The sequence below is a fragment of the Vitis riparia genome, chromosome 14, assembly GCF_004353265.1.
Source record: "Vitis riparia cultivar Riparia Gloire de Montpellier isolate 1030 chromosome 14, EGFV_Vit.rip_1.0, whole genome shotgun sequence".
Taxonomy (NCBI): Eukaryota; Viridiplantae; Streptophyta; class Magnoliopsida; order Vitales; family Vitaceae; genus Vitis; species Vitis riparia.
The window spans coordinates 17,492,600-17,564,688 of record NC_048444.1 but is presented as its reverse complement, the minus strand read 5'-3'; the positions used below and the strand labels follow the sequence as shown (position 1 = coordinate 17,564,688).

The 72,089-nt window shown below is 32.7% G+C and overlaps 1 protein-coding gene and 1 pseudogene across 1 annotated transcript in view; both read right to left on the bottom strand.

Moving 5' to 3' along the window:
• Nucleotides 1-23,939: 23,939 nt before the first annotated feature.
• On the bottom strand, nt 23,940-42,603 carry LOC117929591 (annotated as a pseudogene).
• Nucleotides 42,604-68,591: 25,988 nt separating this feature from the next.
• LOC117930781 (exportin-4-like) overlaps nt 68,592-72,089 on the bottom strand; it is an 8,412-nt gene continuing 4,914 nt past the window's right edge. The window contains exons 2-8 of the mRNA XM_034851509.1: nt 71,641-71,748; nt 71,477-71,527; nt 71,329-71,406; nt 71,136-71,249; nt 70,833-71,029; nt 69,935-70,004; nt 68,592-68,999 (exon numbers count right to left, since the gene is read on the bottom strand). Of these exons, the coding sequence (XP_034707400.1) occupies nt 68,811-68,999; nt 69,935-70,004; nt 70,833-71,029; nt 71,136-71,249; nt 71,329-71,406; nt 71,477-71,527; nt 71,641-71,748 (807 nt within the window). The 3' untranslated portion in view covers nt 68,592-68,810. The remainder of the gene's footprint in view (nt 69,000-69,934; nt 70,005-70,832; nt 71,030-71,135; nt 71,250-71,328; nt 71,407-71,476; nt 71,528-71,640; nt 71,749-72,089) is intronic.

Sequence of the window (72,089 nt, the reverse complement as noted above, 5' to 3'; positions counted from 1 at the left end):
ACGTTTAGAAAGTACAATAAAACCTTATAATATACGGAAATATTTACAAATAATAATTAAAGGAAAAATCTTGGAAGAAGAGGAAGGCAGTTGTTCAAACCCTAAAGAAATAGAAGAACCAAAAAGTCCTGTAAAAGAAATAAAAGAACCAATAAATCCTGAAAAAACAACCATACAAACAATAGAACAAGTAAATACTACAAATAAAGTTAAATCTATCATTTTTCCAACAACAATTAAATTAAAAACCATAGAATTAAAGGTAGACGCAATGTTAGATACTGAAGCCAGTAAAAACCTTTTATTTGAAACCTTAGTGCCTCAGGAAGATCAACAAACATTAGTTCAACTAGTAGAGTTAGTTCAATATAATCAACAAAAACTAATACTAACCAAGTATATTTCAAATGTACCAATAATAATTAATAACATAACCTTAGTGTTACCTCAAACTTATCTTGTACCTACTATAAGTTTATATCCTTCCATTTTAGGTTTAAATTTTATACATTCTTTACAAGGAGGGATAACAATACAAAATAACCAAGTGAGTTTTCATCCTAAAACCACAATAATTGTTTATACAAACATGGAAAATGTATTAAATAAAAATTATAATGTAACCTCTCATCAAATTAACAAAGTAGAAGCACAAAAGGATTACTAAGAACAATTAATAAATGTAAACAAATTTAAAAACCTTATATTAGAAGCAAAAAAAAAAAAAAAAGGAATTATAGGAGAAGATCTAGAAAAACATTGGAATAAAAATAAAACAACCTGTAAAATACCAATTAAAAATCCAAATTTAACAATAAAAACGGCAGATATAACATGTAACCTTATAGATACAAAGGAGTTTAAAATTCAAATAGAAGAACTATTATAGAATAACCTCATAAAAACAAGTTTCAGTACCCATAGATCCTCAACCTTTTTAGTTAGAAACCATAATAAAGAAAAACGAGGAAAAGTTAGGATGGTTATTAATTATAAAAGATTGAATGATAATACATATGATGATGCCTATAAAATTCCAAATAAAGATTCTTTAATTAATTCTATTCAAGGATGTAAATATTTTTCTCATCTAGATTGTAAAAGTGGATTTTGGAAAATTAGATTAGAAGAAGATAGTAAACCATGGACAACATTTTCATGTCCTTGTGGATTATATGAATGGAATGTAATGCCATTTGGACTAGAAAATGCTCCTCATATAATCCAACAAATGATGGATAATATTTTTGGTAAATATTCTTTTGTTCTTGTATATATTGATGATATTCTTGTTTTTTCTTATACATTCCAAGAACATATAAAGCATTTGGAACTTATTTTTGAAAATTTAATTAGTCATGGATTAATAGTAAGTAAAAAGAAACTAAAATTATTTAAAACCCAAATAGAATTCTTAGGATTAGAACTAGAGGATGGACAAATAAAACTACAAGATCATATAGTACAAAAAATAAATAATTTTCCAGATAAACTCAAAGATTTAAAAACCCTCCAAAGTTTTTTAGAATTATTAAACTATGTTATACCATATATTAAGTAGATTAGCTGGACCCTTTTATAGTAAAATAAAAAACATAAGGCGGAGATATTTTAACCAAGAAGACATTAAACTTGTACAAAAAATAAAAGAACTTGTGAAGCATCTCCCAACCTTACATTTACCCTTAGAAAATGAATATAAAATAGTTCAAATTGATGCTAGCCAAACAAGATGGGAAGGTATACTTTTAGCAGTCACTAATATAGGAGAACAAAAACTTTGTAGATATTGTAGTGGAACTTTTAATGATTATCAAAAGAACCTTAATTCTAAAGACTTAGAAATATAAGCAATAATATTAGTCTTATAAAAAATCCAATTATTTTTAAACCAAGAACAATTTACTTTAAGAAGTGATTGTGAGAATATTAAAAAATTCTTTGAAAAAAAATTCTTCTAAATTGTCCACCAAAAGATGGATAAAGTTTCAAAACTCTTTAATTGGTCTTAAACCTAAATTTGAACATATTAAAGGAAAAGATAATATATTAGTAGATTGGTTAAGTAGACAAATAATTAATAATGTTAATAATGCTAACGATTGATTTTATGTTACAAGAACATGGCTCAAAGAAAACCCACTAAATTTAGAACCTTTCAATATGGAACCATATGTCTGAACAAAGTGTTGAATCCAAATTTGAGGTTTAACTCTTTATTTTCTCAAAACCTTTTTGAAGAACATAAGGCTATTGTAGATAACTTTTGGTCTCTAAAACCACAAAGTTTTCCAAACCAAAATTTAGAATATGCTTATGGAAAAACCGTGTCAGCTTTAGCCCAACATTTACAAAACCTTCAAAACCAACTAATTGCTTTAGAAACCCATAAATTTCAAAACCTCAAAATCTGAGAAAATCAGGAAAAACTGATAAACAATTTGAAAACCAGTACAATGTCAATCAGTTAAACCAATTGTTCAAATAGTCAATCTGAAATGCTTAGTTTAATTAAGAAATGAGCTCTTTTGTCTGAACAATATGACAAACTTGTTGTAAAAAAACTAATTGGAGCTGATAACTATTCTTTAGTTGAAACCTTCTTTCTGCAAACCCAATATAACAAAGTGTTTAAACATCAAGAACTTTTGTATAAACATTTTAAAACAAAAAATGTCGGGATAAAAACAGGGTATATGACATATCATGACCCTGAATTTTTCTTTGTGATATATTTAGCCTATTTGAATATGTCCACTGTAAATAAAGAAATCTTTGATTTAGTACCCCAGTTCATGGATCAGAGAATTTAAAAAAATATTTTTATGAACCATGTATCTCAAATTCTTGAAAATTTCCTAGAAAAATTGAAAGATATTTTAACCTATCTTTTCAAAACTAAAAGACAAATAGACATTTCTTTTGAAACCATTCCATTTTTATTTCAAACCTATGGATCAGTAGTACTAGCCTTTCACCATATATATATATACATATAACACCACTCATCCCTCAACAAGAACCAAAATGGGAAATGACCCGTTCAAATGAATTTCCACAATTTTTTACTTGCTTTAGAGCTTTCCAAATCTATGATCTTAGACCAACCCGGAACAAATTATTTCATCTCATTGGTGAAACAAAAACTATGTCCATATGGAGAAACAAACCTTTAGAACACATCATTGTTCCAAAACCTTTTATTACTTCTAAAGAATAGGATTTTATAACCGAACTCAGTGTAGAAATACTAGAACCATCTTCTTGTCTCAGTGATGACGTATTATTTTGGGACAACCTTGATGATGAAAGTCATTACAATCTACAAAATGCAATGGAATGATGATGTCAGCAATGATGATATTGAAGCAGTAAATGCGTCTCCAACTACAAGAATTTAATGTAGCAGTAGAAGTTCAAAACTAATAAAGCCATGTACAAGCCACGTATTCTACATGTGATAGAAAATAAAATAAAAGAAAAGAAGGAAGTGACCAGACGGATAGTAAAGAGAAACAAAAATCAAAACTCATAAAGACTTTACCATCTTTGTATCTATTTTGTATTTATTGTTAACCAAACCTCTAAACACTTTGTAAATATTTGTCCTGCCTTCCATGGTATATATCATTTCGACACCCGTCGACACACCAATATTTTTGCGATATATCACAGAAATATCGTGATATTTTCTTCACTGTCATCCACCATACTCCCCAATTTTACTAATTTAAATACATGTAAATATACCTATTTAAATACATTTAAATAAGGTAAATCAAATTTTACCCTTACCAATATATCTTAAATTTCCTTTTTGCTGGCTTGTCTTCCCCCAAGGACCCAACACACCATGATTTGTTGGCTATTTTCCCCAACACACCACGTTTTGCAGATTGTCGGACCTTCGCCAACACACCCACACTGCCACATAGTCACATGTTTGTAGCAGTCATGACACCACACAACCACAATCGAAGGGAGAAGGATTACCTTGCCAGCGTCCAGTCATTGTTGCAACACCGGCGACACACCAAAGATCTATACTCCGGCAATGGTAGATTTAAGGTCAAGTAAGTAAATCTTCAATTGTGTTTGTTAATTTTTCTCTTTTTAAAGGCTTTTGAAAGGGTCACGGGTTTGTTTCAAACTTGTTTTTTTTTTCTTCTCGTTTAATGTTGTGGTTGAAATATTGGATTCATGAATCACAGATTCACGAGTGTTTTCTTTTGCAAATGAATCTTTGATTTCTCTAAAAATATTTGATTCTTGTTGTGATGGGAAAGAAGAGAGAATCTCTTGATTGAGGCTTTTTTTTTTTTTTTTAACCGAGTCATCTGAGTCCAACCAATTCAGGTCGAGTCTTGGTATAAATCTGTATCTGGTATTGAACTCGTTGTGGCTAGTGTCGAGACGGATATAACTCAACCGAGTCATACCAGACTCGACCAATTTTTTGAATCCTGCGTGGAAATGAGAGTGAGAATGAGAAAGAAGAGAGAAAGTTCTCTTTTGTTTTCTACTCGTTTCAAAATTTGCTTATGTAGAGAAAAAATGAGAGAGAATGAGTGGGTGGCAAGCATGGGAAGGGAAGCTATTGAATGTAATGAAGACAAGTCTTGGGCAACCTAAAATATGGATTGTTGTAGGGGATGGAGTGGCTTAACAGGGGTTGTACTAAGGTGCATTGGGCAACCAAAAGTTGGGTTGCAACAAGAGAATGTGGTGGTTGGTGAAGAGACTATGCGGTGTGGGTATGAAGTGTGAGATTTTGGCTTGATTGTGGTGTCCTAACAGCCACAAAAGTTAAAATGGACAGCTTGTGTAGAACATCTTGCAGTTGCAACTAGGGTGCTAGGGTTCTTGTCTTGATATGACATAAGAGGCTTGCGAATGTATGACTTGTATGCTATTACAAAGGAATGGTGCATGAAATGGTATTGGATTGATGGCCTACAAGAACATTTGATGAACGACTAGTTAGAATTGATGGGTGTGGGGTGCTTGATATATTAAAGATTAAATAAATGTTTTAAAGAAAAAAAAAAAACAAGATGAGAGATATGAAAATATATATAATATATTTTCTATTAAGTATAAGAATAAATCATTTTATGCTTTAAATCATGAACTCAATAAATGTAATAAATCTAAATCCTCTTTTTGGTTCGTAATTCATAAAATATCAAATATCATATTAGTATTTTTAAATTTTTGTATCAATTCATACTTCATGAAAAATTAAAAATAAGTTATCATATTTTATGTTTCAAAATATGCATTTAATGATAATAGTAAAAATTTTATTTTAAAAACCTTTTTGTTAGTTATATTTATTATATGTTTTATTATTATTATTATTATTATTAGTTTAAAGAAACAATTTATTTTACTTTGTATTAAAACAATGATTTAGTATTCTTGTTTTAATTTTTGGTTAATGATAAGTTTGAACAATTAGAAAACCTTAAACTACAAATTCAAAGGTTTGTGTGATCACATCAAAGTTCCGTAGTTTATCCTCCAAGAAGCTCTCGAAAAAGAATCGAAGACTACAAGTAGATGATTTACGATAATTTACTAAGAGTATAACCTATATGGGTTAAGGGTAAAATGAAAGGTCTACATAACCCCATTATTTATCAAAAACTAAAATCCAAATTAGCATTAATACTTATTCAAAACTAAATTCCATTATTCATCAAAACTAAAATGGATGAAAACAAGTTTAAAAATAAAAATTTTAACACATAAAAGCAATTTTACCAATGGATTGAAATAACAAGAAGAGAGAGAGAAAATAAAAATAAAAAATAAATTGAAGGGATAAATTAAAACTAAAATAAAGAAAGTTTAAGAACATGAACTTACCTTCCAAATCAATGCATGGGGGTTGTTTCATAATCCAAAGGTGTAAACTGTTTTCTTCTCCAAAGTGGCATGATGCTAGAGATGTGTGGGGTCTTCCCACTTCTTAAAAAACAATGATCTTCCATGAATATGTATGCAGCCATGTTGGTGTGAGTGGTGTGTGGTAAAGGCTCTTAAAAATGCATGGATTACAACCTCCTCAATAGTGAGTAGATATCAATCCAATTTGGGCATGGAGGATTGGACGACAGTCAAGCGTATACTTAAGTATCTACAGAGAATGGGAGATTATATGTTGGTGTATCATTGAGATGAGTTTTTACCCATTAGGTACATAGATTCAAACTTTCAGTCTAATATAGATTGTCACAAGTCTAGCTCCGAGTTTGTGTTCAGTCTAGGTGATGGAGCTGTTAGTTGGAGCAGTGTGAAACAATCTTGTACTACTGACTCCACTATGGAAGTTGAATATGTTGCTATTTTTAAAGCAACAAAGAAAGTTATTTGTCTTTGGAAGTTCTTGATGAGACTTGAGGTGATACCCTTGGTTGTATTTCCCCTAATACTATTTTGTGATAACAATGAGGTGATGACATGGTCTAACAAACCAACAAACCACTAGATGGGTAAACACATTGAGAAAAAGTATCACTTGATATGTGAAATAGTAATGAAAAGAGATATGACTATGAAGAAGATTGCTTCTGTAGATAAACTACCAGATTCTTTCACAAAGACTTTGTCTACTAGAGTCTTTGATGGTCATATAGGTAACTTAGGTGTCAGATGGTTCCCAACATGCTTTAGGACTAGTAAGAGTTTGTTGAGATTGAGACTTAGAAAGCATGACATGATGTAACAGATTGAAATTCATTTATAAATTTATCTATTTATGTGTTTTGGTTTCCCTTTATTATCTCAAATGCATTAATTTGACATATTTGTAAACACACCTATATTTTTTACATTGTACACAACTTAGGTTTATTAGGAGTTGCATAGAGGATACACATCATGAGTCGCGTATAAGTAAATAAGTTATTCACAGTCAATTCATGGATTTGGGCAATCTAATAAGGACTATAGTGTGCTACCTCCTAATTAGAGTGATGACTTGTTGTAGACCTCAAAATTTGTCTCAATTTTATTTTTACATTAATTTTGAACTCAATTTTATCAATAAATTTCAAACCCGATTACATTTGATTTTATTCACCCATCCACCCCCTTTAAATCTTATTTTTTGTTATTTTTTATTTTGTATTTTATATTATATTATATATATTTATTATTATTGTTATTATTATTTCTTCATTTTCTTTTATTTTTTCTTCATTTTTTTTCCTTTCTTTTCTTTTCTTTCTTATCTTCCTTCGCTTTCTCATTTCCTTCCCCAACTACTCCACTTACTCTTTCTTTTGCCCATACCACTCTTCATACCCCCACATACAAAAGACCCATCCCCCATTCCTTTATTTCCTCCTCTCTCTTTTGATTTTCCTTTTCTTTTAGTTTTTTTCCCCATTTTGGTGGCTAACCCAATTTATTTATTTATTTTTCTAGATTTTCTCCTTCTACATCTCTTCTTCATTTTTTTTCTTCCTCACACTACCACACCACACCTCCACTTCCAAACGCCACTCATCGTAGACCCACACGACCCCATTTTTTTTTCTTTTTTTCTTCCATTTTCTTCTTTTTCTTCTTCACTTCGACGACATTTCCAGCACACACCACACAACACCCACACCATCATCTCCTTTTCCCTCATTTTTTTCCATTTTTCTTTTTTATTTTATTTTATTTTTCTTTTCTTTTCTTTCTCTTCACCCAAACCCATTGCATCGCTCTACTTGTCGGCTAATTATTGGCCAGTTGCCGACGATGCCACCTCCACAGACTATAATTCCCAATATTCCTTCCATGGTATCAAAACAAAAAAATGATGTAAGTTTATTTTGTTTTATTATTATTATTATTATTATTATTATTTTATTTTTTTCTTACTTTGATTTTTAATAATAATAGTTTGTGAAAGTTGGGTTGGTGATTTAATTTTGAATTTTGGTTCATTTGTTATTGTTGAATTAATATGAAATTTGGGCTCATTTATGGTTAATGAAATTTTTTGAATGGATTTATGGTTGATATGGATTTTAATTTAGCATGAGACATTGTTATACATTCTAGATGTGGGTTTTCACATTAAATTGGGCTTAATTTTGATTATGAATTTGAGTTTGTATATTAAATTAGGTTTGGATTATGGGAAATTAAGTTTAGACCTAATGAAATTTGTTTTAGTTTATCAAATTTTAAGTTTGGTTAATTGTGTTTATATTTTGGTTATTAATTTAAAAATTTTGGACCAGGGCTTATAACATGTGAGATATTTGTGTTGGGTTATATTTACTAATTTGAGCTCATTTTTAATTAATGAAATTTATTAGACTAATTTAAAGTTTGAATTTGAGTTTGAATATTTATTTTGAACTTCGCAAATTTTTGGATATTTACATTTGGGTTATTTTTGTTTTTGCATGGGTCCAATATGCAATTTTGTTGACTGAGTATGAATTTATGACACATGGTGTATGAAATTTAATGGAAGAAAGTGAGACTTGAAAAGCTGGTGGAAGACATTGAACTTGTTGTAACCTTGTAAGCTTGTTTGGATACATATTATATTTCCTACTACTATTTACTTATATTTTTATTGGTTTCTATAAATATTTGTTTGTATATTTTTACTTGTGTACAAAATTGAACATCAAACAAACCAGAATTTTGTTTAAATAAGAGGAACAATTCAATAAACATGTTTTAATAAAATAATAGTTCAAAAAATATTCTTCTTAATAAAAAAAAGTTTTTTTTATTAATAAAAATTCAGAAAAATGCATTTAAAAAAATCCAAAAAAATTGTCTTTAATAGAATTTGAAAAAATGTTTTTAATAATAATTGTCCAAAAATTTCTTTGTTTAATAAAAATTATCCAAAAATTGTTTTGTAAATAAAGTTGTCCCAAAAATTAATTTTTAATAAAATTGTGCAAAAAAAATGTTTTTTTTTTTAAATAAATTCTTTTTACTTAATTAAAATGGGATTAAAAATAATTTTTAGAAATAGGGGATTTACATTTTTTCTTTTTAATTAAAAATTCTTTTGCAAATAATTTTTTTTTTATTTGTATAAATCATTTTTTTTAAATGAAAATGAATCAAAATATTTTTGTAAACAAAATTGTAAAAATTCATTCCTTTATGGTAAAAGCATGTAAAAATAATTTTTGTTGTCAAATTGAAATTTTGTAATAAATTCTTTTGATACAATAAGTGTAAATAACTCTTTTTTAAAATTGAATCAAATCACTTGAAGAAAATATTTTGTAAATAAACAAATTGAAATCATTAATTCAAAATTGTTTTTAATAAAATCCTTAGAAATTTCTTGAAAACTATTTTTTAATATATATTTTTATTTAGTTCAATAAATCATTTTGCTTAATTTTCTTGTCATTTATCTTACATATTCTTATAATTTGATTTCATCCTTATTTTTGTGTATATTGATTTGTGACATTCTTTTTCTTGGTATCCATGACTAATTAATTAATTGTCACAATTCCTTTAATTCGTTTAATAGAGACCGTATGTATACGGGTTTAGAGGGGTGCTATGACTTACCACCATACCTTCTCAATAGGTAACTTGACCCTCAAATTCAGATTCGGTTTTTCACAAACTTGTTTTTTCCTTCAGGAGTCACACTTACGGTTTTTCTTTCTTATTTTGTTTTTCCCTTTAAAAATAAAACAAAAATCAATGGTGATTCCAAGTCTTTTCTAAAAATCACATTTTTCACCAAATAAAAAGTGAGTCTCGCCGTTGAGTGGGGACGCACATGAAAAACGTGGGTCCACACTTGTATTGGTTGTCAGGATGGGTTTACTATGGTTAGTGCACTAGTGTGTATGTTTATATATTGGATAGGATCTACGGTGAGCCATGGCATAAGACTATCGAGTAGTCATGACTCCACTAAGCTGATATATTGTATTTGTTAGAATAAAGCCTTTAAAAGCATGACATAATGTAATAAACTTTTAGATTTTATTATTTATTAATAAAATTTTCAATTTACTCTTATCTATCCTCATTCCATGTTTTATACCTTGTAAGAATTCTAATATGTATCTCTTACATTTTATGTGACTTAGGTGCATTACGAATTGCACAAAATATCTAAGTCATGGGTCCCTTGTAGTAGATGACTTATTCACAACCAGTTCATGGGCCTAAGCAACCATTAGAGGTTGTAGTACTTTACATCCTAATTGGAAGCATAAATGATCTTGGCCATCAAGATGGGTTTCCTATGATGAGTGTACTAATGTTTATGGTTACACATTGGACAAGACCTATGGTAAGTCATGACATAAGGTTATAAAGTTTTTATGACTTCACCAAGTTGTTTCATTGTGTTATCTATTCTCCTTTAGAGAATATTGAGTTTGTGCTAAAGTTAATAGCGACTTTAACCTATGGGTAAAATTGTAAGTTGATCATATATTCCCTATGGATTGGATCACTACTGATGGAAGTCGATAGCAATAAGTATTCTCAATGGATGCACCATGATATCTCATGAGATTAAGACAAAGTGTCCTCTTGGGTGATCATAAGGAGGTGTGTTCATGTACACTATTGTCATGGTAGTTCCTTAAGTGACATTTGACATAAGCTCTTGAAGAACTAAGATATGTCAATTGATCACATAATAAGAGGATTTGTAACTCAAGCATAGTAGAGGTAGTCTTAAGAGGTTGATAGCTTTCACTTTGTTAGACTATGGACACCAGTTCATAGGGGAATTAAACACAATAGATAGCATGTCACAAACTCAAGCATTTAGTATCTTGTTACTATATACATAAGGTACTAAAGTATAGTTGACTCTTTGTAGTGGGATGTTGAATCAACTTCATAATTGGATTCTGAGGGAGCCAATATTGTCCTATGTTAGTGGTTCTTGCTCAAGCTTATATACCTTGTTGCCATGGTTTATGAGGATTAGATTGACTCTTGGTTCACTTATATGAATAAGGGCATTTTGTAATTACACAAGGTTGCATAGGGGGTTAGTGAATGACATTTCTTAATTGGGTTAATTAATCCTAATTTGAGCTAGATTAAGTGAGCTAAGCCTATGTTGACTCAAGCCACTTAAGCTCAATTAGGATCCCTATAAATACTCCCTTAGAGAGAAGAGAAAAGAAAGAGTCCTAGTCTCCAGCCTCCCAAAGTACCCACCGTTTGTGTGCTAAGGAACGAAAGATAGTCATCAAACAAAATATATTGGGTGTTCAAGACTTTTAAGGACATCAATTTGATTCTTCAACACTTAAAATTTAAGGTTTTGGAACATCCAAATCTAAAGGTTAATATTTTAACCCTAAAATAAGTTTTTTTAGAAAATTAGTATTATTTTTGTTGCATATAATCTAAGATGCTAATAGAATCAAATTTAGAATTGGATTTCAGGAGGCTAATACTTTCTTATGAGTCCTAATGGTCCTCACTTAACGTTGTATACCTTAATGGCACGGTTTATGAAGGTTGGATTGACTCTTGTTTTACTTATGTGCATAAGGATGTTTTGGTAATTTCAAAAGGTTGTAAAAAGGTTAGTGAACAGTATCTCTCGATTGAGCTAATTGATTAATTAAACAACTTTGTTGGGTTAATTAACCAATTAGAACATTTTTTTGGGTTAGATTAAGTGACCCAAGCTCACATTGGGTTCAAGTCACTTAAGTCTAGTAGGAACCTTATAAATACTCCCTTAAGGGTTGGGTTAAGTCTTGTTCCACTATTCTCCACCTTTCAGAGAAAAAGTCTTAGTCTCCACCCTTTAAACCCCTCACTGTTTGAGTGTCAAGGTTCAAGGAAGAGTCATCGGGCAGAAGATCGTGGTTCTACAAGACTTACAACAACCTCAAATTTGTTTTTCACTAAAAGTAAAGTATTTAGGAGCGTTCAAATCATTAGTAAGGTTTTTTTATTCAAATATCTAGATTTTTTTTTGTTTAAAAATGTGTTTTTTTTTTCTTTCGTTGTTCAAATCTAGATGCTCTATGAGTTAAGAGCATGCCACCTGACCTTGGAATTGGGAACAAAGTAATTTGCAATTTCCTACCATTGGTATCAAAGCCCTAGATTAGGAAAAAGTATGTTATATTCTTTCTAGCGTGAGTTAACCCTTTTTTTGTAGGATATTTTATTCATCCCATGGCCTCATGGATGAATATGTATGTGCATGTGATTATGTGATCTTTAATATGATGATTATATATTGTGATTGTTGTATTATTTGGATTTGTTTTTATTGATCTCTAGATGAGTTTTACCCTATAAGAGGTGTAGGATTTTTGTTTAATGTAAACATCCATTTTTTTTATTATTTATAGATTGCTTTGAAAACTCCAAACTATAAGAGTATAGGATTTCGATGTAAAAATTATTTTTTTATCAATCTATATAACCCATAGAGAATATGGAAGCATTCTAAATGATCATAAGCCAATTTTGCACATTTTCCTACTAGAAAAAAGAGTTCCCATGGACGATGACCCAAGATGTAGAAACTTGTCATCAAAATATGGAATTCTACAAGAGTGCTTAAGTAGCTAGATTAGTGCTTGAGCAATCACAATGCTTAAGCATTCCTTCCAATGCTCAAAGTTGCATCAAGTGCTCAAAACATTTCAAGCAACCTTTCCATATGCCCAAAGTTATTTCAAATGCTCCTAGTGGCTCCAATGGCCCTTGTTGGGAAGTGTCCCAAATTCCTCAGTATTAATTCCTTTTTGTAAAGAATATTTCCTAAGTTGATATATCATTATAATTTTTTTTTTATTGAATAAGGAAAGTTATTAGGAATATCTCTATAAATATTCTAGGTCATTAAGGGAAAAAGTCTATGAAATGGAGATGAGCTTGTAGAGACTATACAAGGTTGATAGAGATGTGAATGAGAATGAGAGGGCTCGTAGTTCAAGGTATAGATACAAGGAGTAGGGAAACATGAGATGTTTTACCCAATAGTTGTATCGGATTCTCTTTTCTATAATATTCTTTATTATGTAATGGAATGATTCTCTCTTAAAACCTCATGCACCTTTGTGTTGATTATTTTATCTTTGTGTTCTTGATTTAACATTGTTTGCATTAAAGTTTCCACTAGCACAACAACCCTTTTAAGGTTTTTAGGGTTATTTTTGGTGTTTTATAAAACCACTAACCTTATTTTTGTTTCCTAAGGCCATAAGATTCCCTTTTATTTTATTTCCTTTTATACTTTCATATTAGATTGCATATAAGAAATATATTTAAACAATTTTTCAAAAATTGTGATTTTGGATTTTCTTATAGAAAATAAATTTTCATGAGGATTATTTCCAAATATTATTAATTTAAGAATTGAATGTTGCTATTTTGGGTCATCATTCCTTTTGGAACTTTTTATTATTTTGGGATAGGTGGTTCTCTAGGCTCTCCCTCTTTGAGAGAAGCAAAACAATACTTAGTGTGGTTGAGACATGTAAAGCTAAGCTTGTAGCGAAGGATAATAGTTAGAAACCTAATTTCAACTATGTGAAAACATTCTCACTAATAGCCATCAGGATACTCCTATCCATTACGACACATTTCAATTATGAGATATGACAAATGGATGTTAAGATTACATTCTTGAATGTCAATCTTGACGAAAGCATCTATATGATGCAACAAAATGGTTTCATATTAAAGGGCTAAGAGCATATGGTATGCAAGTTTCATAAATCCATTTATAGATGAAAGTAAGTATCTTGCTCATGGAACAAACATTTCAATTAGGCTGACAAGACTTTTGACTTTGATCAAAACGAGGATGAACCTTATGTGTATAAGAAAGTGCAAGGAAGCATGGTGGTATTCATGATCTTGTACTTTGATGACATTTGACTCATTGGTAATGATGTAGGACTATTATCATTAGTCAAGATTTGGTTATCTACTCAGTTCCAAATGAAGGATCTAAGAGACGCACAATATATTCTTGGGATCAATGTCTTAAGAGATAGTAAGAATAGGAAACCAATGTTGTCTTAAGCCACCTACATTGACAAGCTTTTGGTCAAGTATGTGATGTAAGATTCCAAGAATGATTTGCTACCCTTCAAGCATGGAATTCCTCTTTCCTAAGATCAGTGTTCTAAGACACCTGAGGAGAAAAAGAACATGTAGGTAGTACCCTATGCCTTGATGATGGGTAGCTTATGTATGTGTTGCTATGTACTAAACTGAATATTTACTTTGCAATAAGCATGGTGAGTAGATATTAGTCAAATCCAAAAGTAGAACATTGGACAGTTGTCAAGCATATACTCAAGTAGCTTAGGAGAACGAGAAATTATATGTTTGTGTTCTAGAGTGATGAGTTGGTACCCAAAGGGTACACAAATTCAGACTTTCAGTTTGATAAGGATTCTCGTCGGTTTACCTCTAGTTTTGTATTTACTTTTGGTGGTGTGATTGTTAGGAGGATAAGTGTAAAACAATCTTGCATTATTGACTCCATTATAAAACTCGAGTACTTGCAGCTTCTGAAGTAGTAAAGAAAGTCATTTGGATTAGAAAGTTCCTCAAGGGACTTAAGGTAATACCTATGGCTATACAACCTATGATACTATTTTGTGATAATAGTGGGGTTGTGGTATAGTTTAAAGAACCAAGAAACCATTGAAAAGGTAAACACATCGAAAGGAAGTACTACTTGATTCATGAGATAATATAAATGGGTGATATAGTGATTGAGATGATAGCTTTTGTGAAAAACCCAATGGATCTTTTCACCAAGACATTGATAAGAAGTCTTTAACGGTCACAAGGATAGCATAGGTGTCAAATGTGTACATGGTTTGCTCTAGTAGCATGATTCTTTAAAGGCTAGTAGAAGATTATTAGGATAGAGCCCTTAAAAATGACATTATGTAACAACTTTTGAGATTATTATATATATAATAAAGTTCCAATTGCACTTTAATTTATCCTTATTTCATGCATTGTATTTATAAGCATTTTGGTATGCATTCTTTCCATTATACATGACTTGGGTACATTAAGAGTTGCATAAAAGATTCAAGTCATGGGTTTCTTACAAGTAGATGACTTGTTCACAGCCGATTCATGGACTTAGGTCATCCATTAGAGGTTACACTACCTCATAGTCAGAATGATGGTTGGTCTTGATCATTGGGATGGGTGGTTCCCTATGGTAAGTACGCTAGTGTGTATGCTTACACATTGAACAAGACTTACAGTGAGTCATGACATAAGGCTCTCAGGTATTCATGACTTTACCAAGTTATTCTGTTGTATTGTCTTTCAACCTTGAGAGAATTTTGAGGTTGTGCCAAAGTTAGCAATGGGTTTGACCTATGGATGAGATTTTAAAGTGATCATATATTTCTTATGGATTAGGTCACTATTGATGAAAACTGGTGGCAACAAATATTCTTAATAAAGGCACCATGATATCTCAAGGGATTGAAACAATATGTCATCTTAGGTGATCTTATGGAGGTGTGTTCATGTAAACTATGACTATAATAGTTCCTTAACTGAAACTTGACAAAAGCTCTTTGTGAGCTAGGATATGTTAGTTGATCATATCATAAGAGGATTTAGAACTCAAGGATGATAGATATAATCGTAAAAGGCTAATTGCTTTCACCTTATTAGATTATTGACACCGATTCATGAGGAGACTATATATAATGAATAACAAGTCACGAACCCAAACACTTATTGTCTCATTGTTATTTACATAGGGTACTACAATGCAATTGATTCTCAGTAGTGGGATGTTAAATCAACTTCAAAATTAGATTCTAAGAGGGTCGGTCTTTTTCTGTGGGTCCTAATGGTCTCCGCTTTAGGTTAGATACCTTGATGGCATGGTTTATAAGGGTTGAATTGACTCTTAGTTTACTTATGTGTAGATGATGTTTTGGTAATTTCATAAGGTTACATAAGGGTTAGTGAATGATATCTCTAGATTGAGCTAATTGATTAATTAGACAACCTTATTGGGTTAATTAATTAATTAAAATTTTAAAGCTAGATTAAGTAACCTAAGTCCATGGTAAAATCAAGTCACTTAAGCCTAGTAGGAACAACTATGAACCACTCATCAACTTGCAAGTAACCCATGACTTGGATCTTCCATGTAACTTTTAATGCACCCAAGTCATGTACAATGCAAGTAATGCAAGATTGAAAATAAAATCTTACTTTGTTAAATCACATCATGCTTTTGTGGGCTCTATTCTAACGTTTACCTCTCAAATTTAAGGATGATAATGGGATAAGGTTTTTTAGGCACTCGTTTCGGTTTGCACTATGATGAATTTGTAATTGGGATTTTTTTTTTTTTTTTTAAAACCCAAGACGGGTTCAAGCATTGTCTTGTGCCACCCCTTCCTAGTTATATATGTAATTAAATTAAAAAATAAAAATTAATTTTTTTATTTTCTCATTTTTAACACAAAATAATGAAAACTACTTTTCAAGAAAATAAGTTATACAAAATTATAAAATTTATTCATTTATAATGTAATTAAAAAATTTTAAAATTACAAAAAATTAAAGAAGACGGAACAGGTAGGATGTGAGAATTTCTCATACCCATCCTACCTTATTTAAAATTTTTATTAAGACAAAGATGTAAATTAATTCATGTAAATAAGAAAGGAATTGGTTAAGGGCGGCTCATCCTAAACTTGCTTTGCCATCCCTACTCAAAGTCCCTAATTTCCATGCACAACAACCAAGCATAACATCGACATAGGAGTTAAAAACCTAGTTAAACACAAAACAGATGCACAAAGCAACCACTCACCAAGTCGACCAAGTTTGGTTAAATAGACTTTTCAAAGCAACATGCACCTCTACGTGCCACGAAGATCTCCTAGATATTATTAACAAGGCAAACTAAGTGACAACACATTCCTGGCTCAATAGCATGGCTAAGAAAAACCTTTACTATAGTAGGTATTGGCTTGATTGACACATCCATGACCACATTTTGGTGAACCTCCTCTAACTAGGGTGACAAATCTAAGATGTCAATCGCCACGCATTTTTAGGGTCACTTCCTAGAAACGACACCCTATGACCTAGAGGACCCTTCCTTAGTTGCCACTACCCTTATTTTCTTCTTTTTCTCCTTAATGTCGGTTGTTAAAGTGCATGACTTTATTTCTTTTAGTGGAATTTACTCCTTGTTTACTAAGCTAACACGGTGAGGATGGTTGGACAATTGTAGTCTAAAGAAACTCTATTACCCACTCAAACCTCATTGAGTAAGCAGTTGTTGGGCCTATGTCTATTGAAGAGTCCCCTCTTACTACTTACAGTTCTCTTAGCCAAGAGTTTGTGATAGACCTTGGATTCCCTTATTGGGCCAAGCCATAGTTCTTAATATTCTTTAAGACAAAGTGTTTTATAGAAAATAGGGGCCATGGTATCCTACCCAGAAGCACCTGCTAAACGAACCTCTTTAGTTGATTCTAGACATCTAATATGTTCATTACGTTAAGAGCAACGTATACTTCCTCTTCTTAGCCTCAATATGAAAAATCTAATAGATGCAATCACAGGTAGCTTTCTTTACACAACTCAACTAAGTGACTACATTAATCTTGACCTACACTAAAAAAAAAAAAAAAGTTAGTATACACCTCTCATAAATGAAATTAAACCATCTATAAACATAGGACGCAAGCCTTACCCTAGTGGGATCAAGGTCATCCAACCCCATTTCCTAAGCCCTTGACACAACCACATTACCCCTTACCCTCATTTTCCCGAATTTGGAAGTCCTACCACAAACTAGAAAACATAACATTGCGCCAATAGGGTGAACTACCCAGATAAGCTAAGATGGAGAATGTACATGAAGACACCTTGAGAACATTGAGGTCAAGCCTGTCAGCACATAAAGTTAATTCATTACAAAACAACCCATCACTAGACAAATAATCTTTAGATGCATGTATGCTAGGTGGATCCTCTATTAGATAATGAATTGCCATATTATAAATGGCAAAGGCAGCTAGATGCTAGTTCTAAATTAATCGTAGGTTGGTACACCTTACTATTAAGAGAACTCATGGTCGATCCCATAGACTCTCAATCATTGATTATTACTAAAAAAGAGTATATCTTAGATAGTAATTCTCATGAGTTTAATATATTTTGAGTAGTAATTATGTCTTAAGTACTCAATTAACATACTTGCACTCTTGCAATGCTACTAACAATTCTTTTGAGTTTTGGAAGTGATTTTAAGGTGCATTTGATGCCAAAATGGGCATAAAGGTTAGTGAGCTCATGGGAAGATAATGAAGATGATGGAAAAATGCTTAGATTTGTGCAAGTAATTAAACAAGGACAAGAATGAATGAGATTAATAAATGAAGGATGAAATAACAATTTCTCATTTTCATGTGAAATTTTGCATGATTGTGCAAATTAGACCAAATGAGGAAAATATGCAGTAGGCCAAGGAGTGATTTCACATGTCATGCAAAATCTCGCACAACCATGCGACTTGGTGCAAAGAGCATTTCAAGCATTGCAAGCTAAGGAGCATGTGTAAAATTGATTTTACATAAACATATGAAATTTAACATGAAGTTGCGAAATGGTCTAGAAGCATTTCCACCTACTGTTGTTATTCACTTTGAAATTCTCACAATTATGCAAAAATGTTGATGCTTGTGCAAACTGGTTAAAGCTTGTGCAAAAATGTGTTTTTGGTGCCAAATTCTATATTTTTGAATTTGGAAGTTTCTAAAAAACGAACAAGATGTTGTCTAGTGTCCACTTGACTTTAGACTATAAATAGGAGTTTGAAACTCTCATTAAGGACTTTTGTTATTCCTTTGGACACTTTGGAGTTTGGGAATTTTCTAGAAACTCTCTCTCCCAATAGAATTCTTTAATTTATTTTATTTTCCCTTATTTTCTCACTAGCCAAACATGTTTCATGAGCCTAAATCTCTAGGCATGAGTGGATAAATCTCATTTTTCTAAAAAAAAGAAGGATCTAGAGGCAAAATCTATGGTGAATTAGAGAAATGAGTTTTAATTGCAAAAGTAATTTGATTCAATTGATTGATTCATTGAATTTTGGGAAATTTTCTCTTCAAATTGTCTTGAATGATTACTACAATGCAAATTAGGTAGATTCATTAAATTCTTAAAGTTAGATTTAATGAGATTAAATAGTTGTTGCAAAATCAAAAGTCTAATAGGGAACACTCAAAGAGGGGGTGTAAATGGGTGATTAAAAATTTTCAATAAAGATTTATATGTTATACCCAATTCTTTTACCCTACGATATAGTAAGTATAATCTATTCTATCAATTTTAGGTAATTCAAACAAAATATTAAATATAAAAGGTAAGAACAATGATGCACAAGAATTTTTTATGTCAAAAACCCCCACACTAACTGTGGAGATAAAAAACTACGAGGTCTAAGACCTATTAATCTAAATTCATTATACGAAATCAAGTTACACGCACTTACATGGTCTCTTTACCCTAAAGACTTACTCTCTAGTACCTATAACTTGATTCACGTCTGTGATGCAACAACCTCCAATTGCTCTAATGGATCACTTTAGCCTTGCCGAAAGGATGAAGGTCTTCAAACCAATATTCAAAGATCTAATATTTGAATGAGATATCGAGAATGGTGTGATACTTCAAGTTTTTTCTCTAGGAGACCCTCTCTAAAGAATGAAAGGTCTTTAAATGATCTTAATGCGATTTCTAACCCTCAAGGGGTTAATAGGGAGGTATTTATAGGTAAAAGCCCGAAGAGTTTCGGTTTTGGAAGAGTTTTAAACTATATTTGCATGAAAAATCTTGGCAAAATTTACACAACGACTCAAGCCAACTTACCCACCACTTGAACATTATGGCTCGCTTAAGCAGTTTTGAGTGCTTGAGCGATCTTGCTAAGTAATGCTCAAGCGCTCCAAGCTACTTGAGCGATTTCTAACCCTCAAGGGGTTAATAGGGAGGTATTTATAGGTAAAAGCCTGAAGAGTTTCGGTTTTGGAAGAGTTTTAAACTATATTTGCATGAAAAATCTTGGCAAAATTTACACAACGACTCAAGCCAACTTACCCACCACTTGAACATTATGGCTCGCTTGAGTAGTTTTGAGTGCTTGAGCGATCTTGCTAAGTAATGCTCAAGCGCTCCAAGCTGCTTGAGCGATTTCTAACCCTCAAGGGGTTAATAGGGAGGTATTTATAGGTAAAAGCCTGAAGAGTTTTGGTTTTGGAAGAGTTTTAAACTATATTTGCATGAAAAATCTTGGCAAAATTTACATTACGACTCAAGCCAACTTTCCCACCACTTGAACATTATGGCTCACTTAAGCAGTTTTGAGTGCTTGAGCGCTCCAAGCCACTTGAGCAATCTTGCTAAGTTTCAAAAGTCAACTTTAAAAACCTTTTAAGTTCAAAACAAAATTGATTCTCTTAATACCTTAACAAAGCCTAATTTGCCATAAGCCAAACCTTTTTAGATGTATTTATGACTTCTCGGTTGGATGAACAACAACTCTTGATCTCCAATGAAGAGCAAGTCACTATCTAAAAAGATTTTTATGGCCAAATAAAAAAATGAACAAAATTGTCAACATATAACCAAGACTCAATGTCCTAACAGTTGTATTGTGTGAATCATTGAAAGATGATTTAAGATAAATCGAATATATGGTTTAAATTGATCTTTTAGATTAAATCACCTAATTTGAAAAAAAAAAATTAGATCTAGACTTAAAAGCTAAATAAAAAAATCAATTTAGATTAGAATTTATATATTCAATTTAGCTTGATGAAAAAAATATCTTAATACCTATTAACCATAGAGATTGTTTTCTAGAGAATCCTAACTTCAAGAGTTTTTTTTTTTTTTTTTTTTTTTTGCTTTTAATTTTCTCTTAAAGTTTGATTATTTTACATTGAATTGTTCTTCCCAATTTGAAATCACTGTTATTTTCATTTTTCATCATGAATTGTCAATCCATTTTCACTTTGTCACATTCATTTCTTTTCTCCCCATTCAAGCCTTAATTACCAAAAATAATCCATTCTAGTGGACGACACTTAAAACTGTTATACTACTGTAGCTTTTACTAAAAACCAATTTTGATCATGTAAAAGCTACCTTAGCATAGTTGAATTAGGTTATAAATTTTGTTTTAATACAATAAATGACAAAAATCCATCGATCAATCATTCAAGAACCTAACCCACACATTCTTTAGAATCTTGTATGGGATTCAAAACTCAACCACAACTTCACCCATACTAGGCCTACCTAGCTTGGCATTAGGTTAGCTAGTCTAAGAACCACTTGACTATACACTTATAATCGAAATCGAAAATTGTACTTGAACCCATTGATCAATAAGCGATTGCTCCTTGCTCTTTGTGTTTTCCATCTTAGACAATATACTAACAACTTTAGCTTTACCTAAGACAATGATAGTAGGGTAAATGTAAACAATCTAATGAACGTAATCCTAACTAGAGCCATGGGGCCGCCGAACACCCTTATCCAACATCACTCTCATGCTTCTGAGCTTGGAGAACCATGTTTGGAACCTTCTCATTGCACACTTAGGCACCTACACTACATTGTTATTGATCTAGGAGGCAAATAACCCCCTTTAGAGCCATTTAGCAACATAAAACCATTTGAGGTGAGCACTTTACCAGTCCCAGTCCCTACCCAGAATAACACTATCTCATACCTAGACCCTAACACCCCTCCTTGACTGCATGTATCAACCTTATAAGCCAAGTTGTCGACTCATCTCAATAGCTACTCACATAAAGTGGGCATGGACTAGTCCTAAGAACGCTCTAACTATGCCTCTCGAATCTATTCTCCCGGGCTAACAAGAAGTCATAGGCATCCCAACTAGACTCCACACACATAATGAAGGATCATTGATCAATGCATTCAACCATGCCTTAAGAGCACTAGACCTAATGAGCATTAAGTACCATCCAATGACTCACACCAAGGACTCGTATGAAAAATTAACCTTGTGTCAGAGATGTGTCCCATTAATAGTAAACATTCCCTTAACAATCAGTTGAGTGCCACCTAAGCAACCAATGGCAAACTCAACATGACATTCCTTCTTAAGGAGAGGGTTGATCATCTTACAAGCCAATCATGACACAATAAGGGAACACTATACAAGCATGACTTATGTCATGAACTTAGGCTTTTCCTAAGCTCACATGTGGCACTTAGGCAATTCAAGTAACTTAATGTTGCTAAGTCAGCCTTCCCCACATGACTAGCTTTCTATGCTAAGCTATGCACACAACTCAAAAGTTAGGAACAACAAAGGAAACAACACTTGAAGAGTTAGGAAGAATGAAACTTGTATTACACAAGGACACCTTATAATACTTAGAAGGCTCTCAAATTCTTAGTGCCTTAGCCAAATGAGGTTATCTCTTATTTATAGGCACTTAAGGAACTCTCTGGAACCACAAAGGTTCCTTACATCTCTAGAATTCTCTAGAAAAGCCTACATAAGTGCTATGTATAACATATGTACAAGAGTTCTCTAGAACCCTCTAGAATACCCCACACACTTCCCTTGTCTTCCATACTAGTGTAGAGATATGTGGATATCTCTAGACTTCTTCAAAATCTTTCATACTCTTCCACTATTAGGCAAGTGCAGATTGCTCTAGGAGGTTCCAAAAGCTTCTTGCTTATTTATGTAAGCACAAGGGAGGGTAATTTGAGTGATTTGTAGCACCTAACTCCCAAGAGAGGATAAAGGCCTATTCCCAATTTCCCACACATTTGAACTATTTCCACTTCCACTAACCTTTATCTTTCAATTTTTAAGCCTCAAGCCAACATGTTCCCACCACCCTTCTTTTTAGTTTTAACTTGATCGTTGAAGGAATGTAATCAAGGGTCACCTTGATGACACCTTGGTGCAAGTCACCATTCAATAACTCACACTATTGAATTAGACCAACAAGTGAACTCGACTTATAGAGTTTGAATGCCAACAAGTATAGTAAATTTTATTTATATCTGAGTTTTATTTAGTAAATATGGATGACCTAGAATAAATATTTGCGTGACTTAATTTTAACTCATTTTAATTGTAAATTAAAATAAATAATAATAATTTTAGAAATGTTTTCATAATATTGGTTATGAAGTATTAATGTTGTATGTTATTTTATTTTCCTACCATTTTCCTTCAAAGGGAAAACATATTAATTGAAAATTTTTAATTTTCCTTCCATCTTTTTTTCCCTTTTATATTGACTTTCTATTTTCTTTCCTTGACATCTTTCAAACATTGCTTAAGAAAACACAAATAATTTTCCAACAAACAAAATCATACTAAAAGACAAAATTCAGAGCATATATCACCTGCTGTGTTTAATATTCAAAAGACAAAAAAAGGGAAAATGCAATTTTACTTTAAATTTAGCACTTAAAAGAGAAACAAAAGCCCTAATATCATACATGGTTTCAAAATCACTCCAATTTTTTTTTTTTTTGGAGAAATTTGATTCTTTATTAATAATATTAATAATCAAACTATTTAGACTTTTATAAATAATAAATATTATAAATTATTAAATAATATAAGTTAACTATTATGTTAAATATATATATATATGTTAATAATTTTTTATTTTTTGGCCTAAGAATTTGATGTTGGAAAGAGCACTTAAAGAGTAAAAAATTACAAATTACAAAAATCCTCAAATTCTAAATAAATAGAAAATAAGTAAATAAATAAGAACCATTTTCTATCAACACCTTGTCCAACATGTTTTCTAAATTAGAAAATTATTTTATTTTAAAAACCAGAAATATCTTTTGACCATAATAACCCTAAAAAAAACATGAGAAATTTATTGGATAAATTACAAAAGATATTATCTTAATTCCATTCAGATGTCATCTTAATTCCATTCAGATGTCATCTTATCCAACTGTCATTCATAATCAGAAAATGTGACACCAAGCACAATGCCAACGCAATTTATCACCTCTTAATCCTCTCGTTGTTTCCACCCCATACCTTTTTCTCAAGAAGAAGATAGATCCGATTACACAAAATCCCAGGGTATGAGAAAGAGAAAAAAAATGTTAAAGGGCAGTGGCTTCCACATAGGCCTAAACTATGGAGTTAGAAATCCTAATTTCCAATTAAGCAATATGTTTAGCTTTCAAACAATTACATGTAGCAAATATATTTCATATAATAATTAACCCTAAATGCTTGCAAGCCCATTCACATCCCCATCCAAGCACAAGTTCAGAAAATAGACGTTACTCCCTTCATCTCCCTTCTCTCTTTCAATTTAAAACCTACCCTGTTCAATTATACACACAACCAAATTATTAGCAATTTTAGCCTTTCATTCCAGTCTGAAAACAGAAAAGGACCACACAAGAAATGGTTTAAAAACCTACCAAGTACTAGAAAGTAATTTCTAAAAATATGGGGCAGCAAATAAGTAACAGAGATATACCAGGGTTCAAAGCTCTTGTTTCAGAGCATAGAGAAAATTGTTTGTAACATATGCTTTCTTATTCAAATAACTCAGACAATTTCAAATATATACCAATGTCATGTCCTTTTAAATCTGCTTACAATTAGTAATACAAAATGTCACTTACATGATTGTATATCAAGCCCCTCCCCTTCTAACATCCTCTATATTTAGTTTTGCCGGTTCATAGGCATAACAGGAACCACATTGCAAGGACCTCAAAGTGCATAGAAATTCATCCCAATCTGTAACAAGCATTGCATGATCATGTAAACCCTTCCCCTTGTGGACTTTTTGGCTCATCCATGGAAATAAAACTGATCCAGGATGCTTCTCCTAACTCAACAAATGAACCAATTTTACTTAAGACCTGTTTGGACTGACTTCTTGGAAGTCAGAAGCCCCTTTTTAACCTCAATGAAAGATTCAAGATGTGGTTGGGTAATGTTAATAAATAAGCTTTTTGTCTATAAAAAGTTTAATAATGAAAATTGCTTCGTTTGGTATCATGAAAGTATAACATGTTCAATAAAAGTTTTAGCACTTAAAATCAATGACTTAATTTTTTTATTTTTTTATTTTTTTTTTCATTTTTTGGCTTCAGCTTCAGCTTTTGAGTGAGACCTTCCAAAGGCATTAATTTTTCCCCCTTTTCTTAATCATCTTTTGATGACTATTAGATGACAATTAGATTCCCAATGAATGACAGCAGATAAAAAAAAAAATTATTATCATGACTACTTTTTGTGATCAACTAAATTCTGGCACTGGACTCAATCCTAAAGGGTATGTGTCTTCAAAAAATAAATGAACAAATAATTTTAAGAGCAGGTTCAAAAGCCCATTTCATACACAATAAAATAAAAACAATACTAGGCTATTAAGGGTTTCTTGCTTTGGTTACTACCATTAGGTTCAAATGTTCCTATACCTGAATAGTTAACATGGAAAAGAAATACTATCCAGCTTTACTTACTTGGCTTACTATCATCAGGTCCATCTCTTCTGGTGCTCACTTATGTAATACACTCTTCTTTGAAAGCTTTGGTTTCTTTTGTATATGGTTCTGCCAAGTGAGTCAGGAGACACCCAAAGTAAGCACACCCAAAGTAAGGCAAAGCATAAACATGGAAGCCATACAACACCAAAGAATTAATGTACCTTTTGTCTTTCCAAGGCTTCAAAATCTGTCCTCTCCCTCCAATTGCTCTTACGTAGTTTGATTGGTCTATTTCCAACATATTTTCCTGAAAATTGAGATTTAAATCAACATACGTAAGTCATTATAGCAGAAACTTCTCAACATTAAAAATTGTTATTTTAAGTCATTATAACCTTCAGCATCATCATATTTTCAAGATGTAAATGGTACAATTATATTAGCACAAAATTTGATATTTGATTTAAATGAAATATTCCATATTATTAGATCAAATGGACATGGAAAAATTACATTAAATGTGCAATTAACTTTTTTTTTTTTTTTTTGTAAGTGTAGATGTATTTGAAATGTGCAATTAACCATATACTACTCCTATTTTAGCATTTTCCCTTTTTGGCCATGTGAAAACTCAGGCATAATGAGGGTTAAATACCCATTGCAAAGCTCATCCCATCCATCACAGTGTCAGCTAACTTATAACCATGTTCTATGTCTGAAAACTCACATCCTGATAAAAAAAAAATGTTAACTCATACCCATATTCTGCGTTTGACACCAGCATCTTGTCAGTGCAGTAACGAGGTAATTATCTATTTGTCTTTGTCCATGATCAACAGCTTAATAAAATCCAAAAAGTAGCTAATAATTATAGATGATATGTTTTTGAAGAAATTGAAGGAGATCAAATCCAATTAACCAACATTATGGTAGGAAGTAGATTACATGTCATATAATCTCACATGTAGTGAAGAGAGCGTGTTCAATAAAATCCCATGCAGACTGCAAAAAATCACACTGAGTTTCATTGCACCAATTACATTGTTGTTATGCATAGTGCCCAACAAGCAAACTTGAAAACATGGAAGAAGACAAAACCATGAAAAGATCTATTACCGTTCATTTCCTTAAGTGCTGCTGCAAGGTCTAAAGGGTTGGAAAAGCTAACAAATCCATAGCCCCTGGTTTTTCCTGTCCGCTTATCTCTGACAACCTGTGAGTGTGAGGAACTATGTATTAGTTTCCAACCATAAAAAGTGATATGAAAAGTCCTCGTTCATAAAATTAACAGCCAGCCTGCAAGATCACAGTAATTAATGAAATGTCCCACAAAGATGCACAGACACAAGATTTGAGACAATGGAATGCAGCCAATAAATTAGCATAGGTAACCCATCACAATGTGCCTGAAATTGCATAGCTCAGAGCCTAATCCAGCACACCCATCCACCAACCCACTGAATCTCGCACAGCCTAAAATATCATTAGGATCATATTATGTTGAAAGTAACAGATTGGTCTTCTTTCAAATGAAATGAAATAGCTTAGACAACAGCTACCCAAAGCTGAAGTGTGAAACTACTTATCCGGTTAGAACAATTCCAAAGATTTGAAGGAAACTACACCAGTTCGACATGCTCAATAGCAACATGATGAAAGAGGTTAGTTTGGAAAAATACTGTTTGCTCATTTCAATTCTAAGTTGCTCCATTACAAAATCATTGGACCACCCACAGGAAATTAAAAGCATAGAACAAAAGCTTAGGCCAGCATTAAAAACAATGAAATCCAAAAAGGATAAAGAACTTGTTTTACATTCTATGCTCAACTCAGAACACAACCTATTGCCAATCTTAGCTGGGCAACACCAACTGTACCCAAACCATTCTGGGTAAATATTACAAGACTTCGCCTGATTCCATGTAACCTCTAGTCAAGCCGCCAAGCCAACAGATGCATAACTAAAGCTATTCAGCAGATCAGATCAAATTTAACCAACTCAATTCCTAATATCCACCCTAACTCCCCATATCCCATATTACATGGCTGGACCTGATCTTGATTGGTTTTTAAATCTCATGTTCAGGAAATAAAAAATTTATTGCATCACTTAGAATCCTTGGGACATAAAATTCCAAAGGTTGTCAAGGCCCTTGAGGCCAAGCAGAGGTGGTGAGGAGATGGAAGCGTTTTGAATAATAACAATAATAGTGATGATTCCTAAGGTTGTCAAGGCCCTTGAGGCTAGGTAGATAATGATTAATAACAATAATAATAATGATTCCCTAGGTTGTCAAGGCCCTTGAGGCTACGTAGATAATGACAGGTAGATAATGATTCCAACGTTTGTGAAGGTGGTGATAATAATAATAATAATGATGATGTTTCGAATAATAATAATGATAATGTTTCAAATAATAATAATAATGATGATGATGATTCCAAAGGTTGTCAGGGCCCTTGAGGATAGGCAGATATGGTGAGGAAGGGTTGTCAAGGCCCTTTTAGGCCAAGCAAAGGTAAATAATGATTTCCAAAGGTTGTCAAGGTGGAAAAGATGGTGAGGAGATGGATAATATCAGAGTCAAGTTCTGCTTAAGAACTTAGTGATGTTACGACTTGGAACAATCTATAATCATTTATTGAGCCTTGAGTTAGTTCAAATTGAATTTTCTGTGAACGGTTTAGTCAACCTAAATAGCAGTGTTTAAAGGGCAGAAGGAACATAAGTCCTATGTTGATCCAATTGTGGTGGTCCCTACTCAAAAAATTATTTGAATTTAACAAAGGATATAATTGTGATTATTTTCTGTGACAATGAGTAATGTTATAAAGGAATTAAGTAAAGTTAGTTCATCCAGATCTTTTAGGATAGATGGTTCTGCATCGCATAGTCCTACATATAATTTAGATAGATATTCATGTAATCTAGACAGTTCTTTATATATTGTACATTCATTAGCTACATTATTTAACCAACATAATTTTGCTAGTCAAAATTTAGATTCTTCATTATCTAATTAAACAAATATTAATAATTTAAAATTAGATTTGGAAATGATTCATATTAAAAATCAATTAAATGATTTGACAAATATATTCAAAAGTTCCTATTTTTTAATAAAAATCTTTGTAAATAACTTCTATTCATTGATGATCATACTTTTTAAATAAAAACTATCAAAAACATAATAGAAAATCTTCTCCTTTTGTTCTTGACACTAAATGGATTAAACTAGATTTCTTCTCCCCTTACAATGATGCAAAGAGAAATTATTTCAAAACTCTCAAACCTTAAATTAGAAATACTTTACATAAACAATATGAAAACTACATGTAAGAAATCAAAATAACAATTCCTTTTTTCCACTGGTTTTTCAAATTTAGGAAACCTTTTAAAAGAATCATAACATTAACAATAGAAAAAAGAATACAAAATTCCCCAAATAATCCAAATAATAAACTTTGTTTTTTTTTATAGGAAAATAATAAACTTTTTAATCAACAAAATTCAAATCTTAATCAAGAAGAGTCAAATTCTAACAAAAATGAAACAAAATTTATCAAATTTTGTTTTCTTTTAGCCTGGGAGAGGTAGAAATAGGAGAAATAGTAGAAACAAAAGACGCAAAAACAAAAGAAATAATTGAAGATGTAACTGAAGATTCAAATGCATACAAACAAACAAAATAATAAAATAATGAAATGAAAGAAATATATGAAACAAATGAACATGACAAACCAATAGAAATAAATCATTTGTTTCATTTATTTCATTATTTTGTTGTTTTGTTTGTTTCTATACATTTGAATCTTCAGTTATTTATTCAATTATTTCTTTTGTTCCACTTCTTTTATTTCTAGAGTTTCTCCTACTTCTACCTCTCTCAGGGTAGAAGAAAACAAAATTTGATTAAATTTTGTTTCATTTTTGTTAAAATTTAACTCTTCTTGATTAAGATTTGAATTTTGTTGATTAAAAAGTTTATTATTTGGATTACTTGGAGAATTTTTTATTCCTTGTTCTATTGTTAATGTTATGATTCTTTTAAGAGGTTTCCTAAATTTGAAAAACCATGGAAAAAGGGAATTGTCATTTTGATTTGTTGCATATAGTTTTCATATTGTTTACGTAAAGCATTTCTAACTTGAGGTTTGAGACTTTTGAAATAATCTCTCTTTGCACCATTGTAAGGAACAAAAGGAGAAGTTTTTCTACAACTTTTTATAATAGTATTGATATAAAAAGTATTGACTAGCAAAATGAGTAGAAGTTATTGACAAAGATTTTTGTTCAAAAATAGGAACTTTTGGAGTAAAGTTTAAAATATTTCAAATTATTTAATTGATTTTCAATTTGAATCATTTATAGATCTAATTTCAAATTATTAACATTTGTTTGATTGGATGATGAAGAATTTAAATTTTGACTAGCAAAATTATGTTGACTAAATGATACAACTAATGAATCTATAGTATATGAAGAACTGTCTAGATTACATGAATAACGGTCTAACGGTCTAAATTATATGCAAAACTATGTGATGCAATATTATTTATCCTAAGAGATTTGGATGAACTGACTCTACTTAATTCCTTTATAATATTCGAAACATTATTATTATTATTCAAAACTAATAATAATACTATTTCTTCGAATAATAATAGTAATAATAATAATAATAATGTTTTGAATAATAATAATAATAATAATAGTAATACTAATAGTATGATCCCAAAGGTTGTCAAGGCCTTTGAGTCCGGGCAAAGGTGGTGAGGAAGGTTGTCAAGGCCCTCAAGCAAAGGTAAATAATGATTCCAAAGGTTGTCAAGGTGGCAAAGATGGTGAGGAAAGTAGTCAAGGTCCTTGAGATTGGGCAGAGGTGGTGAGGAAGGTTGTAAAGGCCCTTAGGGCCATGCAGAGGTAAATAATGATTCCAAAGGTTGTCAAGGTGGTGATAATGATAATGATAATAATGATCACAATGATGGTGATAATCATAAATCATAATCATAATCAAAATAATAATAATCTCATGTTCAAGAAACAAAAAATTTATTGTATCACTTAGAATCCTTGGGACATATAATTCTAAAGGAATATGAAACAACCTTCTAAATACACTTGATTTTTAGTTAGTTTAAAAAAAATCATACAAATTATAAATTATTTGATTTATAGAGAAAAAGGGAAGGAAAAAAGAGTGCCAACTACAATCAAGATAATAACAATTGTAATATATCATTAACAAATTTTACATCAAATCCTAGGCATCTTAGAAGAAACCTTTATAAGAAACAATATAAACTTCAAATATAATAGCTGTTGAGAGAGAGAGAAAGAAGAAAGACCTTAATTCTCATTAATGTAATGATCTACTTACAATTGAGAAATATATATATATACAAGGCTAGGAGTCCTAACTACCATACATGTATCCTATATTAACAAGGAAAGGTTATATACTATAAATACATTATATTCAACACTCCCCCTCAAGCTGGAGCATATACGTCATATGCACCAAGCTTGTTACAAATATATTTAATCCTAGGACCTCTGAGAGATTTAGTGAAGATGTCAGCTAGTTGATCATTTGAATTAACAAAACTTGTAGCAACACATCCTGATGCGATCTTCTCTCTAATGAAATGACAGTCAACTTCAATATGTTTGGTCCTTTCATGAAAGACTGGATTGGATGCAATATGTAATGCGGCCTGGTTATCACATATGAGTTTCATCTGTTCATCCTTTCCAAATCTCAACTCTAGAAGAAGATGTCTCAACCATATGAGTTCACATGTTGCCAAAGCCATAGCTCGATACTCGGCTTCAGCGCTAGATCTGGCCACTACATCTTGTTTCTTACTCTTCCAAGATATTAGATTACCTCCAATAAAAACACAGTACCCTGAAGTGGAACGTCTATCTGTGGGTGAGCCAGCCCAATCTGCATCTGTGTAACCAACAACCTGAGTATGACCTCTGTTCTCGTACAACACACCTTGGCCTGGTGTACTTTTGATATATCGAAGAATGCGGATTACAGCATCCCAATGGCTATCACATGGTGACTGTAGGAATTGACTAACAACACTCACAGGAAAAGAAATGTCTGGACGAGTAATGGTGAGATAGTTCAATTTACCTACGAGCCGTCGATATCTCCCGGGGTCTCCTAAAGGCTCCCCCTGTCCTGGTACAAGTTTGACATTCGGATCCATAGGTGTGTCTACCGGTTTACAGTCTAACATACCAGTTTCTTCCAGGATGTCTAAAGCATACTTCCTTTGGGAAAGGACCACAGCAGAACTGGATTGAGCTATCTCAATTCCCAAGAAATACTTGAGTTTCCCCAAGTCTTTGGTCTGAAAGTGGGTAAAAAGGTGTTGCTTTAGTTTCTGAATACCATCCTGATCACTGCCTGTAATGACGATGTCGTCCACATAAACAACCAGATAAATACACTGCCCCAAAGAGTTATGATGATAGAAAACTGAATGGTCTGCTGTACTGCGAAGCATGCCAAACTCTTGAACAACAGAACTAAAACGGCTAAACCATGCTCGAGGAGATTGTTTCAAGCCATATAGAGAACGGCGTAACCTGCATACTAAACCAGACTCCCCTGAGCAACAAAACCAGGAGGTTGCTCCATATAAACTTCCTCGGCAAGATCACCATGAAGGAAGGCATTTTTAATATCCAATTGATAAAGAGGCCAAGAACACATGGCAGCCATGGAGAGAAGCAGACGAACAGAAGCAATCTTGGCAACCGGAGAGAATGTGTCACCATAATCAGAACCATAAACCTGAGTATAGCCTTTAGCAACTAAGCGGGCCTTAAGGCGATCAACCTGACCATCAGGACCAACCTTAACTGCGTAAACCCAACGACAACCAACGGTAGATTTACCCGAGGGTAAAACAACAAGATCCCAAGTGCCATTAGAGTGCAGAGCAGCCATTTCATCCACCATTGCCTGTCGCCAGCCTGGATGGGAAAGAGCTTCATGGGTGCTCTTTGGAAGAGAAACAGAGGATATAGCAGAAACAAAAGCAGAATAGGGTGAAGATAATCGATGATAACTCAAAAAATTGTAAATAGGATGAGGATTACGAGTAGAGCGAGTACCTTTCCGAACAGCAATGGGTAAGTCATTAGGAGAAGGCAGAGCCGGGGTAGGTGAAGCCGAAGGGATAGGAAGTGAGTCAGCAGGTGCCTCAGCAAAAGGGAGAGGAGCAACGACACGAGGGCGACGATGATAAACCTGAAGTGGCCGAGGAGGCATAGCATCAGGTGGGGAGACAATGGGAATAGGCAAGACTTCAGAAACAGGAAGAGACTCAGAAGTGGTGGAAAAGAATGGTGAGTCCTCAAAGAAGGTGACATCAGCGGAGATAAAGTATCGATGAGTCTCAAGGGAATAACAACGATAACCCTTCTGAAGTCTAGAGTATCCCAAGAAGAGACACTTCATGGCTTTGGCGGAAAGCTTGTCCTGTCCAGGAGTGAGAATATGAACAAAGCAAGTACAACCAAAGACACGAGGAGGAAGGAAATAAAGTGGTTGGTCAGGGAAGAGAAGGGAGTGAGGAATCTGATCATGTAAGACAGAGGAGGGCATACGATTAATCAAATAACAAGCGGTAAGAACAGCGTCCCCCCAAAAACGAAAAGGAACATTGCTATGGAGGAGGAGAGTACGAGCTGTCTCAACAAGATGTCGATTCTTGCGTTCAGCTACCCCATTTTGTTGAGGAGTATGAGCACAAGAAGACTGATGAAGAATCCCATGATGAGACATAAACGAAGTAAATGGGGCTGAAAAATATTCCCTGGCATTGTCACTGCGTAACACACGAATAGAAACATTGAACTGGGTTTGGATTTCAGCATAAAATTTCTGGAAAATAGAGAATAACTCAGCTCGATTTTTCATTAAAAATAACCAAGTACATCGAGAATAATCATCAATGAAAGTGACAAAATACTGAAATCCTAAAGTAGACGCAGTCCGACAAGGACCCCAAACATCAGTGTGGACAAGCTCAAAAGGAGACTTTGCCCGATTATTCAAACGCTTTGGGAACGAGACACGAGTATGTTTCCCAAGCTGACATGACTCACACGGAAGCGACGATAAAGTGGAAAAACGAGGGACCATCTTCTGGAACTTGGAGAGACTAGGGTGGCCCAGACGATTGTGAATGAGGAGAGGAGCATCAGTGGAAATGCAAACTGCAGGAGATGAATCCGAGGTGAGGTGATAGAGGCCTTGAGACTCACGTCCTATGCCAATCGTCTTCCCCGTACTCCGGTCCTGCAAGGTCACAAATTTATCAGAAAAGGTAATAGAGCAATTAAGAGTACGAGTGATTTTGCTGATGGAAATAAGATTAAAAGGACATTCAGGAGTATAAAGGACAGAAGTGAGAGGTAGAGAAGGCAGAGGAAGGGCCAAACCAATACCTTTAGCCACAGTTTGAGAACCATTAGCTAAGGTAACATTAGGTAAAGCAGAGGTAGTAGTAATAGAGGAGAAAAGATCCTTATTACCAGATAAGTGATCAGAAGCTCCAGAATCTAGAATCCAGGGTCCAAGAGAAGATGTGTGGGTAAGGCAGGCAGAGGCATTACCAGGCTGGGCAACAGAGGCAACAGAAGCCTGAGATGCGGAAGAGCTCGGAGCTTGAGGCAGCGGAGAATCAGAGGACTGGGCCACATGGGCAGTGCGAGGAGGTCGTCCATGTAACTGATAGCAACGATCGCGAGTGTGGCCAAGTTTATTGCAATAGGTGCAATGAGGACGTTGACCTCTACCTCGGGTACCACTACGGCCTCCTCGAGAGTTAGTTTGAGAAACTAACACAGAAGAATCTGAAGTGCTATCAAATGGCAAAGTCTGAGTGGAGGAGATACGGAGGAGGCGAGCAAACACATCATCCAAGGACGGAACTGATGAACTACCAAGAATCTGATCGCGGACAGGCTCAAGATCCGGACGGAGGCCAATAAGAGTAAGAACCATGAAGAACTTGTCAAGCTGTGTTTGTTGAGCCCCAACATCAGGAGTAAGAGGCATCACAGTCAAGAACTCCTCCTTAAGAGAGGCAATCTGGCCAATATAAGTAGATAGATCCAAGTCCTGTTGGCTGAGATGGACAATTGCAGAAGCCACCTTATAAAGACGCTGGATATCATTCGTATATAATCCTTTGGCCTGAGTCCAAAATTTAAAACAAGTTTTGTAGGCCCGAAGATGAAGAAGAATCTTGGGATCAACCGATTGCCATAATACACTACATAACTGTGCATCTATCTTCCTCCACTGTACGCGGTCAACCTCAGGGATATCTGCCTCCTGTGTAATCAAGTGATCCTCATATCCTTGACCCATAAACCAAAGTTCAACAGACGCAGACCAGGAAAGATAATTGTCACTGCCAACCAATTTCTCCGAAGTAATCATAGGAGATCCAGATATAACAGCGGAAAAAATGGAATTTTTAGTAGTCATATCTACTTATCTGAAGAATGAAGTATGTTTGGATCGAAGAGAGCCCTAATACGGCTTCAGATTGCGGCGTGGCACCACCGAAAAAGGGAGACGGCCTCAGATCGCGGCGTGGTACCACCAGAAAGGTAGAAGAACACTTCCCAAGGCACGTGCAGGGATTGGAGTGGAGAAAAAGTAGTCGGAGCTTCGCCGGAAAGGCTGTTTGGAGGGCCGACGGAGACAAAAATCCCCAAAAGAGGTATGTGCAGGGCTCGGATGGGAGAACCAGGGAGGTAGGGAGGCTGGTCGGCGTCAGGCGAAGCTGGAGGAGGAGGCGCGTCGCCGGAAAAGGCCTCACGCGCCCTCACGCGCCGGCGCGTGAGATTCAGTCGCCGGCCGGAAATTTGCGCGTGGACGGCGCGTGGATGGGATTTTGGTGCCGGTGCCTTCACAAAAGTTGTAGATCTCCTCCAGGCGCTCCTTCTGGTATAGTCGGTGTCGGAAAAATACGTCGCCGGAAAAGTCGCCGGAAAAGCTCGCCGGAAAATTCGCCGGAAAAGTTCGCCGGCGGTGAGTAGTTTCTGTCGACGATCCGAATGACCGGAAAGTATTGGAAGATGGGAAAGGTGACCGGAATGAAACACGGTCACCGGAAGGTTTCCCGGAGTTGATGACACGGGAAACAAGAAAGAATTAGGTTTTCTTCCTTGGCTCTGATACCATGTTGAGAGAGAGAGAAAGAAGAAAGACCTTAATTCTCATTAATGTAATGATCTACTTACAATTGAGAAATATATATATATACAAGGCTAGGAGTCCTAACTACCATACATGTATCCTATATTAACAAGGAAAGGTTATATACTATAAACAAAAAATTTATTGTATCACTTAGAATCCTTGGGACATATAATTCTAAAGGAATATGAAACAACCTTCTAAATACACTTGATTTTTAGTTAGTTTAAAAAAAAATCATACAAATTATAAATTATTTGATTTATAGAGAAAAAGGGAAGGAAAAAAGAGTGCCAACTACAATCAAGATAATAACAATTGTAATATATCATTAACAAATTTTACATCAAATCCTAGGCATCTTAGAAGAAACAATATAAACTTCAAATATAATAGCAATAGACCAAGCACAATGATAGTGAGACATAAACTATCCTGGAGTTTGGCAATATATGATGTGAATAGTGAAATACTTGACTGCATAGATTTTGCTTTTCTATCAAATAACATACTGAAAATGTCATGCTCTAAAAAATAAGTCATCGGAAACTAAACACTAAGTTGCATCTAGTAATATTGTTTATTGAACTTTCTCCATATCGTGTGTCTTTCAAATTTCTACAAAGATTCAGACATCTAACAAACAAAAAGACTATTGAAAAATATATGACCATCCCAACCAAAAAAAAAAAAAAACAGAAACAAAGAGAGAGAGAGAGAGAAGACTCCATGTTTTAAAAGGCTATTAAGGTTTATACCTCGAGGCTGACCTCAACGTGAGGCTCTACAAATTAACCTTGAGGCTATAGCCTTGGTTAGGGTAATTGAGGCTTAAGCCTCACCTTGTCGAGGCTTATAGCTTTGATGTTATAACCTCAAGGCTATTGAGGCATAAGCCTCAAACATCTAAAGGATTTTCGGTCTTTATGGGCTTTTAGTATATATTTTATAAGAGCCTTAAGTCTCAATATTCAATGAGTTTTAGTAGGTTCTATCATCTATGCTTTTGTGAACTTCTAATATAGATTTCATGAATTTTGTATTAGGTCCCTACTTGGTTAAACCTTTTACAAAATAAATGTTTACTTGACTTTCAATTAACTTTTTAAATGGAAGGGTAAAAGAGAGATTGAGAAGAATAAAGGAATTATTGATTGTCTTAGTGGTTGATCACACATATAATCTAATTATTGATAGATAAAAAAGATACCACTATAATTAGTGGATGAAGAAGGAGGGTGAATATTAACACCAATGGGGAAGATAATATAACAATAGGATATGATTATATTCCTTGAAAGATCCTAGTGATGATAACAATAATATTGAAAATTATTTGGTAAAACCATGAGAGAAAGCTAAAATTTACAAGAGAAAAAGGAACTAAATTAGAACTATTAACAATGAAAAATAATTAATTTTATCATTATTTTTTTATAAGAATTAATTTTATCATTATAAATTCTATCTTCTTTAATTACTCAACTTTATTGTGAATTTATGATTTTTTTTATTTTTTGATAATTCTTTATTATTTTTGTTTGAGGCTTACGCCTCGTCTCATTTAGACAAAACACCTAAAGACCACCTTTAGCCTTTTAAAACATTGAGAAGACTATTAAGAAAGCTACCTTAAAAGCATACAAATTTTAAGATCTCTATGAACTTTAAAAACAAAGTAGCAAAGAGAATGGGCAAAAAGCTCACCATGCACCAAGCAAATGATATCTAAAAATAGAATTCCTAATAAAGAAAAGGTAAAGAACTTGAGTGAAATAGAAACTTACTTTAGCCATATTGAAGGAAGGAAATCGTGAAAATGCTTTTGAAAGAACATCATCATTCACCTCATTGCCAAGATCACCACAAAATAAACGATAATCATCTGCAGGATGCCAACAGTTCTGCCAGGCATGAGAGAAGCATATCCAGGCAAAAAGGAGGGGTAGGAACATATATAGCATCATAGGAATAATGTCAATGAACCAATGAGATGTCAATAGTCAACAAGAAAAGCATATAGAACATGGAAATCTACTTTTTTTTTTTTTTTTGTGTTGATAGGTAAGCACATGGAAATCTACTTTTTGTTAGGTGTTGTATATCATATTCATGATCCTTTTTTTTGCCTATGAAGGAACAACACATGGCAACTCATATTAGGCTGTCCTCATGTAACTCATCCCAAATCCAGATCGAATTCTAACATAATTAGATCTTACACCAATGGCTGGTCCAAGAACCCAGAATTTGGCATTACACTTTCACTAGACCAAACAAGCGGTAATAATATTTCATTAGGGATAACAATGGCTTCGGCTGGATAAGGTTGAGCACATACATTGAACCAAAACCGTAAACATAGCCCAAATCAACTCATCTATATTTAACAGGAAGGAAAGTTGAACCTGATCCTTCTATGGAAAACTGATGTGGACCAAGAGAAGATCTAAAATCTGATGGTAAGTACAACCTAAATCAATACTTATGCCCATGCTTCAAAATCAACACATCTATATTGAAAAGTAAGGAAAGTTCAACCTGATCCTTCTAAAGCAGATGTGGACCTAGAGAGGACCTAAAATCTGATTGTAAGTAAAACCTAAATCAATTCTTCTGCCCATACTTACAGTAGTCCACATCAGCAAGAAGCAAAGAAACTAGACTTTTTTGTTGGATACTTTTTTTCCTCCTCGAGTGCACAAAGCAGTTTTAGTACAAACACGTTTTTTCTGCCCATAGTCTGAAAATAGTTTTATAAGAATTCCTCACCTTTCTTTGTATTACCATTCAATGAAATGAATATGTTGTTTCTAATATAATACAAGCATACATACATACATATATAAAAAACCTACTTTCAAGTTACGTAAAGGTCAAAACCTAAGCTTTACTTTAAAGATGGGAAATAGTATGATGTTTAACCCAACAGTTCCACCATTAACTCTCTTTAATTTGCCTAAAAAAAAAAAATATGTGATAGTTCCCACAGCTTACATGGTAGCAAATCAAATGCAACAAGCAATATTTCAGTTATTTAATCCTGGTGACATTAACACAAACTATCCACCTTCAGTTGATAAAAAACTGCATATCACTACTACTGGTACTAGTTTTTTTTTTTTTTTGATAGGTAAATAAGCAAAATATATTAAATACTACTAGTACTAGTATTATTATGCAAAGCTGGATGAGAGATCTTGAAATTATTATTCCTTCTACTTTCTTCCATGCAAAAAAATAAAAGAACATCAAGAATGAGGCTCCAGGGGCTGTGTCAAAGGGATGGAGAGTTTCTAAGGGTGGTTGCCCCTCTCTGAATCTCATAGTCATCGGAGCCAACGATTCCTTACACAAAAAAAAAAAAAAGGAAATTTGATGGATTGGTAAATGTGAATTCAAATCAGTGAATTAGGCAATGCATTTATTGCTAAGGTATCTGTTTTTCCCCCTGTTTTTGGTTAGGTTCATGTCTTTACAAAGAATGGGTCCACGAAAGATTTCTCAAAAGAGAACAATTACTTAAGGTATCAGTTACCTCAGTAGATATTTGATAATTCTCCATGAAGTTTGGGCAAAACTGAGGGTCTGGTTGGAAATGTTTTCAAAAAAACAGCTTTTAAGAATAGTTCTTAAAAATAGTTTTCAGAAATAAAACTCTGTTTGGAACTCAAATACGAAAAACAATTTTCTAGGTTTGTTCTCAATGATTTTTTTTTTTTTTTTTTTTTATTGGTAAAGATAATTCATTAAGAGCCAAAGGCTAGAGAAAAGGTATACACGGAGTATACCAATATACAAAGAGGCAAAAAACAAAAAATAAACAAGCTTGACCCTTACTTGGTGGCTAGCCAGTCTACAAAATCTAACAAAGAGAGAGTGTGTTCCTCTATATACACCCTAGCCCAATTCACAAAAGTGTACAAAAAAATGGATTTAATATCTTGGTCGTTCCTCTCAATATCATCGAAGGTCTTCCTATTCCTTTCTTTCCAAATGGTCCACATTAGGCAGAGGGGGGCAGCTCTCCAAGCTTTCTCCCTTTTCTTGCCCACGAAAGATCCATGCCATCCAAGGAGGTTCTTTTTCACAGAGGAGTGCATCACCCATTGCACCCCAAAAAGGGAGATCAGAAGCCATAACATTCTGGCCTTCTCACAAAACAAGAGAAGGTGATCTGTGATTTCCTCCTCATATTTGCACAAAAAGCACCTATTGGGGATGCTCCAACCAAATCTCTTTAGGCAGTCAATGGTGAGCAGCCTGCACCAAGCCGCCTCCCACCCAAAGAAGCTAGTCCTAAATGGAACTATGCCTTTATGTACAATGCAAAAGTTTTTAAAGTGTTCTCCATTTTTTCAATTGTTGCTCAGAATACTATGTAAAAAACAACTAAAAACACCTAAAATTTGTCCTAAAAAACAGTCTATTTTAAAAATAAATTTTCATGAAATTGTTTTTCATTAGAAGTTTGCCAAACATGTTTTATGTTAGAAACAAAAGCTGTTTTTAAGGATAGTTTCCAAACAAAGCCTTATATTCTCATCATCAGCTAGCTTCCAAAAGGTCTATCTCTTGACATCCAAAATTTACAAGAGTTGAGTGAAGTTATGTGACTGAGTGATATGATGTATATAACTATAAATATGGTCATGGATCAAATGAAAAACCCATTGGGGACAAAAATCCTAAAAAACACAATTCCAAGAGGAATCTTAATGCAGTAAAGCTTGCCGGTGTTTTCTGTCCTGACATTTTACACCCTCCCCTTGAACACATACTATCTAGATCTCTAAAGCTCCTCACATAGCTCCTATACCTGTGCACCAAAATTTTCCAACATTTTTTTTTTGCTGACGATTCTAATTTCTGTTTCCCACATTCTTGTGAGACCCTTTCCAAATCAAGTAATTATACGAAAATTTCAAAGCATGTTCTTGGCAAGGAGATTTACAGTAAGAGCATCACAAACATGATAACATCACATCTTTTATCTTTTGTGTTAATAGCCGATAGCTTTTCTAATTTTACTTCTGCTGACATTTTAAATATTAATATCTAATAGAACAAAAGGTCACTCTCTAGTTATTTTTTCTTTTTTTTTTTTTTTGATAACCAAAGAACTTTTCATGGCCAAGCCCTTAGGACTCTCCCACTCTCCAGTTATTAACCTCAAAACCTAAAATCTCAAGTCTCTATAGCATCTAACACAGATTCTAATTAATCATGAAGCACAATGCGCTTCTATAAAGATAGCAATTTCTAGCAGTTAGGAGTAACTTTCACGAAATATGTGCAATACACAGATTTGGATTCAAAAGAACTGACATCAAAGTCAAGGCCCATGACCTGTATTTGATACTAGAAACATATAAAGATAGCAATTTCTAGCAGTTAGGAGTAACTTCACGAAATATGTGCAATACACAGATTTGGATTCAAAAAGAACTGACATCAAAGTCCAAGGCCCATACCTGTATTTGATACTAGAAACTAGAAAATCATAGAAACCCATAGAACTTTTGACAACATTCATCAAACAGAAAATTGTACAACCAAACCAATAACTTAGATACTTTTCATTCTTAGTTTCAGATTCTGAGAAAGAGATGCACCACTAAGCAAACCAAGCTTACAGCAGTCATTGTACAGCAACAAAGATTATCTCCAATTATCTGTATGAAAAATAATTTCCAAAAATTATCACCCATTATTCATTAAAAAATAGTTTAATCATTAACTCAAATTACACAATTTACAAAAAGATTGTCATCTTCATCAGTAATGCAAAGAAAAGAAAAAAAGAAAAGGCAAAGATAAAGGGACAACGAATCATACTTTCTGGCCACTCTGCAAGCGTGGATCCTCCCAAGTTGTACCAGCAGCTTTACGGGAATTGCTTTCTTCTTTGTCTCAGCTTTGTGCTCAATTTCACTGCGGCAAGGGCAGCTTTTACACTCTCAAGGAGCTTCAGGAGTGATTGTCTGTGCATCCCTTGGAATAACTGTTGAGCCTGTTTACACATGCTAAAAATTACAAACATGAATGGTAATATACCCAAGCATTATTCAACTAATCTCTGGAAAGAAACATATATATGCCTTTCATAGTGTATATTTTAAAGGATAAGCATCAAATTCTTTTTGAAACAGTCTCATGTGTAGCATTTAGGTGTAGAATTTCCATCCCAAAATTGGTAATTTCACTCTTATTCTTGGAAAGTTAAAATTTTCATCTATTATCGATTTCAAATAAAATAAAATAAAAAGGAATAATGATTCCAATATTATTGAGTTAATTTACATCAATACTTGTAGAAGATTCAAAGTAAATAGCAATCGAAGCCACAATCCATGTGGAGATTCGATCAATTCGTCAATTCAACAAAAAACACATGAATCCTAGATCCACAAAAACAATTCCACAATGAAAAGCAATACTTTTTGAGTTCCATGGAGCCGAAACCCCAAGTCAAAACATTAAAGCCAGGGAAGAAAAAAAAATTCACACCTGCTGATACTGCGGGAGCGAGTAGACGCCGGCAACAGGCGCCGGAGCCTGGTACACAGGAGCCACAGCCGGAATCTTGACGGGTGGCACAGGTACTTGGACAGGCGGCGGAGGAGGGGCAACGTAGGGCTTAGGGTACTGAGAAACAGCGGTCATTGGATCAGACTGTTGAAGGTGGAAGGGCAGAGGAAAATAGGAAGCGTTTGAGTAGGTGAATTGAGAGGATGACGAAGAAGAAGATGAAGCGGAGGTTGAAGCCATAGGTAGAAGAACTCAACCTTATACAACGTCGTTCGGAATCTAGGGCTTCTGGTGGTCGTGATTGAAATCTATGTTCCTTGTTGGAACGACACGGGAGAAAATCTGGCGGTAAAGATATAGAACAGAGGAACTACAGAATTTCTAGCAGTTTCTGGAATGCTTTGAAAGGAAAAGCAGGCGGAGGAGAATCAAATAATAAATTTATTTTTTATTTTAATTTTTTATCTCAACGTAAAGATAACCTCTCCCACCATAGTGCCATGTTATTATCTTAGGAAAAAAAAAATAATAGTTTTTTTTTTTATAACGGGGCTCAAGTTAACGATAGGTAAACCTCCATTATAGCCCTAGGCTCGAACTAGTGAAAAAAATTAAAATAATAAATAAACATAAAACTAATTTAATTAAACACATAGTGTAGTTATCTTCTATCTAGTTTGAGGGTGACCTTGAATTGATCTCAAGGTAAAATGTTAGTTACCATGACAGTAAAAAGTATGCACATGATGAATATTTCCTATAAATATAAATGTGTTTAAACTTTATAATTAATTTACTTTAATGGATATAAGTGTATAAAAAATAACACTCATAAGTATAAAAGTATGTAATGTTCATATGAATATAAAATAGAGATTTTAACTTACATCTTTTCATATAAAGTACACCACCACAATGAGAAATTTTTGCCTAATTGGTAATTGTTTTTGAAAAAGGTTATGAAAAAAAGGGTTATAAGGTTATTCATATATATAGCTACTTATGTTCATATATTGCATAATTATTTTAAAAAAAAAATTGAAAAATTGAAATTCAAATAATATTATTGAGATACTCAAACAACAAAAAAGATAGTGTCAAAACAAATTTAAAAAATAGTTTTTAAAAATAATTCTTTAGTATTTTTATAAATAAAATTGCGTTCAGATATTAAATTCTAAAAAATAATTTTTTGTTCTAAAAAACCTAATAAAATATGTTTGGTTGAGTTATAAAAATAATTTATAAAATAAGTGAAACAAAAAATTTGTTTAGAAATTATTTTAAAAATTGAGCATTTTCTTCAATTAACTTAATTTTATAAATATAAATACTTTTATATTTACTCTTCATTAAAATTTAAGGCAATTGTACCATTTTTTAAAATTATTTGCATCATTTTCAATTTTTTTTTAAATAATTGTAAATGGTGGAAATACATTAAGAGGCATATTAGATGTCTTGATAAAGATGTGTTGGTGGGGACATTTTTAAGCTCTAGCACATTATTCAAAGTCGCGGTCTTGATCATTAACTTAAAGGGTTTTGAGGTACATTAATTTTCATTTCTTGGCCTAAAATCAAGTGAAACACACAATATAATAATTAAAAAGTTAAAAAAATATAAAAATATTATTAAATTATTTAAAAAAATGATTACAATTAAATAAGTTTAATAAATAAATTTATATCATATTATTAAATCTATATCACCATACAATATCATTAAATTTGCATTCTTTGGTAATATAGTACCATTTAGTATATAAAATAATACATCATTACCATACAAAATAATTTATTACCAATTATTATTCAAGTCATACAAAATCATTAGAATTTATATAATGCACCATATATATATATTACCATTATCACATAAATAATACATTATCAATTGTTTGCTTCTCATTCCCCAATTTGCAAACACGACCAAGGGCATTCCATGAAGCCCAAATGCAAAGAGGAGATGGGCACACAAGCAAGAAGAGAGAGAAAAAAAGAGAGGGTAGGATGCATTAATCTTCTATCTTGTTGCTATTGATGAGAGGAATCAAATGACTCTCACCACAATGACACTATTGGAACCAAGGAATTTTACTTAATTGGTTGATTATTTGGATTTCTTCATTTCTTTATCTTCTTCTCACGGGTCTTGAAAGTTTTTCCTTTTGAGAGAATCTGTGACTTTTCAAAGATTTTTCTCTATTTTTTCTCTAATTTTTTAGAGATTTTTCTTGGTTTTTTCAAAGATTTTTCTCTATTTTAAAGAGATTTTCCTATGCTTTTTATTAGATGTTTTTCTTTGTTTTAGTTGTTGGAGGTGGAGACGTTCACGATGTAGACAAGGAGGGAGGGCACTTTGAGAACACAAAGAACACTCCTAATGAAAATGGGGAGAAGAAACCCCTTCTTTGATTCTCTAAATAGCACAAAAAAACAGGAAAAACAAGTTTAAGATGTTTTCTAAAAATAGAATTTTGAGAATTTGAAGAACACCAAGAACAAAGTAACACTAAGCTTATCAAGCATATTTTCTAATGTTTTTTATTTGGAAGAATATAAAACGGGAAACACTTAAACTTATTTTAATTTTTTCAACCTTTTTATATAAATATTAAATAATTTTAAAATATATATAAGTTTTTAGTTAATTTTAATTATAGTTGATTTTCTATATTTTCTTTCTTATTTTTTTTTTTATAGCAAGATCAAATATAAAAAATCATTTTTTAATACTTCTTTTTCTTCTTTAGTACTTTCCACTGACCCTAGCCTTAATAAAGAGTATTGGTATTGTCATGAATATATGGATAGTTAATCTTTAGCTAGGCTGAATAGCCTATTAACATGAATAAGTGCTTATTTAAGTTGATCTTGAAACAAATTGCACAATCACTAATACAAGAAATATGTTTGCTATGACTGATCTTGATTTAAAAGCATAGAAGTTTGTCTATGAATAATGCAAATTCATGTTTTCCCATGAAGATAAAAGTATATTCCAACCAATGATGAAAATATCAGTTTTCATTGAAATAACAATAGTTGAATTTTATAAATATATCATAAAATATTGACAAAAAAATCAATGAGATGAAAATTGCTCACAACTTTTTAGATATGTTAGAAAAAACTCTTAATAGTGATAAAAAAAAATAAAGTAATAATAAGTATATTTAAATTATTTTGTTGAATAAATCAATATATGCATGATATAATTTGTGATATTTGATAATTATTAAAATTTGAAAACACATTTTCAACATATTCAAAGATATAAAAAATGAGAATATATAATTATTATTTTTTTAAAATTTTTAAAAACTATCTATAATTTCATTTATATCAATATTTTTCTCTTGTATCCAATTCCTATATTAATTAAAGCTTTGTCATACCAAAAGTTTGAGAAAAAGAAATAAAGTATATATTTTATATTATTTTATTTTATTTTTTATAAACATAAGTTTATTTAGGTTATATATATATATGTTAAACATAAAATAAAAAAATAAATAAAAAACTAAGAAGACCCTTGGAAATTTGATCCTTTATTTAGGATGTTATGTTCCATTAAGTTGTATCATTACGATTTTTTCTTTTGGTTGTTTTTCTTGCACCTTTTGATTCATGATGCAATGTTTGTTTTTTTTTTTTTTCAAAAATAATATGTAGAAAAAAGAAATATCAATAATGACAAAAGTACAAAAAATGATCATTTATTTAGGATGTTATGTTCCCTTTAAGTTGTATCATTACAATTTTTTTTTTTTTTTATTGGTTGTTTTTTCTTGCTCCTTTTGATTCATGATGCAATGGCTTTTTTCAAAAATAATATGTAGAAAAAAGAAATATCAATAATGACAAAAGTATAAAAAATAATAAGTCATTTTTTGGGGAAGGTGCCTTAGACAATTTATGAAGATAATACACAATTGGTGAAATCTAAGCTAATCCAACCTAGGGGTGTTCTAAGGGCATTAGATTATGGTACCTTGCTACACAAAAGTAATTTAATTGGTTTTTCAATGGCAAGTGGCTATCGTCGAGCAACTAAGCCAATCTCTCCAATAGATCCACCCATTGATGAATGTCAAGGCAATTGTCCAAATTAACTAGACTAATTAAACCCCTATAAGTATAGAATATTTCTTTCCTTGCCTTTGGAGGGTAACCTCAATCTTAATATGTTTTTATGCGGTGAAGTGAATTAAGGGTGATATAATAAGTTGTGAAAGAATTGGTTTAGAACAAATTGGTTGCTTTAGCCATATCTAGTGCTATGATAAGCACTTGGAACAATTGTTAGTGTCTCTTTTCAATCGTAGAAGGCTCACTATTTTTGTGCAAGTTGCAAGAGTGGTACCAAGATCCTATTCAACACCTTTGGGTTCATAAATCTTTTAATCTTGGGGAAGAAGTGGGAGATGGGGGTGGGAAGGGAAGGGAGGGGGGTTGGGTTAGTCAATTTTAACTAATTTTAATTTAATTTTGATAAATATAGACAATAATACATAAGAATAAATGTAATGAAATATAAAGAGATAAAGGAAGAAAGAATTCAAACTCCAATTTATATGATTTGGCCCAATCCTAGCCTATGTCCACTTTTCTCAAGCTTCAATCCCACGTCGAAAGTTTTTCTCAATGTCAAAGGCTTCAACCAAGCCTTAATCTTCTTACATTCAAATTGTTGGTTCTAATAGGCCTTTAACAATACTTCTCAAGTGATTCCTTATACTTGAAATATCATGAAAAGGTTTACAATTAAAATGGATGCCCTCATATAAGATTAAGCTTAAATGAATACAAAAGAATTTAAGATTGAATATTGTGCACTAGGTTATGTCAATTCAAGGTCAATTCCACTCAAGAACAATGTTGAAAACTTTTAAGATCATTGAATAGTGATTTCAAGGAGCTTTACTTTATCTTCATTAAATGTGATTTGAAGCTTTTATTGTTGGGAACCCCAAATTATTTTGTTCTCATACCCTAGATCACGTAGGGTGCATGCAACTATCCTTAGGGCTCTCTAGATCTATCGTAGCGGATAAACAGGTATTAAAAAACAATAAGGATATCATAGAAAACATAGATTTAGATAATAAAGCCACATACCTTTGATTCAGATGTTTTCGAATCGATTCCAATCGATGTAGATAACTCCAAAGTCGTAATGGAACTCATAAACACCATGATCTTCTACCTGATGACTCTTCCTTGTGTTTAGGCATTGAGATGGTGGAGATTTTAAGGATGAAGGGATAAAGTTCTTTCTCAAGACTGAAGAGGAGAATAGCAAGACTTGGAAACCCTAGCCCCTAAATGGGTATTTATAGGCTTCCTAATGGGCTTAAGTGACTTAAGCCCACTATGAGCTTGGGTTACTTGATCTAACTCAAAAAGGTTGCTAATTGATTAACTAATCATACAAGGCTTAATTAATCAATTAACTCAGTCCAGAGATACTACTCACTTATCCCTATGCAACCTTACGTAATTACCAAAACACTCTTATGCACAAAAGTCAACTAAAAACCCATCCAACCCTTATAAGCCATGTCAATAAGGAATATGAGCTCAGTGCGGGGACCATTAGGACCCATAGGAATATTGGCTCCCTCATAATTAAATTATGAAATTGACTTAACATCTCACTATAGAGATTTAACTACACTCTAGTACCTTATGTATATTACAACGAGACATTAAGTGCTCAAGTCTGTGACCTACTTGTCATTGCATCCAAACGTCCCATGAATTGGTGTTTGTATTCTAACAAGGTAGTGTTATCACATATCAAGATTACCTCTCAAATCCATGAGTTACAAATCTCACTTATTATGTGATCAAATGACATACTTTAACTTCAAGAAGCATATGTCTAATTCCACTAAATGAATTATTATGGTCATGTATTTCATGATCACATGTCCTTTGGATCACCCAAGAGGACACACTGTCTCAATCCCATAAGATATCATGGTACCTCTATTGAAAATACATGTTGTCACCAATTGTGGACCTGCATTTCTCATGTGCGCCCCCACTCGACCGACAAGACTCACTTTTTATTGGTGAAAAATTTAGTTTTGGAAAAATTGGAGTTACCACTTATTTTATTTTTATTTTAAAGGAAAAATAAAATAAGAAAGAAAACCTCTAAAAAAAATGACTCCACATTTTGGAAAAGCATGTCTTTGAAAAACCCGAGTTTGAGTCTGGGGATCAGGTTACTTATTGGGAAGGTACCTCTAAGAGGTAGCACCCCTCTAAGCCCTATAAAGGTCTGTACTAACTAAGTGGAGGGGAATGCGACAATTAATCGGTTGATTGAAGGTATCTAGGTAGACTAAGGTGATTTCCAAAAAATAACATGCTAAATAAGAAAACCAATTACAAATCAGAAAGAAAATTTAGAGTGCGTGCCTGGACTGCTTCTTATGCGCTATTACAAGACACCAAAGTTAGTTCAAATAATATATCATCCAACATGCGCTTTATCAGAAATAATTGAACAATGAAACAAATATCAAGATCCCTAAGCACTATCGATCATAGGCATAATTTACAATAACAAGCATATTCACTAAATTTAGAAGGTGGGCGTTAGGGAGTGTACCTGGATAGCATAGATAACTTATGCCATAAGACATGATGGGTTAGATAATAATAAAATAAAGAAATCGTAACATGCTTGTTATCTAATTAACATAGCAAAAATGATCAAAGTATACGAAAACATCAATTATCACACACATCTTGTATACAATTCTAAAAAAATTGATGATTTTGATTATAGAAAGTAGCTAAAGTGGCAAAAAATATGAGTTTTAGAAAAATTATTTTATGTTGGGGTCCCATCAAATCCCCAATTAATATTCACAAGTTTAACCTGTGTATTCCTATTAGCTTGGGAACACAAGCTCAAACCTATGTTAAGAAAATGAAGTTTTGGAAACTGAGAAAAAGGAGTACAATTGGGATAAAACTAAGTTGCATATTTTTTTTATTTAAAAAAAAAGTGAAATCTTTGCACTAAATTCCTAGAATGGATTTTTATTATTATTTTTTTTTTTAAATTGTTAAAAGATTTAAATTCCTTTGAGAATGATTTTAGGAAAGCTAAAGGAACTAGGTGATTTGATAAATCCATAACATAGGACACAAAATGAAGATTTTTCTTTTCATTCATAATTTAAAAGGGTTTTGAAAACAAAAGAATATCAACTTGGATCTCTTTATTGGCTACCCTTTCATTCGGGATCTAGGAGCCACATCATTGATGGAGAATATTCATTTTTTTGAAAGAAAAGAAGTTATTTTGACTTCATTCGAGATGCCCATTAAAAAGAACTATTTTCTTAATAAAAAGGTTTGAGTTCAAGACTTAAAATAGTTCAATTAAAAAATAACTAGAATTGTTGACTTGAAAACATGACAAAAAATTTAACTAAAACCTAAATTCTAAAAGCTAAATGGATTCAATCAAAGTAAAAAGTTATCAATTTGAAGATGTGACAAGAATTTGACTAAAACTAAGATTCTAAAATAAAAAAAAATAAACAAATGAGGTCAATCCAATTAAAAGAAACCACTAAGAGGAGACATAGATTTAACTAAAACAAAATTCTAAACAACTTAATAATTGAAGAAAAAAAAAATTGGTGCACTCTTATTTAAAAATCTGGTGGCTTTCTCAAGGATTTTGGTTCTCTCTCATATATAAAAAAAAAAAAAAAAAAATACTGATGGCTATCTCACTTAAAGAAAAATTTTGGTGCACTCCTATTTAAAAATCTGGTAGCTTTATCAAGTATTTTGGTGCTCTCTCATAGAAAAATTTGATGGCTATATCATTTAAATAAAAATTTTGGTGCACTCTTATTTAAAAATCCAGTAGCTTTATCAAGTATTTTAGTGCTCTCTCATAGAAAAATTTGATGGCTATATCATTTAAATAAAAATTTTGGTGCACTCTTATTTAAAAATCTAGTAGCTTTATCAAGTATTTTGGTGCTCTCTCATAGAAAAATTTGATGGCTATATCATTTAAAGAAAATTTTTTGTACACTCTTATTTAAAAAAATCGTGGCTTTCTCAAGGATTTTAGTGCTTTCTCATGGATTTCATTCTACACCAATCCTGATTTTAAAGCAATATCAATCCACATTTTTTATTTCTAAACAGCTTGACAACAACCCATATTTCATGGATAAATGATTTGATATTCGATCAAAGATGCAACCCAGATTTTTAATAATAACCAGCCTTGATTCTAAGCTAATCCAACCCAAAAAGCTTACCCGATATCAACCTAAATGCTTGATAAAATTAAGACACGTCTCAAAATGCAATCCAAAATGTTGGTCAAGTTCAATCAAGTTCTCCAGAAAAACAAAGCTTGGAATTAGACATTATGAAATGTTAACACAATTAATCAAGAATTCTTAAATCTAAAATATTATCACACAACTAAAGGAATATATAAAAAATTGAAATAAAAAATAAATATAATCCATCAAAGTTCTAAAAAAAATCAAAACTTAAAATTGAAAATAACTAACAAACTAATGTGTTCAGAATTTACCTTTGGTAAAGGAAAAGAAAACGTTGTTGTTTGGCTCATTTGTTGGTATGACTCCCTGATGCAGTAATGCTTTCCGAAACTTTTCTGGTGCGGTCCACTTCTTTCTTCTGAAACACGGACCGATCCTCTTTGAAAACAGTAGTCCACTATTCTCCTCTGAAAAACAGACTGATCATCTCTCTGAAAATCACAACCTCACCTTTTCAAAACACGGACTGGTCACTTAAACAGTAGCCCCAAAAATGCTCTTTCAAAACACAGACTGATCACTCAAATAGCAGCCCCAAAAATGCTCTCTGAAACATGGACTGATCACTCAAATAGCACCCCCAAAATCCCCCCTGAAACGTGGACTAATTTCCTTCAAACAGTAGCCTCAAATGCTCTTTTCAAACACAGACTTATCACTCAAATAGAAGCCCCAAAAATGCTCTTCCAAAACATGGACTGATCACTCAAATAACAGCCCAAAATCCTCTCTGAAACGTGGACTAATTTCCTCCAAATAGTAGCCTTAAATGCCCCTTTAAAACACGGAGTGATCACTCAAACAACAACCCCAAAAATGCTATTTCAAAACACGGACTGATAACTCAAATAGCAGCCCCAAAATCGCCTTTGAAACGTGGATTAATTTCCTCCAAACAACAGCCTCAAATGCCCTTTAAAACACGGACTAATCACTCAAACAATAGCCCAAAAAATGTTCTCTGAAATGTGGATTGATCACTCAAATAGTAGCCCCAAAATCCCCTCTGAAATGTTGACTAATTTCCTCTAAATGGTAGCCTCAAATGCCCATTTAAAACACGGACTGATCACTCAAACAATAGCCTCAAAAATGCTCTTTCAAAACACGGACTGATTACTCAAATAGCAACCCTAAAATCCCCTTTGAAACGTTGACTAATTTCCTCCAAACAGTAGCCTCAAATGCCCCTTTAAAACGAGGACTAATCACTCAAACAACAGCCCCAAAAATGCTCTCTGAAACATGGATTGATCACTTAAATAGCAGCCCCAAAATCCCCTTTGAAATGTGGATTAATTTCCTCCAATTAGAAGCCTCAAAAAATCCTTTAAAACACGGATTGATCACTCAAACAACAGCCACAAAAATGCTCTTTCAAAACACGAACTGATCACTCAAATAGCAGCATCAAAATCCCATCTGAAACGTGGACTAATTTTCTCCAAACAGTAGCCTCAAATGCCCCTTTAAAACACGGACTGATCACTCAAACAGTAGCTCCAAAAATGCTCTCTGAAATGTGGACTGATCACTCAAATAGCAGCCCAAAATCCCATCTGAAAGGTGGACTAATTTCCTCCAAACAACTGCCTCAAAAAATCCTTTAAAACACGGATTGATCACTCAAACAGCAACCCCAAAAAGGCTCTCTGAAACGTGGACTGATCACTCAAATAGCAGTCCCAAAATCCCCTCTGAAACATAAACTAATTTCTTCTAAAAGACAACCTCAAATGCTCCTTTAAAACACGAACTGATCACTCAAACAACAACCTCAAAAATGCTCTCTGAAATGTGGATTGATCACTCAAATAACAGCCCCAAAATCCCCTTTGAAACGTGGACTAATTTCCTCCAAAAAGAATAGCCTCAAAAAATCCTTTAAAATACGGATTGATCACTCAAACAGCAACCCCAAAAAGACTCTCTGAAACGTGGACTGATCACTCAAATAGCAAGCCCAAAATCCCCTCTGAAACGTGGACTAATTTCCTCCAAACAATAGCCTCAAATGCCCCTTTAAAACACATACTGATTCCTCCAATTCTCCATAAAAATCAACCTCACTTCTTATTTCTCCTCTGTACCTCCTCTCAACGTGCACCCTCACTCCCCATCCCCTTAATCGTGTCTCTTTCTCTCTTCTATCATGTTGAAAAATCATTTTTTCTTTTTTCCGTTCTAGTGCTCTTTCTTTTCAGACCACCTTTTTCCTTTTTTTCTTTTTTTCTTGAACACAACCTCACTTCCTGTCCACATATACACTGTACCCTTTCCTTTCACTTGCCAAAACCCAGCCTTCTTAATCTTCTTCCCATAATCATCATTTTCAATAATCTTTTTTCCAATATGGAGTATGTAAAATCCCGGGCAACAAAACAAAAAATAACAAATAAAAATAGAAAAAATAAAGGTTAGAATAATAAAAAAAAACATGTAACTAATAATTAAAAATCCAAATTATATCATTTTAAAAGAAATTAAAAATATAGATCACATGCATAACTAAAATGAATTATCGACTCAAGCAATTCCCTATCAAAATAAATTAATAAATAGATAAATAAAAATGAAATGAATATGATTATTAAGTTCATGCACTTTTCTAAAAATAAGTAAATAAATAAATAAAACTAATAAATAGAGAAAGATAAAAAGACAAAAACAAAATCAAGCACATGCAAGCCATAAGAGCTATGCAACCATGCAAGTCATGCAAACCATGCATTCATACAAAAAATGATCTAAATGGGCCTAGGGTGCATAAGTGGGCCTAGGGTGCCTAAATGAGCCTAGGGTGCCTAAATGGGCCTAGGACGCCTAAATGGGCCTAGGGTGTCTAAATGGCCCTAGGATGCCTGATGCTTATGTGGGCCTAGGATGGTGCCTAATGGGCCAAGTGTGCCTAAATGGGCCTAGGGTGCCTAAATAGGCCTAGGGTGGTGCCTAAGTGATCCTAAGTCTAAATAGGGTTGCCAAGAGTCACAATGGGGTTCGGTAAATCTCTCAACCAAAGTCCCCAAGGTGGCTTATAAAAGATAGGCTACACGAGTAGTAATGGGCCACTAGGGAATTGTTGTAAAGTATTGAACAATTACCTAGTAGGACATGTGCTAGGAGGACAAAATGAAGGGTCTACACCAACCTTCATCAATAGTGACCCAATCCATAAGGATATATGACCATTTTAGGGTCTCACCTATAGGTCAAAGTCTCCTATTGATTTTAGCATAGGCTCAATATCCTCTCAACGTTGAGAGTCCATTTAGTATAGTAGCTTGGTAAATCATGACAATTGATAGCCTTACATCATGATTCACCATAGGTCCTATCCAATGTGCATTACATACACTAGTACACTCACCATAAGAAACCCATCCCGATGGCCAAGATAAGTCATTCCTCTTATTAGGAGGTGGTGCAGTACAATCTCTACTAGATTGCCCAAATCCATGAACCAATTGTGGATAACTTATCTACTTATAAGGAACCCATGACTTGTATCTTCTATGCAACTCATAATACACCCAAGTCATGTACAATGTAAGAGATATGAACTGAATGCTCAAATCAATGTCAACACATCAAAATGATAAAAAATGGACAATTAAATCTAACTTTGTTAGATCATGTCTTGTTTTTAAGTGCTCAATCCAACACTTATACATGAGTAACATCAATTAACTAGTTGTTAGGCACAATTTACATCAACTAATTGACCTCACTGATCGATCGATCATATAATTGTTGGTGGTGGAACAATATAATAGGTAGTTGTTAAGGGTAGGTGAAAGAAATTTTATATCTAATCTTGATATAATGAAACAACCTAGAAGGTGGGTGAATGGGTAGTCTTTGAATTATGCTCCACTAGATATGAAAATTTTTTACATACCTTAAATTTAAAAATTTTTAAATTACTAAAAAATATTCCAAAAATTCTTTTTAGAATCATACACAAATTCATAGATAAGCATAATTTTAAAAACTTATCAAAAACAATTTTTGGAATTAAAAATATAGTAGAAATCAAATTAGGAAATATAAAGTATTATCTTCCTAATTTCTTGTATTAGCCATTCCAAAAGCTTTAGCAACCATAAATACATACCTTAAATTTTACAACTTTGAATAAATTTGATGAAGTCCGAAATTGTCTTGAAATGAATAAGACCCTAAAAAGTAAGTTGCATCGAATTAGTAAGAAAAGAACAAAGTTGTCAACTAAATAAAATGCCCTAACAATCTCTCTTTTTGGTAATTTTGTGATAAAATACAAAGATATAATGAGGTCTCCCATAAATCTCATAAAACCTCACTAAACTCAATCCTAATCTTAGTCTAAACCATTTCTTACGCAATAATGTCAATTTCTTGTAATCTACACACACTTCAACAATAAACTAGTGAAAGCATAGTGTAATAAAATTAGAAAAAAAAAATGTAATTAATAAACTTAATAAACGATTTTACTTCCTTTTTTTGTCACAAAAATGAAAAATGTAAGAAATTTAAGAATGATAAAACAATCATAAAGGAATAAATTACCAAATATCCAAATTCAATCCAATAGAGAGAAAACAAAGTTCCAAACGATAATTAATCAAATAGCAACAAAATATTTTTTCTCTCTAATACATCAAGGAAATTGTAACTCTATGAAACTTCAAATCTTATTGACGCTACTTCCTAAAATAGTTTATATCTTCGCAAGTAAGTTCAAACCCCAAAATCAAGATTAAACACTTAGAATATTTCCTAGAGTACTTAAACACTCTTATAATTATAATTTATAGAAAATTAGTCAGAAATTAAGTAATTTGAATATGATAGAACATGAAAAATCATTCATTAGATTATGAAGAGAACAAAAATAATTTAATTTCTAGATTTCAAAATATTTTCAAGATTGAATAGAATAAAACATGAGTGAAGAAAGAGAAACTTCAATTCCAAGAAATGGAAGCATCAATGACCCAAGATTCTCATTCCATCTCCTTTCATTATTTCAATTAATTAATTTAAAGTTCAAAAATAGAAACATTCAATTTGAAATTCATCCAACTAGATTTCTGTTTAACATGACTTACTTTATTTCATATAAATATTTATACATATCATGTGACTATATAATTCCCTATAAATTTTAACTTTCTAAAATTTAATTTTCTTTTCTTTTCTTTTGAGGTTGTCAGCAATATCGCTACAGTTGACATCTGATTCTTGGGTTGATACGCTGTAGGGTAGGCTACATCTGGCAATCACATCTTTGTAATGATGCACTAGCTTTTGAAAATAAGTTCCCTGATAGTAGGGGACCTTAACGATGGAAATCTTTGAGTGTATCTTTAACTCTTTGTCAGAATAAAAAGTATGTTCACCCATAATGGAAGAAAACTCTAGATTGGCAGAAATCTCAAAGCTTCTCCAGTACTTAATTTGCTTTTGAGCAAAATTAGGACATGGCCACGTGGTTTCACAGAAGACTATACCAAGGTTTGTAGCATGGTTATTGATAAGGATTCGATGTTGAGTAGAGCACACGTATCCTTCATAGCCTTTGTTGGTTCTAAATTCTACTGCCTTACTTTTGATAAGGACTTCAATGAAAGGTTTTGCTAGCATGATATCCCAAGCAAGCAACACACACCATGATAACAAGTAGTCAAATTCATTCGTCTGTTCTGTAGAAGGGAATATAACTTGGTAGAGATGACTATAGTCCATCAATACTGATGTAGTCAGTGATACTATCCTGTCATCATGGATAATTGAAGGATGATCTTTCTATTCGCTTAATATGATTGCAACTCTTGGTGCAGAATATTGCAACTGACATTAGCATCCATTTCTTTCCAGAGAGATGAGATCATAGTTTGAAAACCTCTTTCTGCATGGTAAATCAAAGCAGTAATTACATTCCCAAACGATGCTTAATTTAGGAATTTTGATCCCTTCACAAGCAATGCTAGATAATTTTTGAATTTTTTTTTTCTTGAAGCTGAGTTTTAAATTGTGATCGAAATTCAGCATCATCAAGATCAGAGAATTCTACTGAGATTTCACTAAAAGATCTTTTGGATCTTAGTGAAGGAAATTCTGATTTTGATGAGAAGATAATATCTTTTTCTTTTTTGTCCTTTTCGTGGAATGAAGAAGAAAACACACTGTCTTTTGAATCAAAATGTTTTATAATCTCACAATATTCTCGTTTTGCGAGGATAAGAGGAGATAAACAATTTTTCTGCCTTTAGGGAATATTTTGAATCCCCTAAAGCTACTTCAAGGCTATAGTAGCATCTAAAAATAGGATTTTTAAAACCTCGAATTTGATCAAGGACTTCTGGCCACTTAAGATAAATACCTGGTTTGGCACCTTTAAAAACTACATAAAAGAGAAATTTTTTTTATAAAGGTTTTGCTTTGATTTTTGAAAAATAAACACAAAGAGTGTAATGACCTACTTCAAATCATGTAAATATTGTCCGTTTTGGACCCAAAGAGGCCCTCACGACTATAAAACGCGTTTACAGGGTTAAGAAGAGTTCATACTTATATAGCACCAGGAACTTACTCCCTTATCCGATGTGGGATATCACAAACACCCCCCCCCCCCCCCCCCTCCCCCCCATGCAAACACAATGTTCTCGTTGTGTCCTATAGGATTACGAGGCTAAACAAACAAGCACTCTCTACAGGGCCAAACAAATCCCCACACCGAGGTCGGGGATCGGCTTTGATACCATTTGTAACGACCTGCTCCAAACCATATAGATATTATTGGCTTTGGACCCAAAAAGACCCTCACAGCTTTAAAACGTGTCTATAGGGTTAAGAGGAGTTCATACTTATATAACGTCAGGAACTTTCTCCCCTATCCGATGTGGGATGTCACAAACACCCCACTCTGTCATGCCCCAAGACTCACTCCAAGGGCGTGACGGTCATTTCACACCTCAAACTCAAAGACTTTAAGTGTAACATGACCCAAACAATTATCTTATAACTAGAAGTTACCAATTACCAAATATCTGTTAAAAGCAGCGGAACAAAATTCTAAAATCTTCAAAACTTAACTTAAAAACTAAGAATCCATCAACCAAAATCCATTATCCAAATAGATTGCAAACTCAAACAATTCAAGTACTAACAAAAATTTTCATAACCTCCAAATCTCAACTTCAAACTATCATAAAAATTTAAAAGTTCTTTATCTAAATAGCTTCCAAAAACCAAATAATCCAAATGAACATAAACTTATAAGCTAACAATGTCCAAAATAACATCCTAAGCAAAATCCTAATAATGATCATTCCCTGACCTAGCCATCACTCCTCGCCTGAACTAAAAGGGTACCTGAAACGTAATCAACAAATAGGAATGAGCTCAAAGCGCAATAAGGAACATTAATACAGTCCATGGATCAAATATTTCTAGTTCACTTGCAAAATAGGAGATATTATAACTAATTATTTTCATAAACCTTTGAGTCAGTTTTGCCAATACATTCAAAACTTTTAATTGTACACTTTCATTTTTGATTCAAACATTTTTCATATCAAATTCAGTCAAAACATCCAAATCATTTATTTACTCTGGTCATCAAACATCAAATGGTGCCCAGTTAAGTGGGACTTTTCAAATAGATGGCTAACCTCAAATTGTTCCTTTAAGGTGGACGGAACCAAACACTATTAGTACTAGTAACCTCTAACTAAACCCCTAGAGGTTGGAGTTCAAATCAATTATATTCCCTACCAAGAAATATAAAGGTCAACTATTATATCACATTGACAAGGGCAAAAAAGTCAAAAGTAAACTATTATATTCCGTTGACAAGGGTCAAACAAACCAAAGTCAAATACTTATTTCAATTATTTAAATTTGCAAAACATAATATCTCCACATTTCTTTGTTGTAAACAAAATGTAAGGTTCTAACATACTTTTCATGCAAAACATATTTGATTCATGCATAAAACAAATAATAACTCAAAACGTTTCTAAATGATGTATATAAAAATTTGTTTCTAAAAAAAAAACAACTGTATTAATTTCCCTTACCTCAAAAGAAGTCCTCAAAAACTTGGGAGAAAAATAATTTTGAAAAATTTACTCTTCACCTAACAAAGTATAAGAGAAATAACCATTACTATTTATCTAAAATTATAGGTTTGGCAATCCTAATATTTTAGGTATTTAAATTAATGTTTTTAATTATGAAAGATAATTTAATCCATTCCTATTTTAGAAAATTAATAAATTTCTAATTCATATAAAACTTAAATTTTATTTTCAATTTATTTCTTAGGACACAACATAATTTAATTAAACTACAATTTATTTTATTAATTAAATTTCATGCTACTTATTAACTTACACTCATCATTAGTATAATAATATTGATAACTTCTATTCTCTCACTTTCATTTTTTTTTCCCACTAAACATAAATTGTAACCCCAACAATTCTCCATATTTGCTAACATAATAATATATGTATAAATTAACCACCAACATATCTCCCTCATACATATCTCCCTTATTATTAATATTATTATTATTTTATTTTTTATTTTTTCACCACTCTTCATCTTCCACACACACACACGCATTCTTCTCATTTTTTTTTGTTTTTTTTTCTAATCTATAGGAGCTATTCACACATAGAGATCATGCCTTTTTTTTTTTTTTTTTAATAATTTCCAATCCCTTAAGCCACATATAAAAAAAAATATAATTACTTACTCATTTATTTATTTATTTATTTTCATTGTTTAGATCTAATCATCTAAGAAAATTTGAATTTCCCTATTATCACCAGTGGAACAACCTATATTCATAATTTCAATATTTTGACCTAAAAAAATTTAAATAAATTAACCCTAACCTAAATCGAAATCTTCCAGAGAATCATTTTTTTTTTCAAAAGCTTAAGATTTCCCAATTTCTAACAATAAAACCACCAATAATCCTAAATTTCCAATATTTTGATATTAAAACAAATTAAAAAAAATAACAAGTCCTAATCTAAATTAAATTTTTTTTCAAAGAATAACTAGCGTGTTCAGAACTAACCAATGAATATAATATATTAATTTAGGGTTAGAATCTTACCTGGAAAAAAACCTGGACTTCAACTTTGAATCTCTAATCCTTGAGCCCTATGATCTCCAATTCTGTACTTTTGGTTGATAGGATTTTCTAAATGAAGAAGACGAGAGGAAAAATCCAATTTATACCTAGGATTTTTAATTGTAAAAGGACTCTTTCACCCTTAATGAATTTAATTAATTACTTTATAAATTACTATTTTGCCCCTAAATTAAATTTTGGGGTGTTACAAAGAGCATTTTAAGGAAGTGATTAAAGAGTCTTTATCATGGAGAGAGCAAAAAAGATTGTCAACAAAACGTTGTTGGTTGTCATCGATAGCGTATCTAGCTGGCTTTCTAAACCTCTTATCTCCTTTGGGATATAGGGGGAGTAGATAACTGTCAAACCTCATTTTTCCGTGTTGTTGATCCATTCTGCAGAATACACTTCATGAGATAAAAAATCAGCTAGCTTATTATTTTCTCCTTTAATATGTTCAAATTTTATTTTATGACAATTTCCTTCTATAGTATCTACAAAATTTATCCGTCTTTTTGTGCTATGTTTTTTGTTGTTCATTTTGCCATAGAATTTTACAATAGCTTCACAATCCGTTGTTAGGGTGAAGGACTTATTTAAAAATAGCTTAAAACTATTTATAGCATTTATAACACCTAGAATTTCAAAGTCAAGAGAAGAGAGTTGTCCTTTCTCTTTATACTTACTTGATGAGTATCTATAAATCCTTTCAGTACTGTTTTTCGAGTATTGTGAAGGTTTACAATACAAGACAACGCCCCATCATTCTTCTAAAGAGTCTGTTTTGACTATTTTATAATTTTTTTGAAGTGGCAAAGTTAAGGTTGGAAGATTATTGCATATAGATTTGATTTTTCAAATCAGTTTTATTTCTGCACTGTTAAAAAATATTTTCCCAATGGGCTTCAATTTATTGTATAATGGCCCAATAAGCTTCCTAAGTCTTTGATATACATTCAAGCATAATTCCAAAGAACTGAAGAGTCTTTATTTTCAAACTTATCAGGGAAATCCATGATTTTCTTGACAATATGTTCTTGAAGCTTAATCTTGTTGTTGCCAATTTTCCTCCCTAAAAAATCAATGTACTCTTTAGAGAGTTCCATTTTCTTTTTAGAGATAATAATTCCATTTTTTAAGAATTCGTTGAACATAATGGACAAGTGATCATAATGATCTTCATGTGTTTGACTGAAGATCAATATCTCATCAATATAAACTAGGACGAACTTTTGATATTTTTTTAATATTAAATCCATTTTTCTTTGAAAAATTGCAGTGCATTTTGCAACCCGAATGGCATTACCAACCATTCAAAATGTCCTTTGGGACAAGAGAAAGTTGTCCATTCTATGCTTTTTGGTTCCATTTTGATTTTCCAAGATCCTAATTTACAATCAAAATTGCTAAAGATATTCCATCCTTATATGGATTAGCATATCTTTAGTAGGGATTTTGTACTGGTCATCATAAGTGTTATCATTTAACCTTTAATAATTGATGACCATTCTAGCCTTACCTTTTTTAATTTCACTATGGTTTTTTACCATAAAGGTTGTACTTCTGTGCCTAGAGTTGCTAGGTCTTATTATTCTAAGATCTAGGAGTTCTTTGATTTGAGTTCGAAACTCTTCTTTATCTTGTGGGGTATGATCTCCTTTTGCAGTTTTGATATGAATTTCTAGATTTATAATTTCTAGTTTGGCTAGATAATTATTTCTTTCCCAAAATTTTTGGGGATCTTTTCCTAGAATCTGGGTTTGCTATGCTATTCTAATGAGTTCTTCTAAACTTTATTTTTTCTGAAAAACAAAAATATGTGAGAAAGCTAAGCAAATTAATTATAGGTTTAAAGATTCTTTCTCAAAACTAGTATATTTAGAAGAATTTTCTTCTAAATCATAATCATTAATATCAGTATTTGAAGCACTTTCGGTGTCAGTATCTGAATCACTCTCGGTGTCTGATTCATCTTCTTGTGTTAGGGTTAAATAAGTTGGGTTGAATTGAGAGAGGTTGGGCTGGAGGTTAGTAGGAGGTAAATTAGTGGTATCAATGTGCAATGTACAATGTGGTTGTGGTGGTGGTGGTGGTAGGGTTCCACCAAGCTTACCTATCAACTCTGATGAAAGTTGCTGACTTAGAGTGGGTGTAAAAGAAACTCTTTTGAAAAATGAGAAAAAATCTCTTATTAATAAAAGTTCGCCTTTATGAGACCGAATAAAGTTGACCCCTAATAAGAATTTAAAACTATGTTTGACAAGAGAAAACCAAGTTTGAGGTAGGGGGTACCATTCTATTTGCACCCATGAAAGCCTAGGATGAAAGCAGGGAAATCCTGGAGGTTTGGTGGTTCAAACTTCAGGAGCCATGTAAGGAGGTCGCGGGCGAGCCAGACACGCACCGCGCGCGCACCGTGGGCGAGCTAAACGCGCACCACGGGCGAGCCAGACGCACACCGCACGCGCACCATGGGCGAGCCAGTTGCGCACCGCGAGCAGTAAGGAATGAGATTTGAGAATCTCTAAGACATTTTGTGAAGATCAGTTTTTCATTAGTCATTGTGGAGGTTGATTGAGGGGTGGTAATCTTATGTCGATACTATGGAGGAACTAAGGATATATTTAGATGAGACTTTGAACTTCTTGTATCAATCATTGCCTTGAGCACTTGAATAGCTCCGTTTGGGAGCTTTAAATGACAAATTACTAGGAGGTTAGTTGATGCTATCAGTACTAGTAGTCTATTATTAGGATTGTCTTGTCGAGACATCTTGATTTGATGAAAATCTTCATCATTATCTTCAAAATCAATTTCATTAGACTCTGAGATAACAATTCATTTTCCTTTATAGGTAGGCTTTTTAAATAGTTCTTTTTGAAGAATGTCCAATTCTTTTTCATTTTCCCATTGCATTTTTTCTATCATATGAGCAAGCTTCTCAATTTCCAATTGAAGCTTTTGCATTTCTAATTCTAACATTGCATTAGAGCATGGCCCTTTTACATGAGTTTGGGAACTTTATTCGATCATATCTGTCATTTTGAGACAAAACAAGTATGCTTCAAGAGCGTATTTTGAGCATTTATACCTTAAATGCCTGGCAGGAAAATGAGAACAGAGATAGCATGGATTGCTGTCAAATCCTTCTCAGTGTACCCAATAATGATTTGTGCAAACTTCAGTCAAAGAATTTGTGAAGATAAATTCTTCATCAGAAGATATTTCAAAGTCATCAGAAATTAAAGCCATAATTTTTAGCTCAAGATCTGTTTCCTGAAGAGATGCTAAGGACTTCATAAGGCTCTTCATCACCGCTCAGACTTACAGTATCTTCTTCTAATCTTTAAACAACGCTTATTTTCCTTTGATAGTGTCTTCTTTGTCTATTTGGACAATTATTAGCAACATGTTTAGGATCACCACATATAAAACAGGAGCATTTTCCTTTAGATGGTCTTTTGACTAAATGAGGAATGTTTTTTTATTCATTTTTTGAAGGTAGTGCTTCTCCTAACGAATTTTCTTTTAGGTTTTAGGGACGCCCTTGAACCCATTGTTTTCTTTTTCTCTTATTTTCTTTGGTAACTTTTCTTGCTTTTTTCAAAATTTTATATTTCTTTCTAAGCTTTCTAGATTTTCTATACTCTTGTGGAGTATAAATTATGTTCTTACAGAATCCAAAATCTTGCTTTTTGAAAGTGCTTTGGATTGCAACTTGTGAACATTTTTCACGTACAATCATGTACGTATACCTTATTCTAGGTCCAACTCCTAATCCTACCTGATTGATGGTAGATTGCTGTCATCCCAATTCTATCTCTCTTCTTAATTGTCCAAGTAATTTTCTAAGATACTGATTCTCAATTTCTTCATCAAAGAAATGACCAGTTTTGCTAGCAAGGGAAATAAAATCTATAGAGAATTCTGTTATGAAAACCCAATCATGGAGCTGTAATTGCTTTAATATGCCAGAGCAATGTTTTATTGGGTTGTGTTTCATTTTCCTGGATTTGGTCCTATGTAGAGTTCTCTAATGAAGGAAGTGAAATAGTAAGGGTTATATTCTAATCTTATGATATCATTTAATTTACTTGGATAATCCCTTTTGAAGCAGTCAAAGATATTCATAACCTTTTCTCCTTGTAATGTGGTAATAAATTCCCACATACTAGTGGTACCATGATAATCAAACCATGCTCTTTCAGCATCTGCTTCCCACACATCTATCAGTTCTGACCATGATCGTGGGTCGTAAGCTGCCAGATTTAGCATACTCCCATTTGCATTTGCGACCAATAGGTTTCTTATGGCTTCTAAAGGATATCCTTTTCCTTTGTAAGAATTTCCTTTATTAAGCAGTTGATGAGTTGCTAGAGGTCTTGGAAATCTCTCTGGAAGATCTTGGTCTATATTCCTAGGAGAAGGAACAACCCAAGTCAGTTTGGATTACTTGGTTATAGAAGATTCTACTTCCATAAACACGGTTTCGGATGTCCGAGTTTTTAAGATGTTAGAAGGCAGCCCGACTTCTTTCATAATATCATCATGATAATTTAGGTTATACATATCACAATAAATGTTCATTACCGTGTTATGATCTCGATTATGTATTATCATAAGTTGTTCGAACTCATGATCTAGTAGTTCTTTCATCTCTTCAATAGTAGCTGGAGAATTATCAGCTAGTGTCATCGAGATGTTTTCTTCAAATTCTTCTTCTTGTAAATTCATATTACTAGATGATGCTCCTTGCTTTGTATGATTAGTGAATCTGTCACTAATATTGTCCTAAGTATCTTTATACATCAGTGATTCTTTAGGAACCAAAATCCGATTTCCTGTGAGAGATTTGAGTGTCTATTTTCCAATCTAATCCTGCATTTAGCTCTGATGAGAATTGTTTTGCAGGTATTGCCTTAATAGCTTTTGAGGTAAGTGTTTTGATAAGGTCCTTTTTACACATTTTAAAATTAGTTGTGTTGTTATTACTCAATCTTCCAATAAAGCCAACATGAATAAGCAAATTTTCCATCCATTTCTTCATTTCATACCCTCTTGTCTTTATTGCTAGTTTGATTTCTGTAACGAAATTTCTTTAGCAATAAGATAATAAGGGACAAAATATACCAATTGCTTGTTGTTATTCATGTCTACTTCCATGCATCCCAAGATTGCTTTCTCTAGGTTGGTGAACCTAGAGTCATAAAGAGAAACAAAGGGTTTTACACCTAGACCTTCCCGATGCATTCCTTTAATTCCTAACACAATTAGTCCCATGTGCATCTGTTTTAATCCTAGATTTTTCACTTCATTATAGCTATGGCTGCTAATTAAGTCTAATCTAATAGTTTCATTCTCTTGAGTGCAAGAGACAAGTTTTTCACTATAATGTTTAAAAATCTTTGCTTTTAAGAAAAGATTCCCAAAATTATAGAGATCAATGGCTTTGATCATGTCTAACTTGTTTTTCTTAAAACTTGTTAATGGAGCATTGACGTCTATAACATCTTCAATTTTTATCTCTTCAAATTCTTTTCAAGAAAGTATTTTATTTAGAATACTATTCTTCTCCATTGAAGATACTACTGTAGAAAGTGTCATTTTAGTAGTACTTTCATTTCTCTCTTTTAGGAAGAGTTGAGAGATTCTTAGTCAAACTATTAAGACTCAAACTGCTGAGTTTGACTATAATATCATCGACCTTTATTCTATTACTGTCTGATACTGTATTCTTCCTTTCTAACTGCCTTATCTGTGTAGAAATATTTTGTATTTCTCTTCTCAAATTTCTTACTTCTTCTGTTGACTGAAGTAACAAAATTAATTCGAAATTTTGTTGTCTCACAGTTATCTTATCAAACTTTCCTTGAGGATCTAGCTTACTTAGCCCTATTAGATCAGTATGAATCTTCTTTACTTCATCTAAAGCCTTTTTATTTGCCATATCATTTTCCATAACCTAGCAATTAGATTCCATTGACCAATCATTTAAGATCCTTGAACTGCTTTTGAAGAATTTCTTGAAATTCTCCAAGTATAGTCACATGCTTTTGGACTTTTTCTAAGGTTTCTTTTATTTCAAGTTCTACAACTTTTAGCTAAAGAACATCAATCTATCTTATTAAAGTCTTGATTTCCTGTTTTAAAGGAAGACTTTCCAAATGGCTAAATCTTTGGAGATTATTGATCTCTAGTTCAATTTGACTCAATTGATCTTTGATAAAGTCAAAGTTCCAACTTGAAATGGTTTTCCTATAATGATTTAAGAATTCTTCTATGATTCTACATATTTTTTCTTGTCCTATTTTGTTGTTCTCACTTAGGTTGATAAGCAAATCAACAATAGTGTTAAATTGTCTATCTTCATTATGCAAAGTATGGCAATATTTTTCTTCTAGAGTCCCAAAATTGCATTGAATTTGATGGAATTCTGATGCAATAATTTTCTTCTTTTTTGAATATTTTTCTGTATTTATGTCTAGATCCAAGTATTCTATTTGAGTATACCTGTTAGACATCTATTGAATATTATTATAAAAATTATTCATACAGTCGTCACTACTATCGCACACATGTCTTAGTAATTTGATTTATTCACCAACATATTAACATGAGATTGATATTTTTCAAAGAGTCTACAAAAGCACTTGTTAGCCACATGCCCAAATTCTAGATCCAGGTAGTGTACTTAGGGGCTTGCTTTAAAGATGATTACCTAAAAGAGGAGTTTTTTTTTTTAGGTTTTACAAAAGTAATCTTTCCACTCATGGGAGTTTTAAACTTACTTAAATAACCTAAACCTCTTTTAATGGGGTTTCCCTTTCTCAATCATTTCATTCAAAAATTTCGAATTAAGGTGAAATACTTTATTTTGGCTCTAATTCTATCTAAGTCGATCTAATTCTAAAGTACGAGAATTATTTTTAATCATCACATTATGGTGTTTAGTTTTAAAAAGCTTAAGATTTGTTTGAGAACTGTTTTTTAAAACAATTTTTGTTCTCTAGAACAAAAAACATAGAAAACACATTTGATAATAAAAAACTGTTTTCTATTCTTAAAAATAGAAAATATGATGTTTTTAAAAAACATCTTTTAATTGTTTTTTTTACCACTTATTTTCTAAGGGTTGTTTTAAGAAATAATTATATAAACATGTAGAATAATTAAAAATAAAACGTTGGATATAAAAATTATTTTTAAAACATATTTAAAAATAGGTTAGAAAAAATTTAAGTTTCAAAATAGACTTTTATTCTACAAAAAAAAAAAAAAAAAAAAAAATCAAAAAACAGTTTTCAAAAACTATTTTTTAAAATCGTTTTTAAAAACAATTATCAAACAAACTCTTAATTTTTTTTCAATTAGATCTTCTTTTTCAACTATAAGTTCCTTGATCTTACAATCCATGTCCATTTTTTGAGATCCACAAAAATTTAATTTTTCATTTAAATCATTTTTCTTCGATTCAAGGCATTTAACAAGAGTTTTCTTTTTATTCAAGGCTCTCTTTAATTTCGCATTCTCAGCCTTTAACTCATAACTCTCCTACATTATGCCTTTTGATGTCAAACTCCCTTCCTTCTTCATCACTTGATTTAATGAGACTTTTAATTTTAGAAAATGAGGGAAGAGAGATAGTAAAGACAATAAAATTCTTATTATTATTTTCACTTTCAATTGAGCTTGTGGGATTATCGTCATTGGATTCAGAATCATTCCATAGCCTTTTTACTCTTTTTGGGTGTAGGGTAATCTGAAGGTAAGTGCCCTTTCCCGCCACACTTAAACACTCAACTTGTGATTATTTTAATGAACCTTTTTCTTTATTTTATTTCTCTAAGAAAATATATATATATATATATATATATATATCTTAACAATACTAACCTTGACCAATTGACCTAGGTGATTCATCGATAGGCCTGACCAGTTCAGGTAGACCATTTCCAAATACATGTTTTACCAAAGTAAAGCCACCTCAACCAATTGACTTATCATTTTGCAAATAATCTTTAGGTCAAACCTTCACAAAAGGGGTTATGGAGACGACGAAAAGGCTCATATTCCCCTAACTCAAAGGGTTTGATGTCTCTTGGTTTTGCCTTAAATTTTCCCTTCATTTCTTGTATTTTCTCTTCATTTGTCCTAATGAGTAATGTGCAAGAAACAATCGTTTCATTTCATTTCCTAAAAACCTAGCTATTATTTACCTAAATTGCTACCTGTGAGTTCAGGTTTCAGAAATTTGAGGAAAATAATAAGAGGGGAGACAGAAAATAGAGAGTTTCATCAGATCAATGTTCTTTTTCCCGTTTCAATAGAGCTGATGCAGTGGCTATCCCAGGGTATATGATACCATTAATATTCAATTTTGGGCCACATTTTATTTCTCCATGAACATCCAAATCTAAACTCAAGGGCTTCTGATATGGAACACTTGCCTAGAAATATTTGGAATGGCAGTAAAGAGGTAGTAATGAAATGCCTCAGGCTCAAAACCAAACACTAATCATTTGGTCTCAATCTTATTTCCCTTTAATGTTCTCAAAGACATTCGGACTCTAAGATAGTGTTTGTTTTATTGCTTAATTCTAAATAGAAACTTAATGATTAATAGTGTTAAATATTAGATTGTTTGTTTGTGTGAAATTTTATTTCTATTAATTATTAAAAAGTAAAGAAAAACCAATATATTATTTTTTTTTTATTTAAAAAAAACTAAATATTTTGACTTTTTCTCTTAAACAAAAAGTTTATAATAAGTCATGAAAAAGTAAAAAAACAAATAACCTAAATTCTGAAAACAAATTACTTTAAGCAAAAAGCCAAAAAAACAAAAACCCTCTAAGTAACCGTCTATTTTTCTTTTGCTGATTGATTTTGTTCAACTATATTAATAAAAGACAATGACAAGAATATTCACAGCCAACAATTAAGATGATGCCTAGAATGCAACAATCCAAGCAAACATACAAAAAAATAGAGAACAAAATGAAAAATAGGAAAAAGAAATCTTTTTCTTATATTTTACAGATCAAATTGCACAAGTCACATTGTCCTTAAGAATCCGTGAACTTCGATTAGGAAGCTGTGTAGATTCTTTCTGAATCTCTGGTAGTTGATACGGTCAAGGGTTGGAGAAAGCTGGTTTGAGCTTGTCAAGGACTGCAATGCATTTACCAACCTTGATTTCAGTGTTGGATTTGCTTGACTATCCGCTAACTCCTGCCCTAATCTCTGCAAGAAAATCATCCCTCTCAGAAAAAAAATCATTTATAAATGTGTATAGGGAGAGAGAGAAAGAGAGCCAGCTAGTAAATGGAAGTATAGATCAGTGCAGTTTGGCAAGCAGGTATTATGTAAAACAATAGTTCAGAGAAGCTACTGGTATTATTATTTTCCTAAATTTAGCATAGTTAGTGATGTAAGTTTCAACAAAGAGGAAGGCTTCAATGGGATCAAACTCATATAGCTCTGAAGAGCTCCTACCCAAATTTGAGTAATCTCAGGTTTTCCAGCAATTTTCTATAGGAAATCCTGCATGACACATGAACACACCTATAAACTTACTACAGGTGGTGGCTGTGTACTTTTTGGCTTTTCCTTCATAGATGCCAGTAGCAAAATTTCCAAGCTTCAACTTCATTAGAAGACAGAAACAAGAAAATGCAAAAAAAATAAAAATAAAAAAAAAAGGAAAAAAAGAAGTCCCTGTATCCAGTGTGTGCTGAAGGCAACTGTATTTTCTGATATTCAAATGTCTACAAGTTTTTCACCAATAAATCAGTTAGGTTTGGTTTTCTTTTAGAGTGATGATCTCCAACATCCAAGTCTGAGATGGGAAGATGCAGAATCCTGAACAAAAGATCTAGAAACAATAGTGACCCATGGAAAATGAGCACCATTATCAGAGGGATGAATCCACCAGATTGTCAATCTCTGGAAAAACCTTGATTTACCATACAGATGAAAGGTGGGTGACTCTCGTTGAATTTTTTCTAAAAGTTGACATGGTGATCATTTAATGGTTAGCAGAACTAGAGAGACAATTTATCTCATGTGAAAGTACTTGAAAACTAACCTAGTCATCAAGTTTTACAGCTAAAAGATTTGCAGTATTCTGCAATTGGAATGAGTTTACCAAGATGATAGAACTTATAAAGGGATAATACCTGGTATACACCTTGTTCACAAAGGATCAATGGGAAGAGAGCATCTGCTGCAATTCCTACAAGATCAGTGCTGGGGCCACAGACAGAAGAAATATCAGCATTTGGTTACAGAAAGAGCCATGGATTAATCATAACATGTAAGAGCACACCCATCTTCATTAAGGAGATATTTGGATAAGTTTCTTTATAAATTTGAAATCAGAGACATGATTGAAACTGGACTTTAACATTAAATGACTGTTGTTGGAATCAATTCAATTTATCCTTCCAGGAGTAAGGATTGAAATGGATCTTTGACAATCATTAGGTACAGAAATCCCTTTAATTTTCATTGACTTTATTTTGATTCCCTTGACTTCTTTTTGTATTTCAGAAACAAGTATAGAAAATCTCTGCAAAATTGTTCAAGTTTCCCTGCATTTCATGCTTATGAAAGAAAACAGTGTGGATGTAAAGTGTGTTAGAGGGTATAATATACATTGTAGGTCTAGATCCTACAAGCTTAAGTTTGGAGGAAAATTGGTTGCCAGAATGGTATCAGAGCCTCATTTGGTAAGAGGTCATGTGTTCAAAACTAATCACATGTTTATTTCCCTAATTTATTAAGCCTAAGTGAGGCTGGCATGTGGTTTGTTTGGCTGAGAGCCTGTGAATCCATGTGTGGATGTGGAGCCACATGTGAGGGCGGATGTTGGACAGCATGCTATACGTTGTGTGCTCAAATCCTAAAATTTAAGCTTTTACGAAAATTAGTTGTCTAATAGTGTGTATATGCAGGGGGGATGATATAACAATATGTCTGTCATAATTAACCTGTAGCAGGGTGTTTAAGTTTAATCCTTGATTTTCATTCACACAGCAACTATTGTGTTAATTTAAGTATATGATAAACCACTACCTATAATCCTCAAAGAGGAGTAACTGCAGCAGTGAACGAAGGAACCGACTCAAAATGCCTTCCTGGAATTTTCCATCAGAATCCTTAAAACCTGAAGCATGTGACCCCAGCCCTATTTTACCGATGCTTGTCTCCTTGTAGTGGTAAGAAGCAAGTGCTTTTAGAACTTTCAAGCACATGTCAACAACTTCTGTGTCCTGTACCATTGACAGGAAGAAAGGAAGAAGCTTAGCAACAAACATCAGACATACAGGATCCAAGATAGAAGAGTTGAGAATAAAGTCATAAAACATAGCTATATACCTGATGATGGAGGCCAAAATCAAGAGTTCCAAGTACATGAGCAAAGGCTTCATTATTTAGTTGGGCAACCATTTCAGGATAAACTTCCAACATATGAGACAGCAATGAGAAGTACTGAATAACAGTGACAAATATCAGCTTCCTGATAATAATTTCATGGCTTATTCTCTTATGATGGAAAAAGAAACCTTACATCATGACAGAGCTTGGGGTACTTCAGCAGGTCCAAGGATATCAGAGGGGTAACTATGTGAAGACCAAAGTAAACAACCTGAAAGACCAATGCATTAGAAACCATTTAGGATGATTGTATTTAAAAAAAAAATCAGAAAGAATATCACCTGAGATATACTTGTTCCTGGTGTCTCAATGGAGTCGGATGAGAAGTCGACCTGCAGTTTTAATTATTCTTAGTTAAACATAGTCAAAGGCTAAAATGAAGCAAAATAGAAACCCCATACCTAACTACAAAGTTAACCAGACAATATAATGTACAATAATGTACCATATCTTTTGAACAGAGATTTGCTATTAGTTGAAGAAGAGCACGTAAATCCTTATACATCTCAGTCTTTGCTTCACTCAGTAGGCTGCTTGAAAGACTTACAGATATCTAGAGAGACAGTGAAATGATTGATGTCAGAAGGGAGGGGTACAAACATGAAAATAAGTACTTGACAGAGCACCTTAATAAATGTGATCTTCAGTCTGGGTTAAATTTATTTGCATTTGTTTAAATTTATTAGCAAATACAAACATTCAGTATCAACAACAAAGAATAATAACACAAGACAGGTGGAAGCAGATTTAAATGATATTTTTTCAGGTCCAACTTGGTAAAAAAGTAAACAAAATAATGTATAAAAGAGTGTGTGTCATTTATTAGTTACAATAACATGTTCCCTTTACCTAGTAATCGGGTGAGAAAGTGAAGAGAAGTTCTTTTCTTTTCCC